The 72,089-nt window shown below is 44.6% G+C and overlaps 1 protein-coding gene across 1 annotated transcript; it reads right to left on the minus strand.

The window, feature by feature from the left end:
• Positions 1 to 8,031: 8,031 nt before the first annotated feature.
• On the minus strand, positions 8,032 to 58,075 carry LOC120931207 (gonadotropin-releasing hormone II receptor-like). Its single transcript, XM_040342419.1, has 3 exons — positions 57,529 to 58,075; positions 17,958 to 18,162; positions 8,032 to 9,041 (listed from the first exon to the last, which is right to left on the minus strand). Exons 1-3 carry the CDS (start codon positions 58,069 to 58,071, stop codon positions 8,566 to 8,568), a joined length of 1,224 nt encoding a protein of 407 aa, XP_040198353.1. The 5' UTR covers positions 58,072 to 58,075; the 3' UTR covers positions 8,032 to 8,565.
• Between the last annotated feature and the right edge of the window lie 14,014 nt (positions 58,076 to 72,089).

Here is a 72,089-nt window from a genome sequence, read left to right on the forward strand (position 1 = left end):
AAAAGACCTTGGCCCAGATTCAAGAAGCACTTGCGCCCGCGCAACCATAGGTTACGCAGCGCAAGTGCTTACTTGCTCCGGTGTAACGAGTGCTCCTGATTCAGGAACCTCGTTACTACGACTGCAGGCTAAAATCTGTGCGGCATAAGGCTCTTATGCCTCGCAGATTTTAGGCTGCATTCTTGCGGGGGCCGCTAGGGGGCGCTCCCATTGTGTATCAGCGTGTAGTATGCAAATTGCATACTACCACTGATTCACAAGCTTGCGCGGGCCCCGCGCAAGCCAGGTACGGAGTTTCCGTACGGCTACTTTTAGCGCAAGGCTGCCCCTTCTAATAGTAGGGGCAGCCAATGCTAAAGTATAGCCGGCCTTCCCGCGCCGTGAAATTTGAATTTCACGGCGTTTGCGTAAGTGAAACGTGAATGGCGCTGGACGCCATTCACGTTCACTTAGAAGCAAATGACGTCCTTGCGACGTCATTTGCCGCAATGCACGTCGGGAAAGTTTCCCGACGGAGCATGCGCTGTACGCTCGGCGCGGGAGCGCGCCTAATTTAAATAATTCCCGCCCCCGGCGGGATCATTTAACTTGCGCGCGCTTACGCCGGGCAAATTTGCCGGTGCGCCCTCGCAATTCACGGAGCTACTGCTCCGTGAATCTAGGGCAGCGCAAAATATTTGCGAGGGCGCAGGGCAAAATCGTTGCCCTGCTCCCCCGCAAATATCGCGCAATTCTACTTGAATCTGGGCCAATATTTTTAACTTTTTGCTATAATAAATATCCCATTTTTTAAAAAAAAAAAACACATTTTTTTTTCTCAGTTTAGGCCGATATGTATTCTTCTACATATTTTTGGTAAAAAAATTGCAATAAGCGCATATTGATTGGTTTGCGCAAAAGTTATAGCGTCTACAAAATAGGGGGTAGTTTTGTGTCATTTTTATATTTTTTTTTTTTTACTAGTAATGGCGGCGATCTGCGATTTTTATCACGCCTGCGACTTTATGGTGGACACATTGGACATTTTTGGGATCATTGTCATTTATACAGCGATCAGTGCTGTATAACTGTAAAAATGACACTGGCAGTGAAGGAGTTAACCACTAGGGGGCACTGAAGGGGTTAAGTGTGTCCTAGGGAGTGATTCTAACTGTCAGGGGGAGGAGCTACCAGTGACATGTCAGCGATCACTGTTCCCGATTACAGGGAATAGTAGATTCCTGTCACTAGGCAGAACAGAAATGCCTTGTTTACAAAGGTATCCCCCTGTTCTGCATTTTCTGACCGCAATCGCGGGCCGCCTAGGAACATCGAGATCCCGGGACCTGCGGGCGCACTCACGCGGCACACTGGGTGGCATATTTAAAGGGACACAGGTACGCCCATTTGCCTGCCAACTCTGCTGACGTTTATCGGCGTGTCCGGTCGGCAAGTGGATACAGTCAGCTTGGGCCAATGTAATTATGTATATATCATACCTGGTCGATGCCCCTAGAAGCTGGAAACTACCAAAAAAACACCACTACTCGGGTTGCAAGGTTCTATGCTGAGTGGCTGCTCTGCTGCATTCTGAGCAAAGAAGGCCACTCGATCCGTGTGGGTGCCATTCTGGAAATGCTTTACATTTTCTGACATCCTGCTCTCCACCTCGTCTAATCAGAGAATGCTTTGCATTCATTCAGAACATACAAAGCATTTGCTGAATAACGCCCGTGCCCAGCAGCCGACCTCCTTTATTCAGAATTACAGCAGGACAGCTGTTTACCACTGGACCCAGAAGCAAGTGGAGATCACTGGACTAGCGGTGTCTAGTGATTTCCAGGGGCATTGGCCAGGTATGGGTTATACATAGTTACATTGGTCCAAGCTGGACCAAGGTAACTATGGAAAAATATATTATACTTGGAATTCATCTTTAACCACTTCCATACCAGGCACTTACGCAGCTTCCCGCCCAAGCCAATTTTCAGCTTTCAGCACTGTCGCACTTTGAATGGCAATTGCGCGGTCATGCTACACTGTACCCAAACAAAATTGGCATCCTTTTTTCCCCACAAATAGAGCTTTCTGTTGGTGGTATTTGATCACCTCTGCGATTTTTTTTTGTTGCGCAACAACTAAAAAAAGACTGAATTTTTTTTTAAAAAAAATACGTTTTTATTTTTTTCTGTTAATTTTTTTGTAAATAAGTTTTCTCTTTCAATTACGGGCACTGATATGGCGGCACTAATGGGCACCGATGAGATGGCACTAATGGACATCGATGAGGTAGTACTGACGGGCACAGATGAGGTGGCACTGATTGGCGGCGCTGGTATGCGACACTGATGGGCACTCATAGGCGGCACTGATGGGCACACATAGGTGGCACTGATGGGCACACACAGGCGGCACTGATGGGCACACATAGGCGGCACTGATGGGCACACATAGGCGGCACTGATGGGCACTCATGGGCGGCACTGGGCACTCATAGGCGGCACAGATGGGCACTCATGGGCGGCACTTATGGGTGGCACTGATGGATACTTATGGGTGGCACAGATGGGCACTGATAGGTGGGCACTGGGCATGGATGGGCACTGTGGGGTGGCCCTGATGGACACTGTGGGGTGGCACTGATGGACACTGGGGTGGCACTGATGGACACTGTGGGGCAGCACTGATTTTGCCAGGTTGCCAGTCAGTGCCCATTTGTGGGCACTGATTGGCATCTTTTTTTGAATGCTTTTTTATTTTATTTTTTTTAGACTTTTTTTTTTTTTTTTGCAGGTTTTTTTTTTTTTTTTGCCCGCCCTGGTGGTCCAGGGTGGGCATCCCTGGTGGTCCAGTGTGGCGATCCGAGGGGGGGCTGCGCTGATAAACAATCAGCGCAAACCCCCCCTGTCAGGAGAGCCGCCGATCGGCTCTCCTCTACTCGCGTCTGTCAGACGTGAGTGAGGAAGAGCCATCAACGGCTCTTCCTGTTTACATCGTGATCAGCCATGATTGGACACGACTGATCACGTGGTAAAGAGTCTCCGCCGGAGGCTCTTTACCGAGATCGGAGATGCAGGGTGTCAGACTGACACCCCGCATCACCGATCGGCGCGATGCGCGCCCCCACGGGCGCGCGCGGCATGAAATCCTGCAGGACGTTCTGGAACGTCCTGTCAGGATTTCATAACCACTTCCCGGACGTAAATCGGCTATAGGCCGGGCGGGAAGTGGGCTCGTTTGGCTTGGCTTCTCCTAAGGGTCACAGGAGTGCAATTCATTTTGCACTCCTCTGACCCGTTTTCAGCAGAGAGCAGTCTGAAGTCCTCTCTATGCTGACGTCACCAAGATCAGTCCAGGCACCATGTCATCCTGACTTCGGAAGTCTGGATAAGGCAGGTGCCTGGACTGAAGGCAGTCTCAGCCTCTCAGCTCCCCGCTGAGACGTCTGCTCCCCACACCTATACAGCTCAGCGCTCCAATGAGCGTGGAGGAGCAGAGTAGGAGAGCAGCTGATTGACGGCGATGTTCAATGGCTCGGTTCTCAGTGAAGAGGCGTCTGGGAACTGATGCAGGATCGGTCCCATGCTGCATCCACCTAGGTAAGTATGATTATGGGAAAAAACGGATTCCCATACTTCTCCTTTAAAACTTAAAGTAGAACTATAGGCAAAACCAATTTTTCTTTTTTGGCTAGAGTAAGGGAAGATTATAACACCTGTAAGATTTATTTTTCAAATGACCAGTGATCACTCAGTTCTCAGAGCAGAGAGCAGTGGCTGACAGTCACTGCTCTCCTCTCTGCCCTTTCAGTGCTCACTGGAGCGCCAGGCTGGAGAGGGGTGGGCACAGCTGGCTCCAGCTTTCAACTGAGAGCCAGCTGTCAATCAGGCAGCTGGGTGGATCTCGACAATATGGTCATAATTCTTCCAGAGCCTTGAGTGGCTCTGTGACGTCAGCTGACAGTGGACCTTAGTCTGCTGTCTGCTGATTCTGGGTCACAGGAGTACAAAAGTAAGCCCTGGCTCTACTTATTTTTTAAATTTGAAAAAACACATGGAAACCCTCTGATGAGACTTTTAAATAGGCAATGACTCCACTAAATTATGTATTGTGACAGGAAGTCAGGTAAATCTGTGGGTGTTGTCACAAACGGGACATACATTTCTGCCATGCTTAGACAATACACTAATCATTATTGGGCGTTGGCTGCAAAAATAGCCAGACAAGGTCTAAGGGCGTTCAAAGACTCCAGCTGTTCAGAATGAGGCAATTAAGGCCTCTATAAGAAGTCCAGAGGGTTTCCACTAATGGCGGCATCACTCCTAAGGCTGTATGAGTAGGAGAGCAGTGCCAGAAGGTCTTCTGTGAAGGTGAGGAGAGGATTGATTTTTCTGTGTGATAAAAATCAAAAGACTATTGTTTTGTGCTGTATGACCAGCACTGTCTACCCAGCAGTAGACTGTGTTAGACTTCATAGATAGGTTCCTGTGTGGAAGGTAGACGCCCAGAGTGGCTAGGAGTTATTTTATGTTTGATTTTGTTTATGCTGTTTGGATGCTTGCAATTGTTTTCCAGCAAGATGGAAAAATAAACCAAAAACTTTGTTTTCAACCGTCTTCGACTGCCAGTCTGTATGAATTCAGTGTGTGGTGAACCCATCCAAGGGGTCACAGACCCCGCTACCGAGCTAACCTCTCACAGTATGCACACCGTAGATTATTAAGAAAAATATATTTATTGGCTTGGACTTCCCGGCTTTGGGTTGAGTAGACCCTCTATTTGGTTCTTATATATATTTTGGACGCCCTGTGCATCGGTCCATCCTGATTTAATCTCCCCACTGTTGGCACAGCTTCCCCCCTAGTGCCCAACTGGTCATCCCTCTCCTGTGTTTTCAAAACTTGATGTAATACATCAAGATACCTACCCCTTTATATGCGGTTAGTGAATATCAAGTTTGTTTAAAAACTGTATAATGTCTGTCTAATGACAACATTTATATGTCCTAATTTTTTGAATGCATATATTTTATATTTACATGTATCTTTATAAGTTATAGATCATTAATAATCTCTACACCACTCACTGCTGACGAAGAGAATTTACTTCCAAAACCTTGAATCGCGTAGAGCCGCACTATGTATATTTATATATGAGTGTTATAATGAAGTGGATTTATTGTAGTTTTATACCCCTGTGACATCATTTGAATATGCAGGGCCAGATCCACAAAGAAGTTACGTTGGCGTATCTATTGATACGCCGCGTAACTTCTAGGATGCGCCGGCGTATCTTTGTTTTGTATCCACAAAACAAGATACGCCTGAATGTGGGCTAGATCCGACTGACGTACGTCTTAGTACGCCGTCGGATCTTAGGTGCATATTTACGCTGGCTGCTAGGTGGCACTTCCGTTGATTTCCATGTAGAGTATGCAAATTAGCTAGATACGCCGATTCTCAGAACGTACGTCCGCCCGGCGCATTTTTTTACATTGTTTATGTAAGGCTTTTTTCGACGTAACGTTACCCCTGGCTCTATGAGGCGTACGCAATGTTAAGTATGGAAGTCGGGACAGCATCAAATTTTCCGTCGTTTACGTCATTTGCGTAAAACATTCGCGAATAGGGCTTTGTGTAAATTACGTTCACGTCGAAAGCATTGACTATTTGCGACGTGATTTCGAGCATGCGCACTGGGATACCCCCACGGACGGTGCATGCGCCGTTCAAAGAAACTTCATTTACATGGGGTCAAAATGAATTATCATAAAACACGCCCACATCTTAGTCATTTGAATTGCGCGCCCTTACGCTGACACATTTACACTACGCCGCCGTAACTTACGGCGCAAATTATTTCTGGATATGGAAACTACGCTCTAAGTTACGGCGGCGTAGTGTATCTGAGATACGCTACGCCTGCCTAAAGATAGGCAGATCTTTGTGGATCTGGCCCGCAGTCTCTTTGAAAAAAGACCTTCATGTATTGATGTTTTTTTAGGTTTTGCAATAAATTTATTTTTCTTTATAATTTACCATGTGCATACATAATTTAGTGGAGTCATTGCCTATTTAAAAGTCCCATCATAGGGTTTCCATGTGTTTTTTCTGACGTTTCATAAGGGATGTTCCCAATCACTCTACTTTGCCACTGGAGCTAAACTACCCTTTATCTTTTTTTAAATTGACCCTAGTATGTAAGATAAGGGATCTAATGCCGCGTACACACGATCATTTTTCGGCATGAAAAAAAACGTAGTTTTTCAGCATGTCCAAAAAATGAAGTTTTTCCAACTTCATCATTAAAAACGACGTTGCTCACACACCATCGTTTAAAAAAAAATTATGAACAAAGCGCGGTGACGTGCAACACGTACGACGGCACTCTAAAGGGGAAGTTCTATTCGCCTTTGGGCTGCTTTAGCTGATTCCTTGTTAGTAAAAGACGATTCGCGCCTTTCTGTCTGTTACAGCGTGATGAATGTGCTTACTCCATTATGAACGGTAGTTTTACCAGAACGAGCGCTTCCGTCTCATAACTTGCTTCTGAGCATGCGCGGGTTTAAAACGTCGTTTTAGCCCACACACGATTATTTTTTACAACCCGAAAAACTACATTGTTTAAAACAACGTTAAAAAATGAAGCATGTTCGAATTTTTTTTTTGTCGTTTTTCAGAAGCCGAAAAATGATGTGTAGCCCACACACGATCATTTTAAATGACGTTTTCCAAAAACAATGGGGTGGATTCAAGAAGCAATTGCGCCTGTGTAACCATAGGTTACACAGCGCAATTGCTTACTTGCCCCGGCGTAACGAATGCTCCTGATTCAGGAACCTCGTTACGCCGACTGCAGCCTAAGATCTGCGCGGCATAAAGCTCTTATGCCCGCATATCTTAGGCTGCATTCTAGCGATGGCCGCTAGGTGGCGTTCCCGTTGTGCTCAGTGTATACAGTAGTATGCAGTAGTATGCAAACGATTCACAACGTTGCGCGAGCCCTGCGTACGCAATTTACGTAGTTTACGTACGGTGGTTTTCGCGCAAGACTGCTCCTGCTATTAGCAGGGGCAGCCCATGTTACGTATACCCGTCGTACCCGCGTCGCGAAATTTGAATCTTACGTAGTTTGCGTAAGTGAATCGTGAATGGCGCTGGACATCATTCACGTTCACTATGAAGCAAATGACGTCCTTGCGACGTCATTTGCCGCAATGCACGTCAGGAAACTTTCCCGACGGAGCATGCGCTCTACGCTCGGCGCGGGAACGCGCCTAATTTAAATGATTCCCGCCCCCTACGGGATCATTTAAATTGCGTGCTCTTGCGCCGGGCATTTTGACGGCGCGTCCGCGCAATTTACGGAGCTTATGCTCCGTGAATCGAGGGCAGCACAAAAAAATTGCGGGGGCGCAGGGCAAAATCGTTGCCCTGCGCCTCCGTAATAAATGCGCAAATCTCTTTGAATCCGGCCCAATGTTTTTTTCATGCCATGTACACGGCATTAGATTGTAAGATCCATGGGCCATATTCTCAAATACTTTACGCCTGCGTATCAGCAGATACGCAGACGTAAGTCCGATCCTATGTTTAAGTGTATTCTCAAACTGAGATACACTTAAACATGCCTAAGATACGACGGCCTGCGCCGTCGTTTGCGTAAGTCGTCCGTGAATGGCGCTGGACGCCATTTACGTTACAGTCAAAACAAATGACGTCCGTGAGACGTCATTTAGCACAATGCACGTCGGGTAATTTACCCGACGGAGCATGCGAATTACGATCGGCGCGGGAGCGCGCCTAATTTAAATGATCCACGCCCCCTACCAGGATCATTTGAATTAGGAGGGCTTGCGCAGGTGGACTTTACGCGACGCCGCCGCAAGTTTACAGGTAAGTGGTTTGGGAATCAGCCACTTGCCACTTAAACTTGCGGCAGCGTAAAGGACATACGTTCCGCCGCCTCAGATATTTAAGAATATGCCCCCTTGTGGTTATGTACTGATGTGAATGTACAGTGCTATTTAAATTGTTGACACTATATAAATAGCTGTAATAAATAATTTTCAATATTCACATGCAATAGTTGTAAAAAAAAATTGCCTTGCCAGTTTATACATAGACAAAGAGAAAAAGCTTACAGATAAAGTTCTGTGCCATACACAATACAGTACAGATGATACATTTTTCAACTTAGACCTGAATTTACTTCCAAACGATATTAACTAGAATGTAGGAGGTAGAAATTAGAGAGAAGAGATTAGGGAGAAGATAACCACCACCAATCCCAAGCATACGCGTCTTAAGACGAATGTTCATGGAAACTAATGGCTCCATCTGGAGTTCAAAATAACATTTCCAAGTACACAATCCATTTGGCAACGTCATTGAAACAATATGAAATTTATTTTGCTGTGCTGATGTATTAACGTTCATTCGATTCTTGCAAGTAGTTTGCATCAACTGTGAGAACAGAAGGTCTGTAGGAAACACTACGCTGCGAGCTCGCTGTAGGGCATGTTATAATTAATGTTTCATAGAGCGTCCTCCTATTATACACTTCTCTAATTGACTTCTGTAAAGCTTAGAGGCAGCTAGTGCCAAGGCCATTCAACCTGAATTCTGGGTTGGTGAAATTACCATTGCAAGATTGTAACACTTGTAGTTCCTGGTTCAAGACAATCATCTTTTTGGCACGAAATGAAGACATTGAACAGCGAAAGGACCCTGTGACCGAGGAGCTTGTGTCGGCGTCTGATGTCCTTCTGCCTCCGCAATATCGCTGAAGACTTTTCCGAAAGTGTATGGTGAAAAGTCCATAAGTTATGGGGTCCAGGCATGCATTAACTAGACCAAAGATGAAAAGGATGTGTGTGGTGGACTGGGATACCTTCTCCTCCATTATCTCTGGGAAGAACCAGTACCACAAGCCCAGGAGAAAGTAAGGCGTCCAGCAGATGATGAAGGAGCTGACTATGACAACGCTCATCTTTAGAGTCCTCATGCGTGCCTTTGGAATGTTGTTTTTGGAGCATCGCAAGTAAACTTCCTTGGAGGAAACTAGAATGAAGAAAAGAATCTTAAAATCTAAATTGAATTGTTTACCCCAATTTTACACATTCCTGACACCAACACAAAAAAGAATAAACATTCTTATGCCTAGTACACACGATAGGATTTATCCGCGGATACGGTCTTCCGGACCGTTTCCGCGGATAAATCCTCTCAGGATTTTGATCCGATGGAGTGTACACACCATCCGATCGAAATCCGCGCCGAATTCCCATCGCGATGACGTGTCGCGCCGTCGCCGCGATGATGACGCGGCGACGTGCGCGACGCTGTCATATAAGGAATTCCACGCATGCGTCGAATCATTACGACGCATGCGACGGATGGGTTTGGACGGATCGATCCGGTGAGTCTGTACAGACCACCGGATCGATCCGCTGGAGCCGATTCCAGCGGATAGATTTCTTAGCATGCTAAGAAATTTTTTATCCGCTGGAAATCGGTCGGCCCGAAATATATCCGCGTATAAATATCCGCTGGATCGTACACACCAGCGGATCTATCCGCTGAAACCGATCCGCGGATCAATTTCAGCGGATCGATCCTCTCGTGTGTACGGGGCCTTACTCATAAGCAATAATCTGGGAAATGAAAAGGCAATACAGTAGAACCTCGGATTAACCACTTCCTTACTGGGCACTTAAACCCCCCTCCTGCCCAGAGGACTTTTTGCGATTCGGCACTGCGTCGCTTTAACTGACAATTGCATGGTCGTGCGACGTGGCTCCCAAACAAAATTGACGTCCTTTTTTTCCCACAAATACAGCTTTCTTTTGGTGGTATTTGATCACCTCAGCGGTTTTTATTTTTTGCGCTATAAACAAAAATAGAGCGACAATTTTGAAAAAAAAAAAAAATTTTTTTTTACTTGTTGCTATAATAAATAGCTATTTTTTTTTTTTTTTTTTTAATTTTTATCCTCAGTCTAGGCCGATACGTATTCTACATATTTTTAGTAAAAAAATAATAAAAAATAATAATTCTGTCCCTTATTTTGTAGGCGCTATAACGTTTGCACAAACCAGTCGCTTATTGCAATTTTTTTTTTTTTTTTGCTAAAAATATGTAGAATACGTATCGGCCTAGACTGAGGATAAAATTTTTATTTTTTTTTTAAAAATTGAGCTATTTATTATAGCAACAAGTAAAAAAAAAAAATTTTTATCCTCAGTCTAGGCCGATACGTATTCTACATATTTTTAGTAAAAAAAAAAAAAAAAAATCGCAATAAGCGACTGGTTTGCGCAAAAGATATAGCGCCTACAAAAAAAGGGACAGAATTATTATTTTTTATTAATTTTTTTTTACTAGTAATGGCGGCGATCTGCGATTTTTATTGCGACTGCGACATTATGGCGGACACATCGGACACTTTTGACACATTTTTGGCACCATTCACATTTATACTGCGATCAGTGCTATAAATATGCACTAATTACTGAATAAATGTGACTGGCAGGGAAGGGGTTAACACTAGGGGGTGAGGAAGGGGTTAAATATGTTTCCTATGAAGTGTTCTAACTGTAGGTGGAGGGGGGGGTGACTGATCTGTGTCTCTATGTACAAGAGACACAGATCGGTCTCCTCTCTCCCCTGACAGCACCGCTGTCTGTGAGAGCCGGCAATGAGAAATGATCTCATATGTAAACATATGAGATCATCTCTCATTGGCCGCACAGATCGCCTAGCATACGGCCACTCCGATTGGCCGTTCACGGCGATCTGTGATTGGCTGTGTCCAAGGGACACGGCCAGCACAGAAGTTCCCCGCTGCGCGCTCGGGAGCGCGCGCGGGGAACGCAGAAAGGGGCGGACGTCAAATGACGGCGCCCCAGAGAAGTAGAACCACCCTGCGGCCGTATATAGTCGTACGGCCGTCGGGAAGTGGTTAAGAGCATAATACATTCCAGGAGAATGTGTAATCCAAAGTACTCGCATATCAAAGCGAGTTTCCCCATTGAAGTCAATAGAAACAAAAATAATTTGTTCCGCATTGACTTCAATGGCATGCAATACTGCATGTGGCCAGAGGTGGGGCGCAGAAAAGCCTAGGAAAGGCCCGAGGACAGCTCGGCTGACCTCGGCAAACCTCGGAAAGGCTCTGGAACTGAGTCTTTCCGAGCATTTCTAAAATGGTCCGAATGCTGCCGATCGGCGCCATTCGTCTATGCTTGGCTCCGATGCCCCCCCCCCCCACCTCAGGCCAAACGTGGTACTGCACATCACTTTGGCTTGAATCCTGCTCGTGTTGCAAGACAACACTCGCAAACCGAGTTAGTGGGGCAGATCCACAGAGCAAGTACGCCGGCATATCTACTGATACGCTGGCGTACTTTAAAATTTCCCGCGTCGTATCTTTAGTTTGAATCCTCAAACCAAGATACGATGGCATCTGGGTTCGATCCGACAGGCGTACGGCTTCGTACGCCTTCGGATCGCAGATGCAATACTTTGGCGTCCGCTGTGTGGAGTTTGCGTAGTTTTCCGCGTCAGGTATGGAAATGAGCTTTTTCTGACGATCCACGAACGTACGCGCAGCCGTCGCATTCTCTTACGTCGTCTCTAGTCGACTTTTTCCGGCGTATAGTTAAAGCTGCTATTTTGCGGCGTATAGATAGACTTGCCATGTTAAAGTATGGCCGTCGTTCCCGCGTCGAAATTTGAATATTTTTTTTTGTGTAAGTCGTCCGTGAATAGGGATGGACGTAAGTCACGTCTAAGTTCAAAAAATGACGTCGTTGCGACGTCATTTCGCGCAAAGCACGGCGGGAAATTTTGGAACGATGCATGCGCAGTTCATTCGGCGCGGGGGCGCGCTTCATTTAAATGAATCACGCCCCCTACCCGCCGATTTGAATTACGCGCCGAGAGATACACTACACCGCCGTAACTTTCGGCGCGCAAGCTTTCAGGATTCGAACCAAAGCCGGAAAGGTTACGGCGGCGTAGCGTATCTCTGATACGCGGCGCAGGTGTAAAGGTATGTGGATCTGCCCCAGTATTTTTTTAAATACAGTGCTCGTATTGCAAAACGCTTGTTAACCGCGTTACTCGCAATCCGAGGTTCCACTGTATATACATTCAATTGTATTTTTGTTATAAGTTTACTCTATTGTTGTTACAAAGGCACCTGCAACGTTGCCTACTATATTGTCGAGGTAACAATGCAAAAAATAATGAACAGTTTTCTATACACATTCCCAGTGGCCTAAATTTGACTGAAATGTAAACAAAATAGTACAAATTTGCTCTCTTTCGGCCAGATTCTCAAAAGAGATACGCCGTTGTATCTCTGAGTCCGCCCGTCGTATCTATGCGCCTGATTCATAGAATCAGTTACGCATAGATAACCATTAGATCCGACAGGCGTAAGGCTCTTACGCTGTCGGATCTTAAATGCAATTTTTTTTCGCCGCTAGGTGTCGCCGACGTCGTTTTCCCGATCGAGTATGCAAATTAGTAAAATACGTGAATTCCCGAACGTACGCCCGACCGACACAGTGAAGTTACGACGTTTACGTAAGATTTGCGACGCGTAAAGTTGCCCCTGGGTATATGAGGCGCAGTCAATGTTAAGTATGGTCGTCGTTCCCGCGTCGAAATTTTCAAATTTACGTTGTTTGTGTAAGTTGTCCGTGAATGGCGCTGGATGCCATTTACGTTAACGTTGAAACCAATGACGTCCTTGCGACGTCATTTAGCGCAATGCACGTCAGAAAATTTTTGGGACGGCGCATGCGCAGTAAGTTCGGCGCGGGAACGTGCCTAATTTAAATGATCCACGCACCCTACCCGGATCATTTGAATTAGGCGGGCTTGCGCCGGAGGATTTACGCTACGCCGCCGCAACTTTACAGGCAAGTGCTTTATGAATCAAGCACTTGCCCGTAAAACTTGCGGTGGCGTAACGTAAACGAGATACGTTACGCCGCCGCAAACATGCGGCGATCTACAAGAATCTGGCCCCATGAATCCAGGGAAATAAATGTGGCATTTGCAAGGGATATGAACAAGGGTGGGGGTGGCTGGAAGATGAGCCTCCAATCTTCCAGACTTTCTAAACAAAAGACTGATTTACTGTCCTTCAGACTTTGGGAATATAAATTGTCCTGGTATCAGTGGGAGTAAACAATGCCCCATCTTTGGTAGGGGGACAAGTAGTGAGCCATTGCTGGTATCAGTGGATGGAATTATGCCCCATAGTTGGTGCCAGTGGGTGGAATAGCACCTCAAGCACCAGGTAAAGGCTAGCAAAGGGCTGCAGTTTGGAGACCACTATGGCTATGTCTAATATTTTAATTGAGTGGTCTCAGATTTTTACTGTTTCCTCAAAAAGATTTTTTTTTAACCACATCCCGCCTGGCCTATAGCAAATTGAGGGACGGGCAGTGGTTTCATTATCCTGACTGGGCATTATATGACCTCCAGCAGGATAAGCCTTTTGCGCACACCCTCGAGGGCATGCAGCGTAGGGTGACCACGTGTCCCGGATTGCCCGGGACAGTCCCGCATTTTGCAGGTCTGTCCCGGGCACCTTCATTCCGGGACAATACAGTGTCCTGGAATGAAACTGACACAGCCACCTCCCCAGACCAAATTGATGGCCCCAAAAAGGGCCGCCACATCACTGCTTTACTAAATGACAGTACTTGTCCTGGCCGGGAATGCCTGGAGGAGCACAATCCCTCTGTTGTGATTGGAGAAATCATAAATCCTGCCTCTTGTGTCCAATCACTGTGCTGTGATTCGTTACAGCACAAGCTGATTTTTGGGAAGGAGGGTGTCCCTGAATGGTAGTTTGGAAATGTGGTCACCCTAACGCAGCGAGGTGATCGGTAGTGATTGGTAGTGTGGTGTGTCGCTTTGACACACAACATCTTTGATCTCGATAAAGAGACTATGAGGTCCTGATCACAGCATAACCAGGATGTGAAGGTTATCAGATTTTCCTCTATTCGCGCTGACAAGGTGTGAGAAAAGGTGTGCCAATCAGCGACTCTCCTGATAGGGGGGGGTCTGCGCTGAAAATTAGCGCATTGATTATCAGTGCAGACCCATCAAGGATTCCTGCAATTGCCCACCTATAGTGCCAATCAGTGCCCACCAGGGATGCCAATCAGTACTCACCAGGGATGCCAGTCAGTGCCCATCAGGGATGCCAATCAGAGACCATCAGTAATGCCTGTCGTGCCTCCTCATCAGTGCTGCCTATCATTGCCATCTATCAGTGCCCACCAGTGCCACCTATCAGTCCCGCCTATTAATGCCCATCAGTGCCACCTAACAGTGCCCATCAGTGCTGCCTAACAGTGCCCATCAGGGCTGCATATCAGTGCCACCTATTAATGCTGCATATTAGTGCCTCATCATAGGTGCCCATAAGTGCAGCCTCATCAGTGCCCATCAGTGAAGGAGTAAACATATTTACTTACAACATTTTATAAGAAACAAAGAACATTTTTATAATTTTTTTTTTCCAAATTTTCGGTTTGTTCAGCAAACAATAAAAAACCCAGCAGTGATTAAATGCCACCAAAAGAAAGCTCTATTTGTGGGGGAAAAAAAGATACAAATTTTATATGGGTACAACCAGAGCTTTTTTTCAGGTGGAACTTGATGGAACCTTTGGCTCAGACCCTTTGGTGCCTGCTCACCACAATCACAGCTCTGCACTCCTGGGCCCAGATTCTCAAAGGGCTTACGACGACGCAGCGCCATGTACGCCGTCGTAAGTCCTAATCTGGGCCGTCGTATCTATGCGACTGATTCTTAGAATCAGTTATGCATAGATATCCATTAGATCCGACAGGCGTAAGGCTCTTACGCCGTCGGATCTTAAATGCAATTTTTTTTTCGGTCGCTAGGTGTCGCCTCCGTCGTTTTTCCAGTCGAGTATGCAAATTAGCTAGATACGCGAATTCCCGAACGTACGCGCGGCCGACGCAGTAAAGTTACAACGTTTACGTTAGGCTTGTCCTGGCGTAAAGTTGCCCCTGGGTATATGAGGCGCAATCAATGTTAAGTATGGCAGTCGTTCCCGCGTTGAAATTTGTAAATCTATGTTGTTTGCGTAAGTCATCTGTGAATGGGGCTGGACGCCATTTACGCTCACGTCGAAACCAATGACGTCCTTGCGACGTCATTTGGAGCAATGCACCCTGGGATATTTTTCGGACGGCGCATGCGCAGTACGTCCGGCGCAGGAACGCGCTTAATTTAAATGCTCCATGCCCCCTACCCGGCTAATTTGAATTAGGCGGGCTTGCGCCGGGTGATTTACGCTATGCCGCCGCAACTTTACAGGCAAGTTCTTTGTGAATAAAGCACTTGCCTGTAAAACTTGCGGCGGCGTAACGTAAATGAGATACGTTACGCCCGCGGAGTTTTACGCCCATCTACGAGAATCTGGGCCCTGGTATTTAATGCCATTTTAAGCCTACTGTTTGTGAAACCTAACCACACTGTCTATTTGATGTGATTTGGAGGGTGTGTGTGGGGGCAGTTTGTTTTTGGGGGGATCGTGGTTGGGTTCCAGCACCTAAAGCCCTGGGTACAACGTTGCATAACCGCACAATTGTCAGTCAAAGTGAGACAGCACTGAAAGCTGAAAATTGGCCTGGGCAAGAAGGGGGTGACAGTGCCCTGTATTGAAGTGATTAAGGTAGACCTGCACTCCAAAAATTAAGATTTTCTGTCAACAAGGCATCTATGAGTTTAATTGTGCCTAAGTTGCACCCCGAAGAACTACCTTTTGTCTTGAATTGCACCTGAAAATAGCAGCGCACTTCCAGGTATGTGTGGATATCCAGACACCAGGCTGTTCCTAAAGCCTCATAGCTGTCTATCTGCAGTGTGAGATCCAAGGCACTACTGCATCTGACTACTAGTCCTGGGAAATTGGATGTGAGATTAGTCCAAGCTGGACCAATGTAACTCTGCAATTGAGATCATATGTGACATTCAGCATTAACAATCGTCATCATTCCTCATGATTACATGTTCATTTTTGTAGATGCACTGCAATGTAATTAAACTCCCTGGCGGTAATTCTGAGTCGGGAATGGGGTGAATTTTTCATACCAAAAGCGGTAACCATGAGCCAGACTCGGCATCGCATTGCAGGATACAGTGAAATTGACCTTGTCCTTGGATCCTGCGATGTGTCCCCGCTGTGTGGGCGAGCTGTTTTCTCGCTCGATTCACACACTGGTGACTGCCGAGTGCCGAGCTCCGTTCCCTGCGAGCGGCACGACGCACGGGGGCGGAGTTCGGCGGCAAATTTAGAAAATGAAAAACACAGTATAGATACAGTATACTGTAATCTTACAGATTACAATACTGTATCAAATAATTACACACCCCTTTTGTCCCTAGTGGTCTGTCCAGTGTCCTGCATGCAGTTTTATATAATAAAAACTGTTCTTTCTGCCTGGAAACTGGAGATTGTCCATAGCAACCAAAAAGTGTCCGTTTACGTCAAAAGTGGTTTTAGACCAGCTAGAAAACAGCGATAATAAATTAGAATCACTTGCAGAATTGAGCGATAGCGATTTGTGGGGAAATTCGTCATAAACAAATAAAAGTAATGACAGCGACAATTCTGCAACTGAGCAAATTTTTATTATAATTACATTATTATTTGTTATGATTATTTATAGTTATTTATTATATTATAATTTATGATTTTGTGTTTCAAACTTTATCATACCCGGGATGTCTACTAGACTCTTGTTTGGACAGATTTAAGTGAGTTATTCCTAAGAATTACAGGCCTACAATACAAAACGCCAAATTTCCATGCAAAATAATGGTACCACTTTCAGCACCAAAAATCAGAAAGAATCATACCACCAGGGAGGTTAATATAAATTCCCTTCTGTTTAATACGTTTTTCAGGAGCATATTTGTATAATACTTACTGTACAATGTAAGTGTAGTTTTCATGGGGGTTGAAGGAATAGAGACTGTTTACTTGGCATAGTAAGTGTTCACTTTCCATTCTATGGCCCGGATTCACAAAGCACTTGCGCCGACTTATATCCAGATACGCCGCGTAAGTGCAAATATGCGCCATCGTATCTTTGCGCTGTCCAACACACTATGATACGCCTAAAAACAAGCTTAATCCCGCCAACGTAACTTGCCTATGCCGGCGTAGGGTGGGCGCACATTTACGATAGCCGCATGGTGGCGCTGCCATTGATTAGCCATTCAAATATGCAAATGAGGAAAATACGGCGATTCACGAACCTGCGCCCGCCCGACGCAGGCTACGAGAGGTGTGCGTAAGTTGTACGTCCGGCGTAAAGTTAAGCCCCATAAAGGAGGTGTAACTCAGCAGCAGACATGTAAAGGTCAGGGAACAGAAGCCGGCGGTTTTTACGTAGTTTACGCTGGACGTGTGTCTGGAGGGGCGTAGCTTACGTTCTTGGCGCAGGAAGTGAACCCAGCGTATCTTAGGTAGTTGTACCGACGTGGTAATGAGCATGGGCACGGGGATGCGCACACGACGCATGCACAGTTCGTTCAACGTACTTGTCTGGCTCTCAAACCATCATTTGCATGGGGTCACGTCCCATTTGCATGGCTTTGCATGGGACAAGCCCACTTCCACCTATGCCGGCCTGCGCCTTCGAAATCTACGCCACGCCAACGCAGCTTTGGGAGCACTGGCTTCCTGAATTCCATGCTTGCCTCTCTACGCTGCGTCGGCGTAGCAAACATTGAGATGAGCTACGGCGGCATAAATGTGCGCCGCTGTCTGTGAATCCGGGCCTATGTATTCACTTTTCTAAGTAATCAGCCTCTATTCTATTAGTAAATCAACCCCATAGAGTTTATGTATTCACAAAATATTTTTTGCAAAGCCGTATACAATTGTATGCTTATATAGACAGAACTTACGTGTTCCTTTGCTCATGCGCTTGGATATCTCCAGTAGGATCCGTGAATAGCAGGAGATCATGATTAGCAGAGGAAGCAGGAACAAGCACACAAAGCTCACCATGTTGTAGACGGTCTCCTGCCAGTGCTGCTGGAAACTGCCCCTCGTTGTACACTGGGTGAAATTGTGTGGCTCTGTGATAGTAACTGTATGAAACAGAAACAGCTGCAAAAAAAAGAAATCAGTGAGCTGTCCCATGTCATTTTCTAAATCATCACCTTTTCTTATTAAAGGGAAATATTCTCTTCAACCAGGATGTTGTATCAATGTGTGTTCTGTAAACCAGCATTTCTCAACCTTTAAAAGCATGCAAAATCCTCGGGCAATTGCCTGATGTATCATACTGATCTTCTCAACTGAGATTCTTATACATACTGTTGGGTACAGTATTTTACCTCTAACTTCGCTGATATGGGCCACCATGCCAACTGTTAAAGGAGTTGTAAAGGAAAAAACAATTTTGCCTAAAATTAATGTCTGCAAGGTAGACAGACAGAATACTGTAATGATTCTGTTAAAAAACGAGTAAATACCTATTAAATTCCTTCATCTATATCACCTCCGGCATTCTAGTTTCTGTTCTCTCATTCACTTCCTGGTTTGCAGCGCTCGTTCATGTAAGAACTACATTTCCCAGTATGCATTGCGGCATGCCCAGTAATTCACACCTCCTTGAAGTCTCTAACACATAGAGAGCGTCCTGCCGCACAGATGTAGTTCCCAGGAGGGGGCCGAGCACGTTACTGACCACCGCAGTAAAGCCTCCCTTCACGGTGGTCAGTAAAATGGTGGTCAGTAAAATCAGGCAAGTAGGAAGTGAACAGAACAGAGAAGAAATAGAGCAACTTCTGAGCAAAAATGAACAATGAGGAAGTGAAAAGAGGAATGTCTGCAGGTAAAGGATGCTTACTATGAAAAAAAATGTTTTCCTTTACAACCCCTTTAATACTGTTTGCCTTTATTGTCCCATTATTTGTACCATTTCCCTGCACATAAAACTGCAGTAGTGCCATTGCTTCAGTTGGCTTAAGTGCGCATGTGCCGCATGACGTCGGCACATGCAAATACAGGGATATCTCCTAAACCGTGCAGGTTTAGGAGATATCCTTTTTAGTTACAGGTAAGCCTCAATATAGGCTTACCTGTAACATTAAGTTGTAAACAAGGGTTTACAACCACTTTGATCACATTTTTGTACTACAAAATCCTCTGGCACCATAATATAAAATGTTACACTCAACCGCTACAGATTAACTGCCTCCTGGTGAATGGTTGCCTTATGTGGTGGGTAGTGAGGCTTGTGTAAGCCTGGATGGGAACTTATAGCTCCCTTTAATACTGCTGTAGTGGGATATTATAATGCATATATCGAATGTACATTGTGTATACTCTCCCCCCCCCCTTCTCCCTTTTTCCCCTTTACTATGATTTCTATATGGAAGGATTTCTGATGTCTGCTATTATTTGGTATGGGAGCTGCATTGAACACTGGTGCTGGGAATTGTAATGCTGAATGTTTACTATGTTCTAAGTTTGTATACATCTTTTTCTATGTAAAAAAACTTTAATAAAAATAATTTACAAAAAAAAAAAAACTTAAAGGTTGCATATCAATGGGAAACCTGAGCAGTGGTCAATACATTCAATCACGTTGCCAAATTGAATTTTACATTAGAGCCTCCTTCACCTCTAGAGGTCCCCCCATCACATTAAAGTTCCACCTATACATCAAAGGTGCCCCAATAACAAGACCTCCTTATCACATCAGAGTACCCCCATGACAAAGTCCCTCCATCACATCAAAGTCTCCACATCACATCAGAGTCTTTCATCACCACAGAGTCCTCCCCCTGGATCACACAGTCCTCTCATCCATCCACAGCAAAGTGGGTTTTGTGTCCACGGCACCTTGGGGAAACCCAAATGGTACCCCAGGACACCACGGCACCTTGGTTGAGAAACACTGCTATAAAATTTTACCATGATAGAGTTATACACATAATGCTTGATTTCATGTTTTACTCAGGAGCAAACTAGTCTGACGTTGCAAAGAAAAGTGTTGGTGGAGCGCCAGACCCCAAGGCAAATTAAATCAAGTGTGTGTTCGATAAAATTCAAAAAGTGGGGTTGAGTGGGACTTTAATTGTGCCTCTGTGGTAGTATATTTGTTTCACGCCTACCCCAACCCCTACACAGAAATCAAGTGCGTGGTCACCAGTTCTAAAAGACAGCTGTCTAAGACACTAGGTCTTTCTAGGTGTCCCAGAAATGGTCCAAGAAGATGCAAATGAGGTGAGTGCAACAAGTTTACCATAAGTAAAGTAAATGTTTGTTAGTCTTGATAAAAAATTAGAAGGTACAGCCAATGTGTTTTTGGTGAGTCACAACTCCCACTTCACATGGCTTGTGTACTGGCAGTAATAGAAGGAATACTGGACAGAAGAAAAGAGCCGAGGATTAGCAAACAAGAAATTGCAGGTGTCAGTTCATGGATGCTAAGCCTAGACTTTTTTTACTGTCAAGTATTTATTTTATTACTGCCAATACACAAGCCCTGATGATGGGCAAGTTGTGAGCCCCCAAAATGCAAAGACAAATGAAAAACAGAAAGGCAGAGCATCTGCGAGAAAAAGAAAGGATTTGAAGAAATGTCTTATTTGTATCTCTAAATAATCTCATCAGGATCTTACCTGCTTACGTCACAAGTAAGGCTAGCCATAGCAGCTTCAATTTTTCTCAATCAGCCCCACAGGCTGAACAAGTGAAATCAATAGATTCCTTCATCCAAGCTAAACATAATCAAAGGAGGAATTTTCCCTACCAGCTGTTGTATTCAGACAGCCTCCGACAGCTGAAGCTGACAGAATACCCGAACTGTGACTACATCTAATTGTATGCAGTCACTTTTCAACCAACAATTTTTAGGCTCCTTCCACAAGAAGTCTTCAGATTTCTAGCAAGATCTTTTTTTATTTATTTTTTATTTATCAAACAGAAATAATTAGAAAAAACTTTCAATGATATATTTAGCAGACTAAAAGATCAAATAAGAGAGGTTTATTATTATTATTATTATTATGGTCTATATGCCATGGAGCATACACACGGCCAAAAGCTGTCACGGCAGTTTTCACAACGGGATAACTGGTTGTGTATACGAGGCATTAGGGTGAGCTTGCTCTCCGCACAGAAACCCTGGCTGCCCCTGCATGCATATGGGTGTTAAATCCCACCCTTTTTGTCACCACACATACAGTTAGGTCCATATATATTTGGACACAGGCACAATTTTTATACTTTTGGCTCTGTATGCCACCAGAATAAAATTAAAACAAAACAATCCCAATGTATTTGAAGTGCAGACTTTCAGCTTTAATTCAAGGGGTTGAACATAAATATCAAGTACAAATTTTAGGAACTGAAACAATTTGTTAGACAGCCCCCCCATTTTCAGGGGCTCCAATGTAATTAGACAAATTAATATAATCATAAATAAAATTTAAATTTTTAATATTTTCTTGAGAATCCTTTACTGGCAATGACTGCCTGAAGTCTGGAACCCATGGACATTACCAAAGACTGGGTTTCCTCCTTTCTGATGCTTTGCCAGGCTCTAACTGCAACTGTCTTCAGTGGGTCTTTGTGGATCTTTCTGCCTTTTAGTTTTAGTTGCCATCAGAAAGTGAAATGCATGCGCAGTTGGGTTGAGATCAGGTGATTGACTCGGACATTGCAGAATATTCCACTTATTTTCCTTTAAAAGCTCCTGGGTTGCTTTTGCAGCGTGTTTTTGATCATTGTCCTTCTGTACTGTGAAGCACCGTCCAATCAACTTTGCTGCATTTAGCTAAATCTGGGCTGACAGTATATCTATAAACACTGCAGAATTCATCCGGCTGCTTCTGTCACATTATCAATAAACACCAATGACCCAGTGCCACTGGAAACCATACATGCTCATGTCATCACATGGCCTCCACCATGTTTTACAGATGGCGTTGTGTGCTTTGGATCATGAGCTGTTCCAAGCCTTCTCCACACTTTTTTCTTCCCGTCATGCTGGTACAGATTAATCTTAGTTTCATCCATCCAAAGAATGCTTTTCCAGAACTGGTCTGGCTTTTTTAGATGTTTTTTGGCAAAGTCTAATCTGGCTTTTTTATTATTCAGGCTTATGAATGGTTTGCACCATGTGGTGAACTAACGCTCTGTATTTTCTCTTGTGAAGTCTCTTCTTGATTGTAGACTTTGATAATGATACCCCCACCTCCCAGAGAGTGTCCTTCACTTGTCTGGATGTTGTGAATGAGTTTTTCTTTACCATAGAGAGGATCCTTCGATCATTCACCACTGTAGTCTTCTGTGAACATCCAGACCTTTTTATGTTGCTGAGCTCACCAGTGCGTTCTTCTTTTCTCAGAATGTACCAAACTGTGGATTTGGCCTCTCCTAATGTTGCTGCTATCTCTCTTCTGGATTTGTTTAATTTTTTAAGCCTTACAATGGCCTGTTTCACTTGCATGGACAGCTCCTTTGAACAAATGATGTAGGTTCGCAGCAATAGAATTAGAATAGAATAGAATTAACTAATTAACCAACCAAAACCTCCTCAACATCCCCAAGTCCCGCTACAAATCGAAGGGAGAACGAAGATTTGCAGTCCAGGGACCACGGCTATGGAACGCTCTACCCACAAACATCCGCATGGAAGAAAACCATCGGGCCGTTAGGAAAAAACGTAAGACTTACCTCTTCTGAAGGATCAGGACGTCACTGGATGGAAATAAGCGCCTTGAGGCAATTTAGTTCACATTTACAGCGCTATACAAGCTATTCACTCACTCTAACTCCAAATCTTTTATCTTCTTAATTAATGAAGAAATACCAAAGGAGTAGCCCACACCTGGCCATGAAACAGCTTTTGATTCAATTGTCCAATTACTTTTGGTCCCTTCAAAAAGGGAGGATGGCTATTTTGAAGAGCTGTAATTCGTAAATTCTTTCTCCAATTTAGATGTACATACCCTCAAATTAAACCCGAGAGTGTGCACATGTAGTCCATGTTCATTATATAACGATAGCTTGAATATGTTTTGGTAAATACCTGAAAAAAAACTAAAATTGTGCTTATGTCCAAATATATATAGACCTAACTGTATGTGTTATGTGGACTGCAATAGGTTTAAGACCCTATAAGTACAAAAATACCTGCTGATTTTCCAGAAACGTACGCAGCTTTGATGTGGGCTAACAATACACAGCATCTTGTAGCCCTACCAGTTGTCCTTTGTTAACCTACTCAACACAACTTCCATTCGCAAATCTTGCAGTGCATAGTTTGTTAAAAATTATAAATAGCTAATGAATAAATTATTATCTAAAATCAACCATTCCCACCGTTAGATCTCTACAATATAAAGGCTAATTATCCTGTAGTCCAAGATAAGATCTAGGAGGACTGTTTTAGATAACACACATCAGACACAGGAAAACTAAAAATTTCTGACAATCAGGTTTTTTCTGTGCTTACCAAACCCACAAATTCCAACCTTTCCTAATTTGAAGGGTTTGTCTCTCTTTTGGAATCAAATCCCTCTGCCCCCCTTTCCTCCTGAACTGTGCTTTAGTTTGGCCTTTTTTGTAGATCTCTATAATAATTTCCCATTTAACTGTCAAAAAGTTTTTATGGAACTAAATCTTTTATTTGAAGAAGAGGTCCATGCTGTAAAAAAAAAATTAAAAGTCAACAGCTACAACTCCTGTAGCTGCTGACTTTTAATAAAAGGACACTTACCTGTTCAGGGATGCAGTGCCGTCCTCACCCGGGCTAGCCTTCGGGTTCCAGCATCCTTACTGTGGGCAGCTGACTATGTGGCTTTTCTGCTTCACAGCCGGCTTCCCACTGTGCATGCGCGAGCCACGATGTGCTTTGTGAATGGTCTTGCAGTCTTCTGGGACCTGTAATGTCAGGGAGGGACGGAGAAAGGAGAACTTCCGCTCGGATCGTCTAGGCCAAAACTAGGTACCTGCTCCCACTCAAAAAAAAAAATAATTACATGCCAAACATGGCATGGGAGGAAGACTTAAAGCAGAATTTACCCTTTTGGGTGGAGTTACGCTTTAACCTTCAGATTATTCCTTTTATGGAGCCAAAATAAAATAAAAGTAGTGACGAAAATAAAAGTAAAAGTAACTTTGGGTTAAAGCAATCCTTTTTTGCTCGTTAATCATCATGGTCCATAGGGTGGCAGAGTTGGGTCCCCTTCCTCACTTACTTCATCCTGTAATGCGTTCCTCTTACCCATCTCACAATGTTGGGAGGTATGCTGCAAACCATTATGATAAAATACTTTCGAGGCCAAAATGGTGCACATAAGGGTACACACTAACAAAAATCGAGCAAACCATCATCCAGTTTTGCTCGATGTTTCACAGAAAGTCAGAACCGAGGATGGAAATAATGTCCGAAAATTCTTCTATGACAAAGACTTTTTTTGTTATTGTTTATTGTTTCTCATCATGTGCAGTCTTTCGTATTTATTTTTTCTAGTACAAAAAAAGTACACATTAAAAGGAAATTGTTCATTCTCTTCATGTACGAGAAATATTTTGGAGTTTGTCCCTTCAGAAATTTTCGTTTGGAAAGTCTGAATCAGATGTCGAAAGTTGTGTACACACTATATGAAAATCGAATGATCCGCCTCAAATTACATTTTTCTTCCGATTTTCTCATAGTGTGTACCCAGCTTAAAGCGGAGTTCCAGACACAAAAAATTTAAAAAATAAAAGTCAGCAGCTACAAATACTGCTACAAATACTGTAGCTGCTGACCCTAAATTTAAGGACACTTACCTGTCCAGGGATCCTGCAATGTCAGCCCCCCCAAAGCCCCGAATTCCATAGGATCGGGTGCAGGTGCCGGCATTGCAGCTAAGGGAAAGGAAGTCCAGCTGGAGAACAACAAAAAATTTACAAAATGCAAAAAAAGATATCCAAAAATTAAGGAGGGGGGGGGGGTGCTTTAGTCCTAGGTTAATTTGGAACTCCACTTTAACCCCCTTCCATACAGGGCATTTTCACCCCTTCTTGCCCAGAGCAATTTTTAGTTTTTAGCGCTGTTGCATTTTGAATGACAATTGCGTGGTCATGCAACACTGTACCCAAACTAAATATTTATGTTTTTTTCCCCCAACAAATAGAGCTTTCGTTCGGTGGTATTTGATCATCTCTGCGGTTTTTATTTTTTGCGCTATAAACAAAAGAAGAGCGACAATTTTTTTTTAAAAACACAATATTTTTTACTTTTTTATTTAATAAATATGACAATTTTTTTTAAAAAAAACTTTTTTTTCCCTCAGTTTAGGGCGATACGTATTCTTCTACATATTTTTGTTTAAAAAAATCGCAATAATCGTATATTGATTGGTTTGCGCAAAAGTTATAGCGTCTACAAAATAGGTGATAGATTTATGGCATTTTTATTTTGTTAATTTTTTTACCAGTGTTGGCGGCGATCTGCGATTTTTTTATTGTGACCGTGACATTGCGGCGAACACATCGGACACTTTTGACAAGTTTTTGGGACCATTCACATTTATACAGCGATTAGTGCTATAAATATGCACTAATTACTGTGTAAATGTGACTGGCAGGGAAGGGGTTAACCACTAGGGGGCGCTGAAGGGGTTAAAATGTTCCCTAAAGTGTGTTCTAACTGTAGGGGGGAGGGGACTCACAAGGGGAGGAGACCGATGTGTGTTCCTCTGTACTGGGAACACATCATTGGTCTCCTCACCTCTGACAGGAGGTGGATCTGTGCCCGGCGGCAATTCCGGCCGCCAGGCACTTGCGCTGGGTCAGCGGCGCGCGCGCCGTAGATCGCCGGGAACAAAGGACGTCATATGACGTCCACCCTGATCAAGGGAGGGTTCCTGCCGGCGTCATTTTACAATGCGCCGGTAAAGAAGGGGTTAAGAGAAGTTAATTGTTAGTGTCTACATACACTTATCTGAGACTCCTGACCTTACTTTTCCCCAGTCTTTAGATTTATTTGTCATGGTGGATCATTGCTTCTTGACAGTTTTTTTTTTACTGTCCTTTCATTCTCTGCTTGGGCTTCAGACAGCAAAGTAGAATAAGAACTGACCCCCACTTTCACCAAAGAGAGTAATTATTTCTGTTGTGTAGGCAAAGCTACACATTGTACTAGCAAGGGCTAAGTGCAGGAGCACTCATATGGGACCTTCAGAGATACTGTTTTGACCATCAATGATGTCTAGCTTCTTTATGAAAAGTCAAAGGCAGATTGTGAAGATATGTATGTTGAATATCCCCTGGAGTAACACTGACAATTTTACAAGAGCCTCTGCCTATGAACATTCGTTTAACGTGCAGCAAATAAACAGCATTGTACCAAGCAAACTGGATTGGATATTATTAAAGTGTAAGTTCACCCAAAACTAATGCAACACACAACCGTTTTTTGGGTTGTAAAAAATGAAGTTTTTATTTTTTTTATGTCATTAAAAATGATCGTCTGTGAGCTCCAGAGCATTTTTCACGATGTAAAAAATGGGCATTAAAAATTTCGAACATGCTCTAATTTTACACTACATTGTCGTTTTTAACGTCGTAAAAAATAGTCGTGTGTGGGTTTTAACGATGTGAAAAAAACGAGCATGCTCAGAAGCAAGTTATGAGATGGGAGCGCTCGTTCTGGTAAAACTAGCGTTCATAATGAAGTAAGCATCACGCTGTAACAGACTGAAAAGGGCGAATCGTCTTTTACGAACACAAAATCATCAAAAGCAGCCCAAAGGGTATCGCCATCCGAATGGAACTTCCCCTTTATAGTGCCGTTGTACGTGTTGTACGTCACCGCGCTTTGCTAGAGCATTTTTTTTTCACGATCGTGTGTAGGCAAGGCCGTTTTAACGATCGGGTTGAAAAAAAACGCTTTTTTCTAGACCATTAAAAATGGTCGCGTGTTAAATTGAAAAAACACCTTGCAGTGTCTGGCCCTCCGTTTTACTTACTTTAGCCACGATTTTCCGTGGGCGTGATCCCGTGTCACTCTCCTTCTCGGCTCTTCATTGGATAGATTACTAGTAGCGCAGCCATTGGCTCCCGCTGCTGTCAATCAAATGACACGGCCGCTGGGGGAGGGGAGGGGCTGAGTCATACACTGGATGCTGAGTGTATGACACTGGAGCGCGCCCGCAAGGTAACCCCCTCGGGAGAGCGGGGAGGAGCTGAGAGAGCTGCAGTGGGAGCCCAGAAGAGGAGGATCGGGGCCACTCTGTGCAAAACTAACTGCACAGTGGAGGTATCACGTGTTTGTTAATTTTTTTTTTTTTTTTTAACTGTACCTTTACAACCACTTTAACTACCTGGCCTGGATAGCCTATAGCCGATTTACGTCCGGGAAGTGGTTATGAAATCCTGACAGGACGTTCTAGAACGTCCTGCAGGATTTCATGCCGCGCGCGCCCGTGGGGGCGCGCATAGCGGCGATCGGTGATGCGGGGTGTCAGTCTGACACCCTGCATCTCCGATCTCGGTAAAGAGCCTCCGGCGGAGACTCTTTACCACGTGATCAGCCGTGTCCAATCACGGCTGATCACGATGTAAACAGGAAGAGCCGTTGATCGGCTCTTCCTCACTAGCGTCTGACAGACGCCAGTAGAGGAGAGCCGATCGGCGGCTCTCCTGACAGGGGGGTTCGCGCTGATTGTTTATCAGCGCAGCCCCACCTCGGATCGCCACACTGGACCACCAGGGATGCCCACCCTGGAGCAGGGTGGGCAAAAAAAAAAAAAGCCCGCAAAAAAAAAAAAAAAAGTCAGAAAAAAAAAAAAAAAAAAAAAAGATGCCAGTCAGTGCCCACAAATGGGCACTGACTGGCAACCTGGCAAAAATCAGTGCTGCCACCCCAGTGTCCATCAGCGCCACCCCAGTGTCCATCAGTGCCACCCCAGTGTCCATCAGTGCCACCCCACAGTGCCCATCCATGCCCAGTGCCCACCTATCAGTGCCCATCTGTGCCACCCATAAGTATCCATCAGTGCCGCCCATGAGTGCCCATCTGTGCCGCCCATGAGTGCCCATCTGTGCCGCCCATGAGTGCCCATCAGTGCCGCCTATGTGTGCCCATCAGTGCCGCCTATGTGTGCCCATCAGTGCCGCCTATGTGTGCCCATCAGTGCCGCCTATGAGTGCCCATCAGTGTCGCATACCAGCGCCGCCAATCAGTGCCACCTCATCTGTGCCCGTCAGTACTACCTCATCGATGTCCATCAGTGCCATCTCATCGGTGCCCATTAGTGCCGCCATATCAGTGCCCGTAATTGAAAGAGAAAACGTATTTACAAAAAAATTAACAGAAAAAAATAAAAACGTAATTTTTTTTCCAAATTTTTAGCCTTTTTTTTAGTTGTTGCGCAAAAAAAAAAAATTGCAGAGGTGATCAAATACCACCAAAAGAAAGCTCTATTTGTGGGGAAAAAAGGACGCCAATTTTGTTTGGGTACAGTGTAGCATGACCGCGCAATTGCCATTCAAAGTGCGACAGTGCTGAAAGCTGAAAATTGGCTTGGGCGGGAAGCTGCGTAAGTACCTGGTATGGAAGTGGTTAAGGAAGGGTACAATAGTGATTGGGACAGTTTATCTAACCTGGCTGATCTTCAATGCTTAGAAGTAGTGATGAGCGAACTTGTGATTTTTCACTTCGCCAATCTTTTGCTATTCAGAGAACGCACTGGTAACTCTATCATGATGACGGGCCTGACATGGATTTGTTTATCAACAAAGCCATGTCACACAGCCACTGGGTCTTACAGCTAGGCAGACTGTGCACTTCTAGCTCTAAAGGTAAGTTTTTAAAGCAATATTTGTCTTGAGGCAAATTTTTATAACATTTTGGTAAGGCATAATCAAGTGCAAAATCATATGCTCGTCCATTACCATAAGGTCGCCCTTTCACACGATCAGACCGTTCAGGTCCACCTGTCAGTTTTGACGGTGGACCTAAATGGGTGCTCCATGCAGTCCTATGGAGCGTCAGATGTCAGTGGAGACATGTCTGCTGACATCCGACCCGATCCGCCAAAATCGGACGGATGGCGATACGTCCCCATCCCTCCATGGCGGATCGGATCGGGTGGGATCTGATGAAAACGGACATGCTGTCCATTTTTATCAGATCTCCCCATAGGAGACAGCGGTGCTGCACAAGCCCCTCCCCGCTCAGTGAGCAGAGAGGGACTTGTCACCTGCCGGCTCAGCTCTCCACGGAGTCCGCCTGTGTGGAAGAGGCCTTAAGGTGCTGACTGACTGGATTAATCTGGTGATGAGGCAAATGTATCTTATTATCGTAATGAGAACTTTAAACAATAAAAACATGGCATACAAGACACAATAATCTATATCAGTCATTCTCTTTCACATTGTTTTTATTAGAAGTTTTTATGAAAACATCTTGCGTGGGTTACAAAGGGAGAAAAAAGGAACATTAATGGACCACACCATCTGGTAAAATAATCCTCTAAGCAGTGGCTGAGTGATATTGACATTAAAATGTGAAAAACTTTGGAATTATGAGGAGCTATGAGCTTTTTTTTAACTGTGCATGCGCCGTCCGTGGGTGTATCCCAGTGCGCATGCTAGAAATTAACCCAGAACTAGCCAATGCTTCCGACGGTGACGTCATTCTATGCAAATCCCTATTCGCGAACGACTTACGCAAACGACGTAAACATTTCAAATTTCTATGCGGGAATGACGGCCATACTTAACATTGAGTACGCCTCATAACAGTGGGGTAGATCCACGTACAGAGGCGCATTATTGCGCCGGGCGCAGCGTATCTAAGATACACTACGCCGCCGTAACTTACCTTTTTTTTTCGAATCCTCAAAGAATTTGCGCTGTAAGTTACGGCGGCGTAGTGTATCTTTGGCGGCGTAATGGCGCGGCATTCAAATCTCTGTGATGGGGGCGTGTTTTATGTAAATACGTTGTGACCCGACGTAAACGTTTTTTTTAACTGCGCATGCGCCGTCCGTGGGTGTATCCCAGTGCGCATGCTCGAAATTAACCCGGAACAAGCCAATGCTTCCGACGGTGACGTCATTCTACGCAAATCCCTATTCGAACGACTTACGCAAACAACGTAAACATTTCAAATTTCTACGCGGGAACGACGGCCATACTTAACATTGAGTACCCCTCATACCAGTAGCTTTAACTATACGCCGGAAAAAGCCGAACGCAAACGACGTAAAAAAATGCACCGGCCGGACATACGTTCGTGGATCGGCGTAACTAGCTAATTTGCATACTCAGCGTGGAATTCGACGGAAACGCCACCTAGCGGCCGCCGAAAAATTGCATCTTAGATCCGACGGCGTACTAAGATGTACGCCTGTCCGATCTACCTGAGATGCCGTGATATCTTGTTTTGTGGATACAAAACAAAGATACGACGCGGGAAATTCAAAATTACGCCGGGGTATCAATAGATACGCCGGCATAATTCTTTTGTGGATCTGCCCCACAGTGTCCATTGTTCAAAATAGAGCCCAACCTTGTCCAAATCAGTTGAGCATGGCCAAAGGTGAGTCTCAAGGAGCCAAAAACATGATCAGGTTGCTTGAAATGCCTATGAATCTGAAAAGCAATGCAATATAAAAAGGGATAATAAGAAAATGGATGGAAAGAAAGAAAAAGAAAGAAAAAAGAGCAATCAGTGAGGAACAGGGAACCCTCTGGTCTCAAGCGGGTTTCTAAAGAACCCTAGAGTTCCTCGAGTGGTTGCTAGGGGTTCCTTGAATTGTAGCTGATTAATCTCCCATTTAACGGTGCCTGCAAAGTTCTGGGCCCAATGCCATTTGCTTGACACCAGTGATTTTTTTTTCGATGTTTGTAAAGGGGCATTATGAGCATCACTGTATAGTGTGCATTTTCCCCACTGACCACTAATGAATTGGTTTTAGCAGGGGTTCTTCGAGAGGTAAAACATTATTTTAAGGGTTCTTCTGGAGCAAAAAGGCTGAGAAAGGCTGATCTAGATGGACAGGTTATCCTGTAGCTGGATAGTGAGTATTGTGCTCACTGTAAATGACAGGTGGCTTCAGGAAGGAAAATGTACTATAATTCAAGAAATAAAATCATGTTCAGTTCATTAGGCAGGCATATTTGTCCTCTTGGCAGCTATGCCAGAATAATAAATCTGAGAAGCACTGGTTCTAGTTGTTGGCTTACATGCCTAAATGCAAACTCATTAACTGAACAAGTTGCCAAACATAATTATGAACTAGCAAGTTCCCTCCAAGTACTTGTAGGCATTCATAAAACGCCTCTTAAAGTGGAGTTCCCCCTAAACAAAAAATATTAAAAGCCAGCAGCTACAAATACTGCAGCTGCTGACTTTTAATATACGGACACTTAACTGTCCAGGGTGCCCGTGATGTCGGCAGCCGAAGCCGATCAGTCGCTCGGCTCTCGGCTGCCCTCGCCGCCATCCTTGGTGAGGGAATCAGGAAGTAAAGCTTGCGACTTCCCTTCCCCGTTCCCTACTGCGCATGTGCGAGCTGCACTGTGTGTCCTCACTGGTCCCTGCTATCTTCTGGGACCTGTGTGTTTCCCAGAAGACAGCGGGGGAGGACAGTGGAGGCACAGGAAGTGACGTAGGTCACCGTGATCACCATAGTGATCTATGCCAGGAAGTGGGAGCAAATACCTGTATTACACATGTAGCGCTACCCCCTTCAGGAGCCGCTGTTTGATTCAGGATCGGCTTTCTAAGTTACCTTCTTAACTTGGTCTAGGGGTGACCTCTGTGAGTGTGAGAAAAAGCTAGCGTCCAGACACAAATTCAATTTCGAAGCTTTATTCCAAGGCTCAAACCGGCCAACATCAAAAGGCACACGACAGGAAAGAAAGCTGATGAGAATAGAGGAACTTTAGTATCAGGCCTTACGGATGTTAAGAGAGAGCAAGCCTGCTCTCAGCAATGATGCAAATCAATTCGTCGCCACCCGATCAGGGTGGGTAAAGTGCCCCCGGACAGGCAGTTATCTAGTGCCTGGCAACCGGAGAGTCACCTGTAAAGAAAAATCACTGGGAGGATACAGGCCTCTGCCACAGGCCTGCCTCAGGGCCTCTGCCACAGGCTGGACAATTTAGGATTTAGAAAGGTCAGGTTGAGTAGATCCTCCCAGTTAGTTCAATCAATGTCACCCACTGACAGTCTGAGCATACCTGTCATACGGTGCGGTGACTGGATCCCCGGTGGTTCGTCTAGGCCTCCCGGACAACCTCTGGTTCTAGGTTCTCCCGAGCCAATTCCCACCACACAGCTCCTAGCTTGGGATGCCTCCAGCAACAGTTTGGAACCCAGCAAGCCGCTGGGGTCCCTCTTTAATTAAGGTGCATAGTGCTTGACCTCGGCATGGCAGGACGCGGTGGAGGGGCCCATGGATGCGCGTACCCTGAAGGTGGGTACCGGACCTGGAACTCGGGCCCCGCAAAGAACAACCCGCCCAAAAAACCGGCCTCGCAAATATATCCCCCTTCCCAGCATGCCCAACGAGGGAAAACCCCCCTGATTGGCTGCTGAAAAGAGGTGGATCCCTCAGAACCCCTCTAGTGCCAACTGCCGCCCAGGGGTGTCAACTGACCTACAGGACTATTCTTGAATCGGCAGCAGCCTAAACTCCATAATTCGTGAATGGGAGTGATTAAGCCTGTCATTCCCCACTAATTTTAGTGTAGCGCCCGTACCAAAAATAGGGGGGGGGCGCTACACACAGGTATCTTCTCCCTCCTCCCCCCTGAAAGGTGCCAAATGTGACACCGGAGGGGAGGGAGCATTCCAAAAAGTAGAAGTTCCATTTTTTGGTGGAACTCCACTTTAAGGGATGTAGGAGCCTCTTCAGATTCCTTATCACTACATCCCACAATTCAATGTGCACAACCTGTAAAAAGAACCCCAATGCAATACCATTGTGGGCAGGCTGATGCTCAACTATTTTAAAAGTCAAGATTCAAGATTTGCATGAAGTATGGGGGGGCACAGGATTGCAGGATCTTGGTTTGTACTTTAATCAGAAGTTTAGGTATGGCAATGTCTACACAGTTAGGCTTCATGTACACCGTGATGTACCATGGCCGCAGGAATTTTGCCATGGTTTGCCGCATTTTGCGGTTTGCCATGACCAGCGGTCAAAACTTTCCTATCCTAAATGTGATTCTTACGCATTCAGGAGAGGAGGGGGTTGAGGGAGCTTGAACCTCTCTTAACTGTAGCAGCTCCTAAATGCTGCTAAATGCCGATGTGTACATGGACACACAGGCTTTTATGGAGTTCAGTTTAGGAGCTTTGGCAAAAAAACATCAAAAGCTCCTAAACTCAGGTTTAGGAGCTGTAGTGTACATGAGGCCTTACATTGGTCCAGCTTTGTCCAATGTCAGTATGTATGTGCCATACCCGTGGGATCCCCATGGAAGCTGGAGATCACTGTATTAGGCAACGCTACTGAATTGATATCTAGTTTATCTTTCCTTTACCAAGCAGAGTAAGTCATTCTCGAACGTTCTGGTCCCCAACCTATATATATATATTTTTTTTTTTTCTTTGCCTTTCAGTGGTTGGAACCTAGCATTTATTTAGTGTTGCTCACGAATATTCGCATTGCGAATATTCGACTCGAATATAGCATATTCGAGAAATCGCGCTATATTTCGAATTTCGCAGTGAATATTCGCAATTCCGAATATTCACATTTTTTCAATTTGATTTTTAAAACAGATCACATCCTATCGACGTCTAAAAGCATTGCTGTATGATTAGAGACCCTGGGCCGAGTAGCTAAGCTGAGGCGATCCTTTTATGTTGCCAAATTGAAAAAAAAAAAAATTGCGATTTTTCGCTATTGCGAATGCGAAAATGATTGCGAAGTTTCGATAACTGTGGTAGGAGAACTCTGATTGTCTCTGATGCAAAAGGGGGGGGCTTTGTGTATGTGTATGTTATGAATATTTGTATGTTTGATATTATTATTTTTTGTAAGAAGGAAAAAATTGCGCATACCTTAAAAAAAGGGGAGAATACAGCAGCAACTCAAAAATGTTATACAACATAAATTAATACAAGACAGAAAATGGAGTCGCTCTACAAGAATAAAAAATATGTCTAGTGACAAGACATGTGGGCAAATTATAAAATAAGCAAGCGCAAATAACTTGTGAAATACACAGTGAAACAAATATATAAAGAAATATAGTCCCAATAATAGAAAAATAATCTTTCATAAAAATGTCTTTGATATGTGAAGTGAAAAAAAGTCCAAAGCATGCAGCATGAACGTGTTCAATCTTCAAGGTGTTTGATTGACAAACGGCTGTGACAGATGGATAGAGTAAAGAATCACCACCAATGCAAAACACTTTTTATTTTCTATTGTAAAATATCACGAATATTCTGAGCCAATCAGAGTGCTCCTTCAGCATTTGCCGAATATTCGCAATTATTTTGTATTGTAAAATATCAAGAATATTCTGAGCCAATCAGAGTGCTCCTTCTGCATTTGCCGAATATTCGCAATTATTTTGTATTGTAAAATATCAAGAATATTCTGAGCCAATCAGAGTGCTCCTTCCGCATTTGCCGAATATTCGCAATTATTTTGTATTGTAAAATATCACGAATATTCTGAGCCAATCAGAGTGCTCCTACAGCATTTGTCGAAATTGCGCAATAAATATCGCATTCGCATGTTGCGATATTTCGATAAAATATCACGAATATTCTGAGCCAATCAGAGCGCTCCTCCAGCATTTCTCGAAATTGCGCAATAAATATCGCATTCGCATGTTGCGATATTTCGATAAAATATCACGAATATTCTGAGCCAATCAGAGTGCTCCTACCGCAGTTATCAAAAAATCGCAATTATTTTCGCATTCGCAATAGCGAAAAATCGCAATAATTTAATTTCGATAAAATATCACGAATATTCGAATTTAGCGAATATATCTCGAATATTCGAATATATATTCGAGATATATCGCGAAATCGAATATGGCGTATTCTGCTCAACACTACATTTATTAAGCTTTTTGTTCCCTATAGCTGGGTCTTTTCTATATCCCCTGTGACTGAACATGGCTTTTTCCCCACTCGACCCAGTTTTCTTTGGATGGTTTACACACTCCATGTGGGGCTCCGCATGTGAATTCCCTCTGTCCTGTCTGGGTAAAGGTGGGTTCCCCCTTAAGGCCAGTGGCCGAGCAGCACACACCAATGCAATTTTGCAAATGTATGTCTTTTTGAAATGTATCTTATATTTTGCTTTTGTATTTCTATGTTAGAGCTGACTGTTAAAATTGGTGGTCCCGGTATACTCCCCTGAGGAAGACTAAATGGCGAAATATATAAGGATCTGACATCATATGTGACTACTATCTCATACAACTTGGGGATTTCAGCGACCCATACAGTTCAAAGTCTGCTTCAACACCTTGTTTTTACTGAACCTTGTTCTTTTTTTTGTATTCTGTATAATTAGGTAGATTCAGGTACATTGGCCTAAACTTGCGGCGGCGTAGCTTAGCGTGTTTAGGCTACGCCGCCGTAAGTTAGCTAGGCAAGTACATGATTCACAATGTACTTGCCTGCTAAGTTACGGCGGCGTAGCCTAAAGCGGGTGGGCGTAAGGGCGCCTAATTCAAATGTGTGTAAGGGGGCGTGTTTTATGTTAATGGGGCTCGACCTTACGTTTTTGACGTTCTTTTTTAAAGCGGGGGTTCACCCTTAGAGGGCACTTTTCCCCCTTAGATTCCTGCTCGTTTTTACTAGGGGAATCGGCTATTTATTTTAAAATATGTGCAGTACTTACCCGTTTACGAGATGCATCCTCTCCGTCGCTTCCAGGTATGGGCTGCGGGAATGGGCGTTCCTTCTTGATTGACAGGCTTCCGAGAGGCTTCCGACGGTCGCATCCATCGCGTCACGATTTTCCGAAAGAAGCCGAACGTTGGTGCGCAGGCGCAGTATAGAGCCGCACCGACGTTCGGCTTCTTTCGGCTACGAGTGACGCGATGGATGCGACCGTCGGAAGCCTCTCGGAAGACTGTCAATCAAGAAGGAACGCCCGCTCCCGAAGACCCATACCCGGAAGCGACGGAAGAAGATGCAGCTCGAAAACGGGTAAGTACTGCTCATATTTTAATACAAATAGCCAATTCCCCTAGACCAAACGAGCAGGAAGCTAAGGGGAGAATTTTTTTTTTTTTACAAATGGGTGAACTCCCGCTTTAACTGCACATGCGCCGGGCTCCTTCATTTCCCAGTGTGCATTGCGGCTAAGTACGCCGCACGGGCCTATTGATTTCGACGTGGACGTAAACCATGTAAATCCCGATTCACGGATGACTTGTGCAAACGACGTAAAAATTTTGAATTTCGACGTGGGAACGGCGGCCATACTTAACATTACTATTCCAACTAGGGCCTAGCTCTAACTTTAGGCGGCCTATCTCTAACGTAAACGGCGTAAAAGTACTGCGTCGGCCGGGCGTACATTCGTGAATCGGCGTATCTACTAATTTACATATTCTACGCTGACCACAATGGAAGCGCCACATAGCGGCCATCCGAAATATTGCAACCTAAGATAGACGGCGCAAGCCGTCGTATCTTAGATATGTTTAAGTGTATCTCTGATTGAGAATACACTTAAACATAAGTCGGCGTAAATTCTGAGTAAGGTCGGCTTATCAACTGATAAGCCGGCCTAACTCTTTCTGAATCTACCTAAATGTTTATATGGTATCTTAATAACAATTTAAAATCCTTTACTTAATAGCTATTTAATTTGCATCAAATTTTAGCACCGTTACAATCCCACTCTTTCTCTGTACCGATTGTAATTACCTTTGGGATGAGGTGTGTATTGTTATAGAATCACTCGAATCCCTTCCACTCTTTACTAAATTGATCAACTTTGACTTCCAGGTAGCGGGCTGAGTAGCTATCCTGCTGTTTAGTGAACATAGGTTGGTATGGGCACCATTCAAAGAACACTTTCCATTTTCTCAATGAATGCAAAGTGTTCCCTGGATGAGATGAAGATCGTGATGTCACCACTCCATTTCTCCACCTCAACTATTTGATGATGAGAAATTATAAACTAAAAATTGTTGAGACTAAATGTGGTTTGAAATGGAATTACTGGCCTAAAAGGTGTGGATAAAGTGTACAGTTATCTTATACGATGTAAAAAAAATATATATTTTAGATGTTGCTTTTTGCATTGACTCTAATTATAAAGTGCTTGTAAAAATCCAATTTGTATTGCATTTTTATACATGTTTTAAATAAAGGATGATGGTACAGATACTGAATATTTTCACATTGAAAGAGAAAATATTGTAAGTGTTCAGGTATACAGAGCAGGCATGTGATATAGTCAACGTTGCTTTTATTTTTATGAATTCATGCAGCAGATGACAAACAAAAAGCCCTGGAAGTCTTGACACCTTTTATAAAACATCTGACAACTAACACCTTCTATGGATTACATAGAAGATGCATGGAGTTAGAAGGCCCATCGGCACTGGAAGCTGTAGAACATAATGAAGCATGACCCCATTAAGAGAAAATGTACAACTTCACTTCTATATTTTTTGAGTATTCCCGTTTGATTGTTTTGTATTAGTCCACAAGACCTTGCATAGCCAGTATCTAGTTGGCTGGTGTATGACGTAATGGTTTACACAATGCCATTAAACGGAAAGGTTTTTATCTGATTCTGCCAGGAAGAAGGTGTTCCCTTATAACAGCTGTGTCCTTTTTCCAGAGAAATCATTTATAAATGGATCATAGTATACAAATATCATTTCCTTCCTGGCTCAGGCAGGAAAAAACTTAGAAATGATAAGTAATACATTTAGATAGTTGAGTTTTCACAGGAGAATGTCTGAAAGCAAGGATTGCATTGGAAATGCTTTCCATTCAACACTCGTAACATTACAAGCTACCGTATTTTCCAGCGTTTAAAACAACCTTTTATACTTAAAAAAATCCCCCATCCTTATCGCAAACAAATATGAAGCAAATATCGAAGAACTTTTCTTTCAGGACCTGCTCAGTGTCGGTTCGATATCTAGGGATGAATATACCAGCTTCAACATGACAATTATACTCTCTAAATTTTCTCCCAATGCTTCATAAAATTCAAATGGCTTTGACATCTTATGCATTTAAGAGACTTTCATGGTTCGGTAGAATTAATACCCTTAAGATGGATATACTCCCTCGCCTCTTATATTTGTTTCAAACAATTCCAATCCATCTCCCGGCCTTGTACTTCCGTAACTTTCCAAGATTATATGGAATCCAGCCCAGCCTAGAATTAGCTTTGGGACACTATCCCTTCCGAAAAACAAAGGTGGGGTAGGGGTACCAGATGTTTCTATCTATCATAAAGCAACCATATTAACACGTATTATTGATTGGTTTCACCACTCCTCATCTAAGCTATGGGTACAATTGGAAGTTCACATAAATCCTATAGATCTCTGTGCCCTTCCGGGGACTTCGTCTATTCTACGAAAAGGCCTCTCAATTCCAGCAGATCTTACTAGGCAAACACTACACATATGGGATTGCATGATACCCATTTATAGAATATCAAAACAATTGAGCCCCATGACCCCCTTGTTTTCGAACACCGGATTTTCTACCAGCCTTACACTCAACTATGTTTGGCCCTTAGTATAAACAGGAACATAGAAGAATTGCTCAAATCCTTCAGTCGGATACATTATTAACGGTAGCCTCTTTATCTACGATGCTCTCTTATAACCCTTATAAAGCATCAAGCTTTATGTTATATACAATCTATTCCATCAAATCAAGATATTTATGCTAAACCAACTGCCTTTGAATCTTTCCTTTTGCAAGAGGAGCCAATATCATACTCGGTCTCTGCATTATACTCTATTCTTTTGTTATCAACAAATTCAGATCTTCCCCCGTATACACGGAACTGGGAAAAAGACCTCCAACAGACTTTAAAGCGGATGTGCCATGAAAAAAAATATATTAAAAGCCAGCAGCTACAAATACTGCAGCTGCTGACTTTTAATATTAGGACACTTACCTGTCGAGTGTTCCCAGCACACAACGGGGGGCGGCGGGAGGTGACGTCATGCCCGCAGTCTGCCCAAGACTGTTGTGGCCGGAAGTGGGTGCAAATACCTGTCTTTAGACAGGTATCTGCACCCCCCTGAAACGTGTCAAATGTGACACCGGAGGGGGGGAGGGTTCCGATCAGCAGGAGTTCCACTTTAGGGTGGAGCTCGGCTTTAACTACATCGGATTGGCAAAAAAGCTTTATTTTGACTCATAAAATGTCAATGGCTACAAGAACTCAAGAGAAGGCATATAAATTGGTGAGTAGATGGTACAGGTGCCCCTGGGCAATTGAAATGGACTTTATTAGAGGTTTAGAAGGTCTGTTGGTGCGGGAAATGGGAAGAGAAAAACAGTTCTCTCATACTTGGTCCGTTTGGTCCAAATTTCGACAGTCATCTGAGTTTCCAATATGGGTTAAGGGAAATTCTACCACTGTTTAGTTACATGAGTGAATATAATTGTTAATGTTTTCATAACTTCCCCCCTCTTTTCTTTTTTTTTTCTTTCTTTCTATTCCTTCTTACTTGGAATAACATCCGACCGGTTCTATAAGCTAAAGTGGAGCACCCTTTTTTCTTTTTTTTTGGATAGGGAAGATATGTACTGAAGATATGTAAGAATATATACTGTATCCTGAAAGTATATGTAGATGGCCTCCATATATATACACCTGTTTTGTATAGGGTAAATTCCTGTAATACCTAAATAAACTAATAAAATAATATTGAACCAAAAAAATCCCCCAAAAATCGGGGGTCGCCTCATACGCCGGTATATGGATGTCAGCCTGCTGGATGTGCATTAATGTCCGCTGAGCCAATCACGGTGAGTGATGTATTCTATTAATGAGAACAAACCCTGCTCGGATTGGCTTTGAGAGTCAGAGAGGCACGGCTGATGATGTTCCAACCTCTGCCAATCACGGCGAGCGATGTATTCTATTAATGAATACAAAGCCTGCTCGGATTGGCAGAGGTTGTAATATCCTCTCTGAATCTCAAAGCCAATCCGAGCAGGCTTTGTATTCATTAATAGAATACATCGCTTGCCGTGATTGGCTCAGCGTGGTATATTGTAATACTGTATGTTACCGAATGCGGCTACATCTCGGCTCCTCTTCCTTCCATGGCCACCTCGCCATCCACCACCGGAGCTTTGGTTTGAAGCACCTGACCCTCCATCTGAAGCACCTGAAGGGAGTCGTCTAAAATGGCAAGTATATCTCAAAACCAATGTTTTAGCTGGAAAATTAGGGGGTCGCCTTATACATCCAGTCGCCTTATACGCCGGCAAATACGGTATTCAAATGTCAGATACTAGATTCCAAATATTGAATGTGGACCTTAAAACTGATGTAAAATAGATAGGAAGGTATAATATTTACTAGTTTTAAGCACTTTCGGAAGGTTTAACCCCCTTCATGACCAGGCCATTTTTTGCAATACGGCACTGCGTTATCTTAGCTGACAACTGCGTGGTCGTGCAACGCTGTACTCAAATAAAATGGATGTCCTTTTTCCCACAAATAGAGCTTTCTTTTGGTGGTATTTGGTCACTTCTGTGGGGGGTTTTTTTGCGCTATAAAGAAAAAAGTCTGACAATTTTGAAAAAAAACTATATTTTTTACTTTGTGCTATAAAACATATCCAATAAAAAAGGTAAAAAAAATTTAGGGCAATATGCATTCTGCTACATATTTTTGGTAAAAAAATCCCAATAAGTGTATATTGATTGGTTTCTGCAAAAGTTACAGCGTCTACAAACTATGGTATATTTTTATGGAACTTTTATTTACAGTACAGGCATACCCCACTTTTAAGTACACAACGGGACCAGAGCATGTATGTAAAACGAAAATGTACTTAAAGTGAAACAATACCTTTTTTCACTTCTAGGGTATAGTGGGGGGTCAAAGGTTGTAGTGGGGGTGTCAGGAGCTGTAGTTGAGGTCCCAGGGGCTGTAGTGTGGGTGTCAAGGGCACACTGGAACAGGGCGGGCTATGCTCTCTGAGCTTCAGCTCCTTCTACTGTGGCTGCAAAATGTCTGTACAGTACTTGTAAGCCACTTTACATACACTCGAGGGTATGTCCTTACTCGCGAGTGTATGTAAAGTGAGTGTACTTAAAGCGGGGTATGCCTGTATTTATTTTTTACTTGTAATGGCAGCGATCAGCAGAACTGCAATTATGCGGCAGACAAATAAGACACTAACCCCGATTTAATGGGTTAACATCAGGGGCGATCCGATCAAAGGGTTAAATGTGTTCCTAGGGTGCCTTCTAACTGTGTGGGGCATGCTTTAACTGTGGGAAGCATCTGCCGGACCTTCACAGCACATGCGCCGCTGACGTCATAGGTTTAGGAGATATTCAGTTTAACTACAGGTAAGCCTTATTATAAGCTTACCTGTAGGCTGGGCTGCTGTTAGAAATCACGGGGCCCTGTATAGCCTATCTGACAGAACCCCCCCAAAAATATCAAAAAAATATTTTCATAAAAGATCATGAGTGCCCTGATTACAATAACATGCCACCAGTGCCAGAAATCAGTGCCCACCAATGCCAACAATCAGTGCCCACAACTGCCACCAATCAGTTCCCATTAGTGATGCCAGTCAGTGCTGGCTATCAGTGCTGCCCATCAATGCCGATCATTGCTGCCCATCAATGCCCATCAGTGTCGTCTATCCGTGCCACCTATACGTGCCGCCTATCATTGCCCATCAAAGCCACCCATCAGTTCCCCCTATCGGTGCTCATTAGTGCCACCTAATCAGTGCCCACAATTGACGCCTCATTAGTGCACATCAGTGCAGCCTATCAGTGCCCATCAGTGAAGGAGAAAAATTACTTATTTCGAAACTTTACTAATAGAAACTAAGAAACTTTTTTTACAAATTTTCAGTCTTTTTTTTTTGAAAAAAATAGAAAAACACAAAAGTAATTAAATACCAACAAAAGAAAGCTCTATTTGTGTGAAGAAAATTATAAAAATGTCCATGGTTACAGTGTTGCATGACCGAGCAATTGTCATTCAAATTGCAACAGCGCTGAAAACGGAAAATTGTATACTTACCTTCCGTAATTTTCCTTTCCTGACGCATCTTCATGGCAGCACACACTGGGTTGTGGCTCCGCCCCCACAACCTGACAGGATTGGTTAGCTATAAATTTGAAGAGGAGACACCCGGCATTATTCTCCGTAAATATCATCATTGAACAGTAGGGTGGGCAGCTGTGTGCTGCCATGAAGATGCGTCAGGAAAGGAAAATTACGGAAGGTAAGTATACAATTTTCCGTTTTCCTGACGCATTCATGGCAGCACACACTGGGAAATAACTCGCCAGTCGGGAGGGTTCAATGCAAAAGTATTTTATTCCCTATAAGGCAGAGGAATTGGCCCTGATGACAGATCTGCCAAATTCGGCCGTAGCCAATAGAGCGGCGTCCACCCTGTAGTGGGAGATAAAGGTATGCCTGGAAGACCAGGTTGCTGCTCTGCATATAGTCTCCGCAGAAACACCACAATATGCTGCCCACGAGGTTGCCACTGCCCTGGTTGAGTGCGCCCTGACGCCTTCCGGGATCTCCATCTGCTGAGTGGAATACGCTTTTCCAATAGCCCTGACCAGCCAAGAGGCGATGGTGCGGGAAGTGGCCGCCTGGCCCCGCCTGGCCCCGTGAGGTATAATCAAGAGAGCGTCTGTTGATCTGAGATGAGTAGTAGCCGACAGATATTTGGAAATTGTAGATTTAATGTCCAAGGCATGAGGTTCGCCATTCTCGTTAGCAAGGCATGGTAAGACGATGTCCTGGCTGTAATGGAAAGCCGAAGAAACTTTGGGCAGGAACCGGTCTGACGGTCTCAGAATCACTCTGTCGGGATGAAAAATCAGGTATGGCTCTTTAGACATGAGAGCTTGCAACTCTGACACTCTCCTCGCTGAGGCAATGGCAATGAGGAAGGATAATTTTAAGGTCAGATCCCATAGAGAAATCGAGTTGAGTGGGAAGAAGGGTGGATTGGAGAACGCCTCGAGGACCACCGAAAGATCCCAGGACGGGAAGGACGGTCTTCTGGGTGGTCTGATCTTTACGCATGCCTTCATGAACTGGATGATCAGAGGATGCAAGGCCCACCTGGTGCCAGTTTTGGCGGACAGAGCGGAGATCTGTACCTTTAGGGTGCCTGAATTTAGTCCCTTGTCAATTCCCGTTTGCAGGAACTCCAGGATCTGGTAAGGATCGGGTGAGACGGGGTTCCAACCTTTGAGTTGCGCCAGCTGGGCGAATTTTTCCCAAATCCTGGTATAAATGGAGTTCGTGGAGGATTTCCTGGCTTGCATTAAGGTTGTTATAACCGCTTGGGAACATCCTTGTTCCCTTAGTCTAGCCCTCTCAACCTCCAGGCTGTCAGGTGGAGCCTGTCTGGGGCTGGATGGGGGGACCGACCTTGGAGTAGGAGATCCGCCGTAACTGGAAGGTGGATTGGAGGTCGGGTATTGAGCTGTAGGAGCGTCGTAAACCACGGTCTCCTCGGCCAGAATGGTACCACTGTGATTACTGTGGCCGACGACCTTCGGAGTCGCAATAGGAACCTCGCTATTAGAGGAGTTGGGGGGAAGATGTACCCCAAATTGAAGTCCCATGGGTGAAGGAGACAATCTGTCCCCTCCGCTGTTGGAAAGGGTACCCTGGAAAGGAATCTCGAACATTTGGCATTCGCTGGTGTTGCTGCCAGGTCTATCTCCGGAACCCCCCAGGTTTCCGTTAGAACGGCGAACACCCGGGGATTCAAGGACCACTCGTTGTTGGATAGAAGTTCTCTGCTCAGAAAGTCGGCTAGCGTATTCTGTGCTGCTGGGACATAGACTGCTCTCAGGTCCAGAAGATGTATCTGGGACCACTCCATTATGGGGCGAACTTCTTCCAGAAGAATGAGACTTCGGGTACCGCCTTGTCTCTGGATGTAGGCTACCGCCACCCTGTTGTCCAACCGAATTAGGACGCTCTTCCCCTGTAGAAGAGGCGCAAAGGCTAAGAGGGCCTGGAATGCCGCTCGGAGCTCCAGTATATTTGAGACTGTCCCCCGAGCAGGGAAGTGCCAGTGACCCTGGGCTGTCTGATCCAGATAGTGAGCCCCCCAACCTCTCTCGCTGGCATCGGATGTTACTATCTCCGGTTCCGGAGGAGCTATGGGCCTGAATCTTCTGAGGTTGGAAGGGCAAGTCCACCACAGAAGGGAGTTTCTTACATGACTGGGGATGCTGATGGGTTGGTGCATTGATGCTCCGTCCCAATGCCTGAGAAAGGTGTTCTGCAGGGTTCTCATGCGCCATTGGGACCATTGTACCATGGGTATGGTGGATGACATCGAGCCCAGCATACTGAGGCAGGTTCTGGAAGACGTGAGACTGGAGGACAATAGATTCTGCACTTTCCGGACTAAGTGATTCACCTTCTCTAAGGGCAGTTGTACCCTGTTCTGCTTCGTGTCCAATTCTGCCCCCAGGTAAACCATGGACTGTGATGGCTGAAGGCTGCTCTTTCGCCAGTTGATCAACCAGCCAAACTTTTGGAGGGTCGAGATTAGGATTTCCCGCTGGAGGAGTAGAGTCTCCCGATTTGCAGCCAAGAGCAAGATATCGTCCAGGTAATGATGCACCCGCAGCCCCTTCTCTCTGAGGAATGCTATGAGGGGAAGCATAACCTTTGTGAACGTCCTGGGAGCCGAGGAGATCCCGAATGGTAGACATCGGAATTGGTAGTGATGTTGACCGATGGAAAAGCGCAGGAACTTCTGGTATGCGGGATGTATTGGCACATGGAGGTAGGCGTCTGACAGGTCGATCGACAGCATCCAGTCTCCGAGATTTACTGCCAGGAGGATGGACTGGAGACTCTCCATCTTGAAGGCCTCTATTTGAATCCTTCTGTTGAGCCGCTTGAGGTCCAGCACGGGCCGAAGGTCCCCTGATTTCTTTCGAACCAGAAAGAGAGGGGAATAAAATCCCCTGCCTCTTTGGTGCGAGGGAACTTCCACGATAGCTCTTTTCTGCAATAGTTCTAAAATGTATTGCATGAGCAGTTTCCTTTTGTCTAGGGAAGACGGTATTTTGGTGGGTTGAAAGGTAGCGTGAGGCAATACCCCTATAAAGTTCCATCTGTGGCCATGCTCTATTGTAGAAAGAGTCCATGGGTCCTCTATGTGGTTCGACCATATTTGCGCAAAACTGCTGAGCCTGGCGCCCACCTGAGCTGGGTGGGCAGGCAAGACTTCAAAAAGACTTCTGCTGGTCCCCTGCAGTAGTGACCTTGGGTTTCTGCCCCCTCGTAAAGGGTGGGCGATTAGGTCTCCATTCTCTCCTGAACTCCCTACCGGGACGATAGGATCTGGCCTCCCTGTACCTCTCAGGCAGTGTAGTCATCCTGGCGCTCGTCTCCTTTTCTCTAGTTGCTTCATTAAAGCAAGTCTGACATGCTAGCTTTCCTGGCAAAGCAGTAGCACCGCACACCCAGCAAGCGTTAGCTGCAGGACGGGTATGATAATGCTCACGGTGGGGTGAGGGAGACCGTCTGCGGTGAGACCGGCTATGACGGGAGCGGCTGCGGCGTGATCGGCTGTGTCTTGATCGATGGTAGCGGGAGGAGGATCTTGACCGACTTTTACGGGACCTCCTGCTTGATGCATGCCTGGACCTCTCCCTGCGCCGTGGGCTTGCGTCTCTTGGCCTGATGGGACTGCAACAGAAAGGCAGTGTTAAGTGGCCGGCTCTCTTTTTGTCTCTTCTCTACTTACCCGAAAGTGATGGTCTCCATACCTCGTTTGTTGGTAGTGGTCTGCGAGGGCAGTGGGCTCCATTGAAAAACACAGGGAAGCAGCAGAAGGATGTACTGGAAGAAAGCAACAGAGGTGACAAAATAAGTAAACAAAACACCTAACCAGGTATAGGCATAGGGAAAGGGAAGCACCTGCATACCCTGGGAGAAATCCCTGTGGAATTCCAGCAAAGCAGCAGCCTCAGGGAAAAAAAGAAATTTTCAGGCTTTTTTAAATTTGGCGCCGCCGTCGCGGCGCTGATGACGCGTACGCGCATGCGCAGTAGCGTCCCGCGCGTCCCGGCGCCATCTTGGATGAGGGCGAGGGAGGTGTCCGGCGTCATCATTGTGCTGCGCGCATGCGCAGTACGCCCGAGGAGCGCGGCGGTGCAAGGGACTACATGTCTCAGAGAGCCTGCCTAGAAAAAAAAAAGGTAAAAACACCACAATGACACAGTATGAATGGGAACCCTCAGGGGCACATAGGGAAGCCTTGTCATACACACTTTTAGGGGCACACAAAGTGAAGAGCATACCCAGAAGAGGGAAGGGAAGCATCTGGAGAGAAAAGGGAAAAAATAGTTAGAGAGCCACACTGCCGGTCTAAGCTTATTTAAAGCTTGTACATATGCCAGGAACTTGCCGGGATTAACCCCTGAGACCACCAGAGCGGGGCTCCCCCCATAAAAGCTCTATTAGAGACTGTACAGGGGGGACTTCCAAACAGGAGAGGCTGAACCTGCAGGGGCGATAGCGGTAGGAGACAAGCTGTACGTCCACGTCCTGTCAGGTGAGGATAAAAAAAGAGAATAATGCCGGGTGTCTCCTCTTCAAATTTATAGCTAACCAATCCTGTCAGGTTGTGGGGGCGGAGCCACAACCCAGTGTGTGCTGCCATGAATGCGTCAGGAAAGGCCAAAATTGGCCTGGACAGGAAGGGAGTAAAAGTGCCTTGTAGGCAAGTGGTTATGTAAAAATTCCCTATCTGTTTCTGATCATTTTATTTTGTACTCCCAGGGCCAGATTCACGTAGAATCGCAGCGGCGTAACGTATCGTAGATACGTTACACCGCCACAAGTTTTCATCGCAAGTGTCTGATTCACAAAGCACTTGCATGAAAACTTACGCCGGTGGGCTCCGGCGTAAGCCTGCGTAATTCAAAGGGGCGTGTGCCATTTAAATTAGGCGCGCTCGCCACGCCGGACCTACTGCGCATGCTCCGTTTTGAAATTCCCGCCGTGCTTTGAGCGAAGTGACGTCATTTTTTTCGAACGGCAACGTGCGTAGCGTACTTTCGTATTCCCGGACGTCTTACGCAAGAACAAAAAATGTTTAAATTTCGACGCGGGAACGACGGCCATACTTTATACAGCACATACGTGTGCTGTTTAAAGTTAGGGCAGCTAAAATGACGACTAACTTTGCGACGGGAAACTAGACTAGCAGCAACGTAGCGAACGCGAAAAACCGTCGTGGATCACCATAACTACTAATTTGCATACCCGACGCTGTTTTACGACACAAAATCCCCCCAGCGACGGCCGAGGTATTGCATTCTAAGATCCGACAGTGTAATTCAATTACACCTGTCGGATCTTAGGGCTAACTATGCGTAACTGATTCTATAAATCAGTCGCATAGTTAGGAAGACCCTAAAACAGAGATACGACGGCGTATCAGGGGATACGCCGTCGTATCTCTTTTGTGAATCTGGGCCCCAGTTCCCAGGTTTTGCTATAATGGAAAACGGCAATTATGAATTTCATCTGCTTCAGAAATCTGGTTTTGTGCCCACAACAGTCATACACTGTAATGTGCTATGATGATATTATACTGGACAGGGACAGACTAAAAACCACGTGAACTACAAAAACCGATCAAAACGATCAAAATCCTGATCTGTCTTGCTGCATAAGAAATATTAGGATAACACTAATGTACATGATAAAAAAAAGGAAAGATGGTAGTTAAAGCGGGAGTTCACCCATTTGTAAAAAAAAAAATTTTCTCCCCTTAGCTTCCTGCTCGTTCGGTCTAGGGGAATCGGCTATTTGTATTAAAATATGAGCAGTACTTACCCGTTTTCGAGCTGCATCTTCTTCCGTCGCTTCCGGGTATGGGTCTTCGGGAGCGGGCGTTCCTTCTTGATTGACAGTCTTCCGAGAGGCTTCCGACGGTCGCACTCGTAGCCGAAAGAAGCCGAACGTCGGTGCGGCTCTATACTGCGCCTGCGCACCGACGTTCGGCTTCTTTCGGAAAATCGTGACGCGATGGATGCGACCGTCGGAAGCCTCTCGGAAGCCTGTCAATCAAGAAGGAACGCCCATTCCCGAAGCCCATACCCGGAAGCGACGGAGAGGATGCATCTCGTAAACGGGTAAGTACTGCACATATTTTAAAATAAATAGCCGATTCCCCTAGTGAAAACGAGCAGGAATCTAAGGGGGAAAAGTGCCCTCTAAGGGTGAACCCCCGCTTTAAGCCATTGTAGAAAATTTGGCATAAAATCATTAAACCTGAGATAATTAAATCTAACCACCTAATACGACCCCAGGGGCCCTTTTTTAGCCCAGGTTCACACTGACTGCAGGAATGAAATTGTGCGAGTTCAGCTGAGCTTGCACAATTTCACTCCAACATGTCAGTCGCGATTTCGGCAGCGATTCACAGACATTTCAATGGAAATCCCCCCCCCCGAAATCGCAAAAAAGTAGTACAGAAACGACTTTTTGCGGGCCGCAAATGCAGCGTCACAGCGATTAAGATGGTGCCCTTGCTGGCAATTGCCGCGGATTTGACATGTCAAATCGCATGTCAAAACGCACCAATGTGAACCAGGGCTTCCTTATGTATTTACTAACAAATAAAAGAAGAATTAGGTAGATTCACACACATTGGCCTAACTTTAGGGCGGCCTAGCCTAGCCTGTTTAGGCTACACCGCCGTAAATTAACTAGGCTAGTAGTGATTTTCAAACCACTTACCTGCTAATCTTCGGCGGCGTAGCCTCAAACGAGCAGGCGTAAGGGCGCCTAATTCAAATTGCTTGGAGAGGGGCGTGTTGTATGGAAATGAGGCTTGACCTCACGTTTTTTGACATTTTTTTACACTGCACATGCGCCGGGCGACTACATTTCCCAGTGCGCATTGCGGCTACGTACGCCGTACGGGCCTATTGATTTCGACGCGGACGTAAACGACGTAACTCCCGATTCCCGGACGACTTGCGCAAACGACGTAAAAAATTCGAACCTCGCGGCGGGAACGGCGGCCATACTTTAACATTACTAGTCCACTAGAGCATAGCTCTAACTTTAGGCGGCCTATCCCTTACGGAAACGACGTAATTCGACGGCGTAGGCCTGGCGTACGTTCGTGAATCGGTGTATCCCCTCATTTAAATAATCTACGCCGGCCGCAATGGAAGCGCCACCTAGCGGCCATCAGAAACATTGCAAGCTAAGATAGAACGGCGCAAGCCAGCCTATCTTAGCTTTGTTTAAGCGTATCTCTGTTTGAGCATACGCTTAAACAAACGCCGGCGTAGATTCAGAGTTAGGTCGGCTTATCTACTGATAAGCCGGCCTAACTCTTTGTGAATCTACCTAAATGCCTCTACAGGTAACATGGGTCTAGTCCTACACAGGGCTCAAGTCCTGCGGGAACGCGTGGGAACGGAGTTCCTGCACTTTTTTCACAGCATGAACTCAGTTCCCTTTGCAGGACTAGAGCAGCCGAGAGCAGCCAAGCAAGTTCTTTCTAAATCCTGCGATAACTCGCGGCAGACCTCCGCAATGTCTCCTGGGAACAATGACAAAAGCTCCCAGGAGACATTGCGGCATCGAGAAAGTGACGGAATACCCACACACTACCCAATGAATCCATATACAGGAAGCGGCCAGTAACATAAAGGATTACTAAGGTACAGTGGATCGAAAAAAACAAACATGCGGTTTAGTAATTATGCATATGAGCGTATCATTTTTTATTTATTTTTTGGTGGGGGAGTGGATCTTGGGTGGGAGTTCCCACACTTTTTTCCCCAGGACTTGACCCCTGGTCCTACAAGGATATGGTCTGCTATCACCAATGCTAAATAGTCTACTTGCCTGAGGGACCCGTTTTTATAAATCTAGATCAGACTGAAATGCCGGTTTGAAATCGTGCAAGTTTAGCTGAACTTGCACGATTTCAAACTGCACTCAGTGTGGACCTGGGTTTAAGGAGACGTTTCGGGTTACTAAAAAAAACAGACATACATACTCACCTGCATTAACAGTGTGATGCTGCATCTCTCCCCCGATGGCTCCAAGCTTGAGAATTAAACAATCACATGACTGCTAATTGCTCATTTCTCAGTCAGCTCTGAGCAGAGAGCGGTGACTGTCAGTCACCGCTCTCTGCTCTGCCCCTCCAGCACTCACTGGAGCACCGCTGGGCTGGAGAGGGGGCAAGCGCAGCTGGCTTTGTCTCTCAGCCATGTTCAACTGTCAATCAGGCAGCTGGATGGATCCTGACAAAATGGTCATGATCTTTCCAGAGTTTGGGGTGGCTCTGAGGCCCCGTACACACGACCGGTTTTCTCGGCAGAATTCAGCAAGAAACTCGATGGGAGACGTATTCTGCCGAGAAAACCGGTCGTGTGTACACTTTTCGCCGAGAAACCCGTCGGAAACTCGTCGAGCCAAAAAGAGAGCATGTTCTCTATTTCCTCGTTGGGCAATGGGAACAATTGGCTCGACGAGTTTTCTGACTGCCGAACATGAACTCGACGAGCAAAACGATGTGTTTTGCCCGTCGAGTTTCTCGGTCGTGTGTACGGGGCCTAAGATATAAAGGAACTTTAGCCTGCTGACAGAAAAGTATTGCCAAATAATCTTGACATATTTATGACCTCCCTGTCCAACCACTAGGAGGTTTATTGCTAGTGGTGCATGCTGGGGTAGGATATAAATATTTGCGGAATGGCTTGGTGAGGGATGGGAATGGATTTGGCCTAAGGAGGTATGTGTAGTAGTATGTGCTGGCTAGGTGCTTTTGACTGTGGACTTGGGTCAACATGGCCAACCTGACTGGTCTGCGCAACCCCATACACAACAAACTGTGATGCCTTGTGTATTACGACACCTTTCTATCGATACCAGCATTAACTTTTTCGGCAATTTGAGCTCCAGTGGCCCTTCTATTGGACCGCACTACACCGGCCAACCTTCATTCCCCACATGCATCAATGAGCCTAGGCCGTTCAAGACTCCTATCGGTGGTTTGCCATTGGTGAAACTTGACTGACCTAAAACATCTCAATTTAGTTTTGACCTACCGCTGAGCAATTTCTATGCAACTTTTAATAGTAGTTTAGAGACTGTAGGTAATAAAGCAGTGAAAAATTGTAAGTTTAAGTGTATTCTCAAACAGAGATACACATAAACCTATCTAAGATACGATGGCTTGCGCCGTCCTATCTTAGGGTGCAATATTTAGGCTGGCCGCTAGGTGGCGCTTCCATTGCGGTCGGCGTAGAATATGTAAATCACTAGATACGCCTATTCACGAACGTACGCCCGGCCGACGCAGTACAGATACACCATTTATGTAACGCATTATCAGGCCTAAAGTTATTCCATCAAATAGCTGGAATAGTAATGTTAAGTATGGCTGTCGTTCCCGCGTCGAAATTCGAAAATTTTACGTTGTTTGCGTAAGTCGTCCGTGAATAGGGATTTATGTCATTTACGTCCACGTCGAAACCAATAGGCCTGTGCGGCGTACTGTGCCGCAATGCACACTGGGATATGTAGGCGGACGGCGCATGCGCCGTTCCAAAAAAACGTCAATCACGTCAGGTCAACACAAGTTAACATAGAACACGCCCCCTCAGCCTATTTTGAATTAGGTGCCCTTACGCCCGCTCGATTTAGGCTACGCCGCCGTAACTTAGCAGGCAAGTACTTTGGGAATCATGTACTTGCCTCGCTAACTTACGGCGGCGTAGTGTAAACACGATACACTACGCCGCCGCAAAGTTAGGGCGGGCTATGTGAATCAAGCCCATAATGTGCTAGTAGGCATCACCTAGTAGCACATTATAAAATACCTTCCTTAGAACGAAGCCCTCCAAGTGCCAAAAAAGGTTTACTTGGTTTAATTGGCCAGCAACGGGACAGCTTTAATTTGAGATATTAGGGCTAACTGGGGCATTCCTAACATTTATTCTATCTATAAAGGCAAGGGGGTGCAGTGAATGTGAAATTATATAACGTATGTTCATTTAGGCAAGTTGATTATGGTCAGGACAACAGGAAAAAGTGATCTCTGACCTCAAATCATCCACAAAATTAAATAAACCCCCCCAATAAAGAACAAAAAAAAACAGCAAATTGGTCATGTCCAAAGAGCTAGCAATCAGAATTAAAGTATATTTTCCAAACTGACTCTAATCTCCCCCTATGCGGTGAAGAAAAGTTATTAATATCTAATATTCTTGTATCTCAAGGGCGTTTCTGAATGACCAAGCATTCATAGTCAGGTTGACTTGAAAATAACGTGTGAGTTTATTATCACACAGCGTGGCATCATAAACATAATGAAAAATAGTATTACAGTTCAGTTTAGCGTAGATGAAAATATATGAAATAGAATCGATAGTGCTGTAGCAAGCTTATGAAAGCATGTGTGCTGTTTCAGGCTTCATCTTGTCTCCTTATGCCACGTACACGCGATCGGTCAAACCGATGAGAACGGTCTGATGGACCGTTTTCATCGGACCAAACCGATCGTGTGTAGGCCCCATGGGTTATTTATCCATAGGTTAAAAAAAAGCAATCTTGTTTTCAATTTAACCGATGGATACCTAACCGATAGAAAAAAATTGTATGCACGTCCATCGGTTAAAAATCCACGCATGCTCAGAATCAAGTCGACGCATGCTTGGAAGCATTGAACTTCATTTTTTTCAGCATGTCGTTGTGTTTTACGTCACCGCGTTCTGACACGATCGTTTTTTTTACTGATGGTATGTAGGCACGACTGACCATCAGTCAGCTTCATCGGTTAACCGATGAAAATGGTCCGTTTTCATCGGATGGACCGATCGTGTGTACAGGGCATTAGAGTTTTCCAAAGTAAAGGAGAAACAGGAAATGACATTCTTAGACTTCTGTTTTGTTCATCTGTTCTTCTCGTTCGTCTGAGTAAATATGTCGGGGTAGATTCACAGAGATACGCTGTGATACGCCGATACGCCGTCGTATCTCTGAGTGTGCGGGGTCGTATCTATGCGCCTGATTCATAGAATCAGTTACGCATAGATTTCCCTAAGATCCGACCGGCGTAAGTGTCTTACACCGTCGTATCTTAGGCTGCATATTTACGCTGGCCGCTAGGTGGCGCTTCCGTATATTTACGCGAGGAGTATGCAAATGAGCTAAATACGCTGATTCAGAAACGTACGTCTGGCCGGCGCATTTTTTTACGTCGTTTACGTTAGGCTTTTTTCGGCGTATAGTTACCCCTGCTATATGAGGCGTATCCTATGTTAAGTATGGCTGTCGTTCCCGCGTCAAGTTTTGAAAATTTTACGTTGTTTGCGTAAGTCTTTCACGAATAGGGCTGGATGTAATTTACGTTCACGTCGAAAGCCATGACGATTTGCGGCGGAATTTCGAGCATGCGCACTGGGATTTTTTCACTAACGGCGCATTCGGCGTTCGTAAAAAATGTCAAATACGAGGGGTCACAGTTAATATGCATAAAACACGCCCACATCATCCACATTTGAATTAGGCGGGCTTACGCCGACACAGATACGTTACGCCGCCGTAACTAAGGGCGCAAGTTGTTTCTGAACACAGAACTTGCGCCCTAAATTACGGCGGCGTAACGTATCTGAGATACGTTACGCCGGGCGGATAGATACACCATTGTATCTGAATCCAGCCCGTCAGTGTTATCTTTCAAAGTGGGTGTGAGTGAATGTGTCTGTGTGTGTGAGTGAGTGTGAAATGTGAGTGCGAACTCCCATCTTAAGCCCTGGTTCACACTGGGTACGATTTGGAACGATTTGAGATGCGATTTGACATGTCAAATCGCATCTCAAATCGGCGGCAATTGTCGGCAATGGCACTGTCCTAATCAGTGCGACGCCGCATCTGCGATTTCAAAAAGTAGTTCCTGTACTACTTTTTGCGATTTCGGGCCGCGATTTACATTAAAATGCGGCCGAAATCGCGGCAAAATCGCAGCCGCGAATTCGCAGCAGTGTGAACCTAGGCTGAAGCATAGCTTATATATATGTTACAAATGAACGTCATGACCTCATACTGTCCAAACTTAGACCCTTTAGACCCTTGTATGGCACACATTAATTTCTGCTATGTTCAGCAATATGTTATACCAAAGGAACATCTTAGCACATACGAGAGTCGTATGGAGTTTGATTGACAGGCACACATGTGACACTCTATACTTAGAATAATGTGGTGATGATGTAATGTCATAAACTACATAATCTATATGAACATATATTACCAGCTATAACTTCATTAAGTAACTATATACTAATACATATTAGTATGACTCAGGCCGCGTACACACGGTCGGTCAAAACCGATGAAAACGGACTGAAGGACCGTTTCATCGGTCAAAACCGATCGTGTGTGGGCCCCATCGATCAGTTATCCTTCGGTCAAAAAAAAGAGAACTTGCTTTAAAATTTAACCGATGGACTGATAACCGATAGGTCAAAACCGATGGTTAGTATGCAAAAGCATCGGTTAAAAACCCGCGCATCCTCAGAATCAAGTCGACGCATTCTTGGAAGCATTGAACTTCGTTTTTTTCTGCACGTCGTTGTGTTTTACGTCACCGCGTTCTGACACAATCGTTTTTTTAACTGATGGTGTGTACGCACATCAGACCATCAGTCAGCTTCATCGGATGGACCGACCGTGTGTACGCGGCCTAAGACTTCACTAAAACTAACTTAACAATAGATATAAACAAGTATATTATTTATCTCACTTCGTAAATACGGACCTATTCTGGAGATCTATTCTTGTCACCCTACACCAAGATTCCTTATGTGTCATTCTCAAATTGCTAACCAGAAATATCCAGCAATGCTCAGCTTTAGATTGAAGAATCATGTCATATCAACTGATCAAGGTCATTCACTCATACCTAATTATTATGATTAATCATAAAACCAAATATGTTTTGCAAGCTTGCCATGAATTATGAATTGCCGAATTATGAATTTGAAATAATATTCTAACATGCGGTTTGTCAGCTTTCCCTACAATAACTTCCATGTCTCTGACACTATGGGGGTTAATTTACTAAAACGGGAGAGTACAAAATCTGGTGGAGCTGTGCATGGTCGCCAATCAGCTTCTAACTGCAGCTTGTTCAATTAAGCTTTGACAAAAAAAAAGTAAGCCAATTGGTTTCTTTGCAGCGCTGCACCAGATTTCAGACATTAGGGCTAACTGGTGTATGCCTAACATTTATTTTATCCATGAGGGCAAGGGGGTGCAATGAATGGGAAAGGATATAATGTTAGCTTATTTAGGGATGTTCACTATGGTCAGGACAGCAGGCAAAAGTGACCGCTAACCTCAAATCATCCATAAAATGTTATAAAAAAAACAACCCCCAATAATGAGAACAAAGAAGGCAGCATATTGGTTATTGCTCAAAGAGCTAGCAATCAAAATTAAAGTACATTTTCCAAGCTGACTCCAATCTCTCCCTATGTGGTTTGCCAGCTTTCCCTACAACACCTTCCAGTTCATTGACACTATGGGGGTTGATTTACTAAAACTGGAGAGTGCAAAATCTGGTGCAGCTGTGCATGGCAGCCAATTGGCTTCTAACTTCTGCTGGTTTAAATAAAGGGGTTGTAAAGGTACAATTTTTTTTCCCTAAATAGCTTCCTTTACCTTAGTGCAGTCCTCCTTCACTTACCTCATCCTTCCATTTTGCTTTTAAATGTCCTTATTTCTTCTGAGAAATCCTCACTTCCTGTTCTTCTGTCTGTAACTCCACACAGTAATGCGAGGCTTTCTCCCTGGTGTGGAGTGTCATGCTCGGCCCCTCCCTTGGACTACAGTAGAGTCAGGATTCTCACTAACACACAGCTCCTTTCTCTATCTGCAACGTAGACAGCGTCCTGACTCTCCTGTAGTCCAAGGGAGGGGGCGAGCACGACACTCCACACCAGGGAGAAAGCCTTGCATTACTGTGTGGAGTTACAGACAGAAGAACAGGAAGTGAGGATTTCTCAGAAGAAATAAGGACATTTAAAAGCAAAATGGAAGGATGAGGTAAGTGAAGGAGGACTGCAGTAAGGTAAAGGAAGCTATTTAGGAAAAAAATTGTACCTTTACAAATGGCTGATTGGTTTCTATGCAGAACTTCACCAGATTTTGCACTCTGCAGTTTTAGTAAATCAACCCCTTTGACTGCTCTGTGCCCCCCATATCCCCTGTTTTTTAGGCTCCATTCACACTTGGATGAGTGCAACATTGTTGCAGCTTTGACCATGTGACTGTATGGGCTCTACAAAGTCGCACACAAGTTGCATGTATATCATGCAGGTGCGACTTTTGCAGGTTTACATTGAAGCCTATGGCCCTCCTGTTGCATAAAAGTGCAGGAACTACTTTAAAGTCGCTAAGACTTCAAGTCAAACAGATATGAACAGTATATAGTTACATAGTCACATAGTAGGTGAGGTTGAAAAAAAGACACAAATCCATCAAGTCCAACCTATGTGTGTGATTACCGTATTTATCGGCGTATACCGCGCACTTTTTTGCCCTGAAAATCAGGGCAAAATCGTGGGTGCGCGGTATACGCCGATACCCGCTTTCCCGCGCCGAGTTTTGAATACTGCGCCGACATATACCGAGCGCAGTACACTCGGGTATAGTCGGGCAGTCTCGGCTCCTTCCGCGCTCACGTCCTGGACGTACAGGACGTCAGCGCGGGTAGCCGAGCATTGCCGACAATACACGAGTGTACTGCGCTCTGTATATGTCGGCGCAGTATTCAAACTCGGCGTGGGAAACGAGCGGGGAGGACGCGAGGACGCCGCAGAAGGACGCCGGACCCGCCGAAGAGGACACCCGACCCGCCGAAGAGGACACCCGACCCGCCGAAGAGGACACCCGAAGCCGCAGGATTGGGGGCCACTTTAGGGGTGCGCGGTATACGCGGGAGCGCGTTATACCGCGATAAATACGGTATATCAAGTAGTCATTGAAAGACATGGGTGTGACTTGTCATGCGACTTTGGGGTCCAAGTCACATGACAAGTCGCACAAGTGTGAATGGGGCCTTAAAGTGAAGGGGTTGGCTGAAGAAAAAGCCTCCTTAACCCTGTTGGCCCTTCTAAGCCTGTTGGCCATAGTTTAAAAGCCATGCAGTGCATTAAGGCTTAAAAAATTCTTCTGGGCAAATCTGAACATACATTTCCTAGCTCTAGTAAATGTAGCTGAAAAGTGAGCATACCTGTGGGAGTGAGAGCACTGCGCTCATTAACCATGCGATCGACAACATTATCTTGTTCTTCTTCTTGGCGTCGTTAATGGCCAGTGGGTTGAGGATGGCAGACTGCCGGTCTACGCTGATTACCACAGTGACAAAAGCACAGGAATACATAGACAGAAGCTTTAGGAACATCAGTATTCTGCAGGCTATATCTCCAGCATGCCATTGCACTGTGATGTTCCAAATAGCATCCAACGGCATCACGATGAATGTTACAAGCAAGTCGGCTGTGGTGAGATTGAGGATTAGGATTCGTACATGTGACCTTTTCTTTCTGCTTGTCCGAGCAGCGGCCCAAAGAGCAGCCAAGTTGCAGGTGGCCGACAGAGTGAATATGACAAATGTAATGATCACTCGCGCCTTGGCGGCTGAGGAGAAGGTGGGTAGCTGAAAACGGTTGTTGGTTCCATTAGTTGAAGTCATATTTACATCCAAGTCACATGAGCTGCTGAGCCACTGTGCATTGCTGCAGCCTTTGATGCCAACTTCCTTAGAGATATTCATTTCTGAAAAAAAAAAAAAAAAACAATTAGACGTTCATTGCATAGGTTTCATCTTCAACATATAGGAATAATTATAACATAACTATTTCTAAACAGTGGAACCTTGGATTGCGAGTAACGAGGGTTAACAAGCGTTTCGCAACACGAGCACTGTATTTCTAAAAATTCGAACTGGGTTTGCGAGTGTTGTCTCGCAACACGAGCAGGATTCATGCCAAAGCGGTGTGCAGTACCGCATTTGGCCTGAGTTGTGGGGGGTGCCGAAGCCGAGTGGAGCCAAACAACCCCGATCGTAGTCGCTTGGCGCTGTTCAGAAATCCCTGGAAAGACTTTGAAAGACATAGAAATACTCCGTTCCCAAGCTTATGAGAGAGGCTGTGGAGAAGCCCTAGGAGGTGAGCATGGGAGGAGGTGAAAGGGGAGCTAGAGAGAAGGAGGCCTTGGGAGGTGTGAATGGAATGATTTGATTGATATTTTAAGACAGGGTAGGTGTCAGGTGATGTAACTAAGAGCAGATTTGTAGATGGCTTTGTAGGTTGTTGTTAGTATTTTGAATTTGATTTGTTGGGTGACAGAGTAGGAGATAGCTGGACAGATTGGGGTTGAAAGTTCCATAGGATGAGAGAGGCTCCCGAGAAGTCTTGGAGGTGAGCATTGGAGGAGTTGACAAGGGAACAAGAGAGCAGGAGGACTCAGAAGGAGAAAAGAGAAAGGTTTAGGTGATATTTTGAAATGAGGTTGGTGATGTAGTTGGAGGCAGAGTTGTGGATGGCTTTGTAAGCTATTGTTAGTATTTAGAATTGTATTCATTTGGTGAGCAGAAACCAGGGGAGGAATTGGCAGGGAGGGGTAGCAGACACTAAACAGATTGGCAAGGTGGATGACCTAGCAGCAGCATTCATGATAGACTGAAGGGGGGATAGAGTATGTAAAGTTAAGCCAACGTGGAGGGACTTGCAATAGTTGAGACACCCCAGATATTAAACACAAACTTCACCCCTATCGTAAAAAAACAGATACTTAATATAATTGCAGGATGTTTATTCTTTGCATAACTAAATTTTCTTTTCCTACCCGTTCTGCTCTTGTTACTTCCTGGAACTCAGCCTAGAACTCTGAGTCTGCCACCTTGAACCTGTGATAGGAACTTCCCAAGATGTATTTGCGTGGTTACATCACCATATCAGCAAGCCAGGCTGTATGCTGTTGTGATTTTTACTTAAAGCGGAGTTCCACCTAAAAGTGGAACTTCCGCTTAAACCACTCCTTGCCCCCTTACATGCCACATTTGGCATGTAATTTTTTTTTGGGGGGGGTGGAGTGGGGGCGCCCAGGGACTGCTTAGGTGATACCAGACCTTCCCTTCTGGAAATTGTTTCCAAAATCACATGGGAGGAGGGAAAGAGGAGTCAGGATTCCACAGGTACAGCATCTGACTGCTGTACCTGTGGACTGATTCCATAACCAATTATTCATAAGTCCTTCCGTTTATAGTCCATATAAAAATATTTTAGCAATGTGATAGGTTGTGTAACCATAAAATGTCCATCTACAAATGGAAGCCTCCACAAGGGGATTAGAAGCAAAATCCAGCAGGAGCTACAGAGTATAAACGAGAAGAGAGGAGCCTCTAAGTGTAGTAATATGGTTACATTTAATGAAGGTACAACATTTAGCAACTCACTAGTTGATGATTAAAAGAGGCACATCTAAGTATGAAGACATCCGGGGTAAAGCTGTCTACGTAGACCATTCTCCTGACCGCCATTGACGTCGTCCCTTCCACGCTGTGCTTCACAAGCTCTTCAAGCCTTGCTTTTAGATCACTCCACTGCAGGGGAGTCTTCCCGGTCACTATTGCAGACTGACAGCGGATAGAGACATCGGTGCGGAGGACAGTCTATGTGGACAGTTACCATTAGTTGGTAACCCTGCAGAGAGGAATATGCATGCACTTTACATGATGTAGCAGGTTTTTAGTACAGACAATGTTGTCTCGTTAATTTTATAAAATTGGGTGTTGGTGATGGGTATCGTGTGCCTGTTATATGTGCAAAATTAAAAAAAATTCTATCTAATAAATGTATCCAAATTTTTTATGTGGCTTGGTCCACCCGTGGCTTCTTTGGGGGTTTTCTTTTTCCCTTTATTTTTGTAGTATGTGGGCATCTTTACCCCGGATGTCTTCATACTAAGGCCGCGTACACACGGTCGGACAAAACCGATGAGATTGGACCGAGGTTCAGTTTCATCGGTCCAAACCGACCGTGTGTATAGCCCATCGGTCTGTTTTGCTTCGGTCCAAAATTGTAAAACATGCTTCAAAATCAAACCGATGGATCGCTGCCCCATCAGACCAAACCGATGGTTAGTACAGAAAGCATCGGTTCAAAACCCAAGCATGCTCAGAATCAAGTTGACGCATGCTTGGAAGCATTGAACTTTGTTTTTTTCAGCACGTCGTGTGTTTGACGTCACCGCGTTCTGACCCGATCGGTTTTTGGAACGATGGTGTGTACGCACATCAGACCATCAGGCCACTTCAGCGGTGAACCGATGAAAATGGCCCGTCGGACCATTCTCATCGGTTTGGAATGACTGTGTGTACGCGGCCTTAAATGTGCCTCTTTAATCACCAACCATGTGAGTTGCTAAATGTTGTACCTTCATTAAATGTGTATTGCTACACTTATGCCCTGTACTATGGACCATTTTCATCGGACGAAGCGATCGTGTGTGGGCCCCATCGTTTTTTTTCCCATCGATGAAAAAAAATAGAACCTGTTTTAAAATGTTCTTATGGTTAAAAAGACGATAGAAAAAAAATGATCGTCTGTGGGGAAATCCATCGGTCAAAAATCCATGCATGCTCAGAATCAAGTCGACGCATGCTCGGAAGCATTGAACTTCATTTTTCTCTGCACATCGTTGTTTTTTCCGTCACCGCGTTGGACACGATTGGATTATTAACCGATGGTGTGTAGGCAAGACTGATGAAAGTCAGCTTTATCGGATATCTCATGAAAAATTCCATCGGTCCGTTTTCATCAGGCGAACCGATCGTGTGTACAGGGCATTAGAGGCACCTCTCTTCTCGTTTATACTCTGTAGCTCCTTCTGGATTTTGCTTCTATTCCCCTTGTGGAAGGCTTCCATTTGTGGATGGACATTTTATGGTTACACAACCACATTGCTATAATCTTTTTATATGGACTATAAACTGAAGGACCTATGAATAAATGGTTGTGGAACAAATCATCTGCATTTCCATTTTTTCTTATGGGAAAATTAATTTTGATATACAAGTGCTTTGGAATAAAAACATGTTTCTGAAACGAATTATGCTCACAATCCAAGGTTTTACTGTACTTCCAGTGCTGCAGAGTTAATACAGCCATTGAACCTTCATAGAGATTTATCAAGTGTGCCAACTATGCCCCTCCCCCTTGCCACCCACCTCCTCCATTAAGAGAAAGCTTTCTCTAACTGGACAAGGTGGAGGATTTGACATCACTGTCCTGCCTCTCTACCTTGTCCAATCAGAGAATGCTTTGCCTTCATAGAGCAAATGCAGTGTTCCCATGAATGGCAGCCATGATGAGCGGCTGACCTCCTGTGTTCAGAATGCTGGGATCCAGAAGCTAGTAGGTGTTACTCGAGCAGCAATGCATATTAAGGTGAATTCCAGTCTCCATAGGGATCCCACAGGTAGGGGTCCACACACTTACATTGATCTGAGGCCGCGTACACACTGTCGATCCATCCGATGAGAATGGTCCGACGGACCGTTTTCATCGGTTCACCGCTGAAGCAGACTGATGGTCTGATGTGCGTACACACCATCGTTCCAAAAACCGATCGGGTCAGAACGCGGTGACGTAAAACACACGACGTGCTGAATAAAACGAAGTTCAATGCTTCCAAGCATGCGTCGACTTGATTCTGAGCATGCGCGGGTTTTAAACCGATGCTTTTGTGTACTAACCATCGGTTTGGACCTATCGGTCAGCCGTCCATCGGTTCGATTTTAAAGCAAGTTCTCTGACTTTTGTCCGAAGGACAAAAGACCGATGGGCCGTACACACGGACGGTTTGGACCGATGAAACTGAACTTCGGTCCGTTTTCATCGGTTTGGACCGATGGTGTGTACGCGGCCTCAGTTGGTCCAATGTAACTATGTATAAAATATCCATAACTGGAATTCTTATTTCATTTGATTTCTGTGTATCCTAGTCTCGCCTGTACATTGTAAATGATCAGTGCCATATTCACTGGATTTTTTTATCCTGAATTCAAGTCATTGGTATTCTACATACACCAAGCAATCATTGCGACAGAACATATCAGGCGTGCCACAGATGTGCCCTATATCTTTATATACTTACAGCTGAAAATTACTGCATGCAACGTTATAATCTAGTAAAAACATACAGAATGTATTTATTAAATGGTTGGATGTATAAAATCTGTTTTGCTGCCTGGCTTTGACTTTTAATTTAGATCCACAGACTGCTGAACAAGTTTCCCTATTTTTCATATGCATATTACATACTTGAAACGATGAGGAAAAATCCCATTAACCATATATTTTAGAGCAGATGTTAAAGAAATGATTATTGTACAGGATCCGATTTATGTAGCGCCAGCAGTTTGCGCAGCTCTTTACAATATGCTGTAAGGCTTAAAGTGGAGGTTCACCCGAAAAGTTAATTTTTAACATTAGATTGATGCTCATTTTGTCTAGGGGAATCAGGTAGTTTTTTTTAAATCTAAGCAGTACTTACCGTTTTAGAGAGCGATCTTCTCCCCCGCTTTCGGGTATGGGCTGCGGGACTGGGCGTTCCTATTTGATTGACAGGCTTCCGACAGGCTTCCGACGGTCGCATACATCGTGTCACGATTTTCCGAAAGTAGCCGAACGCCGGTGCGCAGGCGCCGTATAGAGCCGCACCGACGTTCGGCTTCTTTCGGCTACTCGTGACACGATGTATGCCCATCCTCTAACAATACCCCCCCTTCATACCAATTAATGATAATAATAATAGACCACACCAAAGTTGGCCATAACAGACTTTTTTATTAACCAATAATATCAAAACTCCAACTATTAAAATAACTTTAATTAAAAATAACTTTCCATTAACATATTCCACATTTTAAATCACAATTTATTAAACACCCAGTCTGTTGGTCTCTGACGGTACCCCAAAACTGACAGATTTTCCACTACTACCCTGCGGGACCATAATTTTTGTACCATACCAGGCCTCCAGCCGTATACCAGCTTGGAGACAACCCCCACCCACAGTGCAACCGTAACCGTATTCCAGCAGACACCGTTCCACTGGAATACAACAGAGGGGCACATACCACCGATGAGCCCCCCACCATTTCCATGATCTCTGATTTTGCCACCGTCAAAGACCAACGACACCGCCACAGCCAACTAAGGGGAACCCCCTTACCCTTAGGGGCCCCTCCACATCCGCAGGGCATGCTGAATCCCATCCTGTAAGCCTAGCGCCCACAAATCAATCCCCACTGACGACGAATGCACCCCATCGCCACAAATGTACATTCCCACGTTGACTTCTAACTCCAAGTGCCGTATCACCAAACCCCCCTTACTGGCTACGAACCGCCCAATCACTTTATTCAACCTCACCCTTGCTTTGTTGAGTTTGTCAACCGACCTTGCCATCTGCCAGTCAGTTCGGGCAACAACGTTGGACCACACAATCAACATCTTGGGGAATGTCTTCTGCAACGTCAGAAAATCTGACTTCACAGCCGCTATCAGATACCCAATGGATCTGACCCCCAAGTCGTTCCCTCCCACATGTAAAACCAGCACATCGGGTGGTCTGTCCAACCGCGCGTACCGAAAAACCTCCGGTACAACCCTGCTCCAAACCATCCCTGGGATCCCTATCCACCTAATGAAAGCCTTCTGCCTCGGGATCCCCAGCTGCCTGCCATCCGGCCTAGCGTCTGCTCTCCTGGCCCCCCAAAAGACATACGAATGCCCCAGAATCCAAACGAGGCGTGAATGACCTCCATCTGAAACAAAAACACAGAAACTCACTAGAACCAATAACCCATGACACAAATCATCCAATATAACCCATCACACAGCGGTGTTTATCTATACTTCTAGTATAGTTATTTTCCACACGTTTTGTTGATCTTATTTTCACTGCAGCAACTATATCTATTTTTGTTTGCTGTTGCACTTTTCTGTCCTTATCATGGACATTTTTGAGTATAGAGCACAACGCACTGTTAACACAGAGGGTGTTTTTTCTGTCATAGATAATGACACCGAAATAGGGGGCATGTTCATGAGACTAAAAAACATCTTGGTCTCAGAGCTGCACCTTCAGTGGGACATTGTCTTTTTACGCCAGTATGTCACTGAAGGCATGGTCCCTAGGAGTTTGAGGTGGGAGGTCCAACCTCAACAAGGTGACTCGGACCTTGACTCCTGGTATCGTTATTTTAACGAGGCTGGTACTAAGTTTCTGGACTTCCTTTTAACTCGGAAGAAGGCCAGACTCTTGGTTCTTGATAGAGAGATTAAGGAGTTAAAAGAAAAACTTTCGGGTTTCAAGGATTTCACTGAATACAACTCCCTTTCCTCCAATCTTTTGAGCCATCTAGAAAAAGAGGATAGGGATCAGAGGAATAAGAAGCATAAAAAGTACTCCAGGGATGTTGGGGACTATAGATCTGGGACTGTCTTTAAGTGGCAAAAATCATTGTTAACCCCTGACGGCTCTGAGCCCTCTTCTGTGATGGACACTAATGAACATCAGGGGGATAACCAGCCTATAAACACTCATCGTCCTAGCCATATACAGCCCAAAGCACCACCTCCTGTGAAGGGCCCACCCCTAAGGGGTAGACATTCTAGCTATGACACGCCTGTGAGGAACCATTCAAACAGGAGAAGAGGGAGGGATCGTTCTAGAGGCAACATACCTGAATATAGAACTCCCATTTATCCCACTCAGAGTCATCAACATTATAGTCACTCGCCAAGGAGAGGGGACTATGGTGCTTCTTATGAGACTACCCCTTATTCCTACCAGTACCCTCCAGTGTATACCAACAATAGGTTTATCCCTTTGCAGGATATGCAGGATAGCTCTAGAGGCTATCAACGACCACAGTCGAGTCATGACTATTGTGGTCCTGAAGGTTACCCCAATAAGGATTTTCATTGGGTAGGGAAGGGTCAAAAAAGGCCTTCGGACCCAAGAGAGGCAACAGGGGAGGCAAAAGACAAAAAAGGAAAAAAGAGGAAGGTAAACTAGGTTGTGGTTTGTTCAATTTGAGTGGTAAAGTACTCACTTCTAGCGAACTAGCCGTTTTAGACAAGGGTCTCAAATTTGCTCCTCCACACAAATTGAACAAATTTGACACCTTTATAGATATTAACAAATTTGCCCGGAAGCTCAATATTCAGCGGCATTTTATTTTAGACTCAACACCCCAGATGGAACGAGCTGCCACCTCAGGGACAGTGCATTCGGGCCTTTCAAACCCTTCACTGTTCAATCCGGCCGTTCCAGCTTCTTCCAAAGTCAATACATTTAAGGAGCTGGTCCTTAAAGACTTGGAAGCTCTTTCTGTTAAAAAAGTTTATTCACACCCAATACCTAAAGAGGGATTTTTATCTTTGTGTAATCGCAAAGATCTTGTCGTGCGGCCAGCCGACAAGGGTGGAGGGATAGTGGTCATGAACAAACCTGATTATGTTGCAGAGATGAACCGCATTTTGGGTGACACTGAAACATACCAAGTTTTACCTAATGATCCAACCAACATTTACAAAAAGGAATTGACCCACCTGGTTCTGAAGGGGTTTAATTCATTTATTTTAAATAAAAAAGAACAAGCTTTCTTGGTACCTACAGCTCCAAGAATCCCAACCATATATCACCTACCCAAAATACACAAAGACCCATTAAATCCACCTGGTCGACCTATCGTGAGTGGGATCGACTCGATCACATCACGTATAGGTCGATACATCGACTTTTATTTGCAACCGTTGGTTAAATCTACACCCTCATATCTTAAGGATACAACTTCCACTATGAAAATTCTTGAGAATATTGTGATTGAGGGCGATTACCTTCTTGCGACTGCCGATGTGGCGTCTTTATATACGTGTATTCCGCAAGATCTCGGTGTTGAAGCAGTCAGACATTTTTTAAATAATGCAGACTCAATCACAGAGGAACAGAAAGTTTTCGTCATAGAATTGCTTGAGTTTGCGACGACTCACAATTATTTTTGGTTCGACCAGAAGTATTTTCTCCAAAGACGTGGCGTGGCGATGGGGGCCAAGTTTGCCCCCAGCCTCGCCAATCTTTTCATGGCCAAGTGGGAGGAGGACGTCGTCTATTGTGAGAGACCTTCCTCCCTAGTCTTATGGGCTAGATATATAGACGACGTCCTCCTCCTGTGGGATGGCTCTAGGGAATCTCTGGATGATTACTTTCGAGTTCTAAATACGAATGATCGAGGTATTTCTTTTACCCATGAGAGTAGTCCTACTAGAATCACATTTCTTGATCTGGAGATTGAGCTTGTGTCTAGGAGCTTCAGGTTCAAAACTCACTTCAAGGGTACTGATAGAAACAGCTTCATCCCTACGGACAGTTGCCACCATAGATCTTGGCTTAAATCTGTCCCTAGGAGTCAATTTTTGCGTTTACGCAGAAATTGTTCTGATGATGACATGTATTTTTTACAGGCAGCCATGCTCAGGGAAAGATTTATTGAGAAGGGTTACTACACTTCCTCTGTTGATATGGAGTTACGACAAGTAGCACTAATTGAGCGTGACAGTCTCTTGCAAGATAAGGAACCACGTCCCAATGATGACTCTTATAAGTTCTCAATGTTGACTTCCTACTCCAATCAACATAGGGATGTTCAAAATATCATCAACAAACATTGGGACATTCTTAAAAGCGATAAAGTGTTGGGCCCTAGTCTACCTGAACAGGCAAAAGTGATCTTCAGGGGAGCCCCTACATTAAGAAATAGTATTGCCCCCAATGTGGTCGATCCCCCTGAGCGTCCCGTCTTTTTTCAGGATATGAAAGGATATTATCCCTGTAAGAAGTGTAGAGTCTGTCAGTTTAATACCAATGGAAGAACAAAATCATTGGAATTTGGGTCTACGAGTACTGGTCGCCAATACCCTATCAAGGTTTTTTGCACATGCGCAACTACGCATGTTGTTTATCTTGTCACCTGCCCGTGCGGGAAGCAGTACGTCGGTAGTACCATACGTGCCTTCTCCGTACGGGTAGGTGAACATGTGACAAAGATCATTGGTGGAAGCACCAAACACACGGTCCCTCGGCATTATAGGGAATGCCATGCTCGTAACCCTAAAGGTTCCCAGTTTCTCATCATCGACAAATATGTGGCACCTTGGAGGGGAGGAGCCAAGACTAGAGGGGTTTCTCGTCTCGAAGCCTATTGGATTTACGAATTGCGCACTTATGTCCCATATGGCCTCAATGTGGATTGGGACATAAATGCATTTATCAACCAATCATAAATATCTATATATTGTTGACATGCATTCTGTATTCAATGGTGGCTCCAGTACCTTTTTTGTATTTTTTTGTTCTTCACCTTTTTAATTTGAATTTTGGCATAGAATATTGTCTATTCTGCCAATTTTTATTTTTAAATTAATATTTGTTTTTATAACTTTTTATCTGTAGAAGTACTATGTGGTTTCATTACCATAAAATACTTCTAATTTTCAAATCCAAAAACATCTTTGTGGTAGGTGTCCATTTTTGGTTGGGTTAGTTTGTAATTATTTTTGTAATTGTTTTTAAACTTTTTGACTTTTTATTTTATTTTTATTTTTATTTTTTCCATTTATTTCTGAATATCTTTGCTCCTTGGATGTTATAGTCCATTAAGGCATTTTTTAAAAAATAAAAGTATTTTAACTTCTTTTTGTGACATTTAGTCCCCTTTTAAAAAAAAAAAAAAAAATAACTTTTGTTGTATTATCTATACAAACAAAAATATTTTTTTCCTCTTTTGGTTATTTCCTTGGCTCTTTTCCCCTTTGGTCATTGGATAAATGGACGACCATCCGTTTATTATATATATATATTTGTTATATGTATTTGGCTGCTGATGTTTTCAAATTTTGGTGCCTCTCCCTTTCGTTTTCTGGCCTCTTCCGTGCGTTACACCTAGCATCAAGCGGTGGAGTGCATTGTGGAATGAATCTGAGGCGTGGAGCGCATTGCTGGAACGCATGCTGGTTGTTTCAGCCACCATTGTTGTGAGGACACCACGGCTCCAAACCGAGTCTTGGTGCGCTTGTGTGGAGCGCACTCTGACGCTGACACGTGACAGTGTCATACTTTCCGGCTGAGGCGTGGAGCGCATGGTGGAGCGCACGCCGGCCGGACAGGTTTGTTCGTTTCTGGGGTGCATTTCAACCCCGTTCCTGATGCTGCTGGTGAGCTAGCGCTAAGCTGGGTTGGCGATCGGCTTTCTCATTTACCAAATGAGATTGGATTATGTGTCAGTGCCACATTTTTGCTTTTACTTCATCTGTAAGGTAATTTGGACCAATTGGGATTCCACAGGTGGAGCCACCATTGAGGTAAGGGTGTCTTGTCTTTATAAGCATTCCCTGTGCAGTGTGTCAGCACCCCAGATGATGATCGTTTAGATTGAAACATGTCGGGAATTTGCTGACAATACTGCTCTTTGTTACATGCCTGTTACCAATGCTGAAAATGTGAGTGTAACCCATTTTTTGATTTTGCTATCAAGTAAACTTTTAAACGGATTTACACTATGTGCATTTTTGCCTTCTTTTTTCTAACTTCCGTTGTATTGAGTGTTTGAATAGTGTTGAGCAGAATATGCCATATTCGATTTCGCGATATATCTCGAATATATATTCGAATATTCGAGATATATTCGCTAAATTCGAATATTCGTGATATTTTATCGAAATTAATTGATTGCGATTTTTCGCTATTGCGAATGCGAAAATAATTGCGATTTTTTTAATAACTGCGGTATGAGCGCTCTGATTGGCTTAGAATATTCGTGATATTTTATCGAAATATCGCAACATGCGAATGCGATATTTATTGCGCAATTTCGAGATATGCTGGAGGAGCGCTCTGATTGGCTCAGAATATTCGTGATATTTTATCGAAATATCGCAACATGCGAATGCGATATTTATTGCGCAATTTCGAGATATGCTGGAGGAGCGCTCTGATTGGCTCAGAATATTCGTGATATTTTATCGAAATATCGCAACATGCGAATGCGATATTTATTGCGCAATTTCGAGATATGCTGGAGGAGCGCTCTGATTGGCTCACTCTGAAATCGAATATTCGAGATATTTTAACGCAATTTCACAAAATGCGAATGCGAAATTGATTGCAGATATTTCGAAAACTGCTGTAGCAGCACTCTGAAATCGAATATGTATGATATTTTAACCCAAAAACATATTGCGATTGCGATTTTTCGATCGCGCATGCGCAATAGCGCGAACAACACGCGACCATTTCCTGGAGCCTTGCCAGTTTCCAACTTATGTTCGCAGCGCAATATTACAGCAACATGGTTGGAAGCAATTTCACTAAGTCTGAGGAAAAGTTGCTGATTTGTGTAAGTATTTTGACCACTGTTATTTCATCATCTTCAACTGCATTTTATTCTAGTTTAAAAGTTAGTATATATGTTCAGATATTAGTATTTCACAAAAAATGTGTCTCCTGCTTTTACAAAACTACAAGTCCCAGCATGCCTGGACAGCTGCAGACACCCTGGTTGGCAAATGTGTATTTAGGCACTTTTCCTTGTTATTTAGCATAATGAATTTAACATTTTTTTGGACATAGGACGTATGCGAACGTCCTGACTTCAGTGTCCTCAAGGCCCAAGGACGTTCGAATACATATTGCCCTTTAGATGTTGCAGAACTACAACTTCCAGCATGCCTGGGAATGCTGGCACTTCTAGTATTGTAAGTTCTGCAGGCCCACATTTTTCAGGCCTTTATGCACGGGTCTCTAAACTGTGGCACCCTAGATGCAGCAAAAGTAAAATTCTTAGCATGCACTGACAGACCGTGGCTGATGGGAGTAGTAGTTTTGCAACAGCTGGAGGTGGACTGGTCTTGAAACCCAGAGTTAGGTAACAAACCCGTAGTGTTTTGCAACCATTCTGCCTCCAGCTGGTTATTTTCTGTTGAAAAGCCTGTGGCGTGCAAAACACAACCCAAAAACTCCACCCGGTGCAAGAAAAAATTTGCACACACCTAAAGAGTGACATCACAAAAAACTGCGACGGTTGCATACGTCAGTGGTCCTCCGAAAAGGTCCCGTCTCTGACCCCCCGGGGCGTTAGGCTCCTGACAGGGAAAAGAGTTACTGTGGTCCATACAGCCGAAGCCATATGGACCCATCTCGGTCCAAGCAGCGCAATCAACACGCGAACAACACGCGACCATTTCCTGGACCCTTGCCAGTTTCCAACTTTATGATCGCAACGCAATCGCAGAGCAAGATGGTTGGAAGTAATTTCACTGTATCTGAGGAAAAGTTGCTGATTTGTGTAAGTATTTTGACCACTGTTATTTCATTATCTTCAACTGCATTTTAGTCTAGTTTAAAAGTTAGTATATATTCATAATTATGCAAATGATAATGGCTGCTATATTTATGTAAAAAAGGTGGCGACCGAAATGGCAGTATATAAAATCTGTCATGTTACCCCTGTCATTGATTAATAAGGCGAGAATGCTTCCAATTGTTGAATAGCATACATTTATGTCATATATCCATAAGGCTGTCAACAAAAGTATTACAATATACTTTGTTCTTCATCTTGCAGAAGTTCCTGGAAACAGGATACGATGAGCTGCGGAGGCAGCAAGAAAAACAGGGAGTTATAAGCTCCCTGATTGAGGAACTAGGCGAAGAACACACTCGCATGGCGATCCTCAAAAAGTGGTCCGACCTGAAGAGGCGCCAGATGAACCGGGTCAGGCGTATCCGGAATAAATATCATCCTGGTAAGTTATTGGTCACAGTTATGTTTTTTTTTCCCTAAAGTGTATTTTGTGCGTGTACTCGAGAGAGGAGCCGGACTGCAGGAGTTGGGAGTAGGCAGGCCTCCCCCAGAGGTAATCTGCCACCTTTCTCCATGCCCCGGGTGGCAATGGCGGGTGTGAGGGGGTCCTCCCACACAGACCGTCCTACCTGCTCCGCTTCGAAGCCCAACGGGGCAGAGGGACTCCCTATAAGGGAGTGAGAGGATTTGCCCGCTCAACCAGCCCCGTTAGTCCTTCGCCTCTCTTTTTAGAGACCGCATGGTCAGAGTGCGTGCATGTTAACCCAATTGCGAGTGCGTGTGTAAGTGTGGTGGTTTTTGTGGGAGGGAGGTGGGCATACTAAGCGCAGGCTTACCTCGCATAGCACACCCACCGGGGGCCGAGCTGAGACCACCAAACTCAATTCACATGTAGCCGAGAGCGGGATCCGAACCCCTAGCTGCAGAGGTGAATGGCTTGTCAGCGCAGTGGCAATCGCGTTGAGCCAGCCCGGGTCCCTTGGGGACAGTTATGTAAGGTCATATGTAATTAATGTAAGGTCAGATGTTGTTAACCAAGACGCCATGTTGTTGTAACATATATCACCACCAGCCAAGGTATTCATAGTACTGTTGGAAAAAAACATGGGACAGCAGACAGGAACACAGAAGTTATGTGGGAACATACTTTTCCCATTGCTTTGCATGGGACTTTAAACAAAAAGCCCGACCCTCACCAATGGGGTTAGTTAAGGGATAAATTAACGATCCTATACTTTAAGTGGACGTATAGATAACATGTGACCAAGTGTTATCGAAATATCTACAGCTGTTATGAAATAACATGTATTTCCCATAGAGTTGAATGGGACTTTAAAGAAAATCCCTGACCAAGGCAA

Source organism: Rana temporaria, chromosome 3 (assembly GCF_905171775.1).
Source record: "Rana temporaria chromosome 3, aRanTem1.1, whole genome shotgun sequence".
Lineage (NCBI taxonomy): Eukaryota > Metazoa > Chordata > Amphibia > Anura > Ranidae > Rana > Rana temporaria.

What these genes read in the sequence shown, in the direction of transcription:
- LOC120931207 (XM_040342419.1), bottom strand. Translation starts at nt 58,071, where the DNA reads ATGAATATCTCTAAGGAAGTTGGCATCAAAGGCTGCAGCAATGCACAG. An exon ending in CAGTGCTCTCACTCCCACAG is followed by an intron (nt 18,163 to 57,528) that starts GTATGCTCACTT and finishes TTTTTTTTGCAG; the next exon opens with CTGTTTCTGTTTCATACAGT. An exon ending in GCGCATGAGCAAAGGAACAC is followed by an intron (nt 9,042 to 17,957) that starts GTAAGTTCTGTC and finishes TCTTCATTCTAG; the next exon opens with TTTCCTCCAAGGAAGTTTAC.